The following is a 72,089-nucleotide window of genomic DNA, read 5'->3' on the forward strand; positions in this document are numbered from 1 at the left end:
ATAGCAAAAGAAATAGTTGAATTCAAGAGAGGGACTTCCTATCTCATAGGATACAACATTATTAATTTAAATAGATTTGTTAGGAAAACAATAAAAAATGAAATAGTATACGGTCTGTTTAGATTGTGTAAATATAGACAATGAGTTAATGTTTATATTCAAGTTTATACAGTATTTATTAAATTGTCCCCTTTTACTTGTCTCTTTAATCTTATAGTCTTAATCTTCTGTATAAACAGAGGAATATAGAGTAGGAATAGGGAGGAGGTCTCACCTCTATGTATGACACTGATGAGACCATTACTTGAATTTGAAAAACAGTAAGGGTTCAAAGAAAACATCGGAAAAATCTGTTTTACAGTGAGACACTTCAAAAGCTCAATCTGTGTAGTTATTCTGAGAGAAAGTTAAGAGGTGATTTGATTACAGTCTGTAAGTACCTGCCTGGGGAAAAGATTTCTTCAATCTAGAAGACAGAAGCATAATGTGACCCAATGGCTGGAAGCTGAAGCTAGACAAATTCAGACTACAAGTAAGGCACAAAGCTTTAACTAGAACCATTTACGCAGGGATGTGGTGGATTCTCCATCTCTTGAAATCTTTCACTCATGGCTTGATGTCTCTTTGTAAAAGATCAGCCCCTGCTCAGCCAGAAGTAATTGGCTTGAAGCAGGAATCAATGCCCTGCATTATGCAAAAGGTCATACTAGGTGATCAGAATGGTCTCTTCAAACATCATCTATAACTCTAGATTATTTTTTTCTCTCTCTGCATATAGAAATCTTTTCAGGCTTCAAATCATGTTTCTTAATCTTCTGTGGACATTTTCTATTTCTGCAGCATCCTTTTTGAGCTGGGGTATACATTAAAACAAACTCCTAAACCCTGCAGTAAGGCCCTGTGTTCACCACACTCCTCACTCCTCTCTTTTCCTGCAAGTGTATGGAAAAGTCTGAGCAGAAATGGGGTAACTCAGGGGCAGGAGACACTAGAGCCCCAGTAATAGAAATCCTGAGAGGAAAGATCCAGGTTTCCACCCACCCACCTCCATGTTTTCTTCCCCAACAATACCTCACAGCTATGTTTCCATCCCCATCTGCATGTGCTGGGAGTGTGGGGTGGAGTTAAAGAACAGGACATGGAGGAGGGGCTAGAGAAGCCACTGCAGTACATTAAATCAGTCTGGCCACCGGGGAACATGTCAGACTCCCTGGCCCAGTCTGGTCCCACCTTCCAGCCACTGTAGGTCTTGGTGGAGACATCCAGCCCAGGGAAAGGGCAGAAGCACATTTGCCAACTGCCAAGGTGGCGAGGGGGACAACATAGGGCACCGATGCCTGAGTGGAGGACAGCAGTGCTTTGGAACACAGGGTGCCAAGCCACTGAGGAATTTCTGTAAGAACTACCAGGAAGCCCCTTTCCAACCTAGAGCTGGCTTCTCCTCTCTCTTCCCCTGAGCCTTAATAGCTCCCTTCACTCCCCTACTTATGCCTCCACCCTGCATTCACAGGGAAACTTCTGCCCCCGTTCGTGGGAACAGCCCAACTGAGTCAAATGGAGATTTGGATGATACATACAGCATTTTGCCTTTCACATATAATATGGAAGACACCAAATCTAGATCAACGGTGGAATGCACCCCAAAGTGCCACTCCCACACACATAGTTGAATCATGGAAATGTCGAGCTGGAAAAGGCATCGACAGGTCACTAAGTCCAGTCCCCTGCACTGAGGTGTTTGGCCAACCTGTTCTTAAAAACTTCCAGTAACAGGGATTCCACAGCTTAACTATCCTTTGGAAGCCTATTCCAAAGCTTATCTATCCTTTTTGTTAGAAATTTTTTCTAATATGTAATAAATCTCCCATGTTCCAGATTAAGCCGATTACTTCTTGTTCTATCTTCAATGGACATGGAGAACTGATCACAGTCATCTTTATGACAGCCCTTAATATCAGAAGATTTATCAGATCCTCTCCTTAGTCTCCTTTTCTCAAGACAACATCCCCAATTTTTTTAACATTTCCTCACAGGTCAGGTTTTCTAAATCTTCTATCATTTTTGCTAGTCTTCTGTGGCCTCTTGCCAATTTGTCCACATCTATCCTAAAGTCTGGTGCCCAGAATTGGACACAGTTCTGCAGACCTCACCAATGCTGAGTAGAGCAAGACCAATACCTCACATGTTTTATATACAACACTCCTGTTAACACACCCCAGACTGATATTAGTCTTTTTTGCAACTGCATCACACTGTTGGTTCATATTGAATTGGTGATCCACTCTAAGCCCCAGATCATTTTCAGCAGCAGTGCTGCCTACCCAGTTAGTCCCCATTTTGCAGTTGTGCATTTGATTTTTCCTCCCTACCCACTAAGGGAGGGATAGCTCCAGGGCCGGTGCTTCCATTAGGTGACCCTAGGCAGTCGTCTAGGGCGGCAGGATTCAGGGGGCAGCATTTTGTGCGCTCCCATGGGGCACACAGGAGCTTCTGGTTCTGCTCCCTTCGCACTGCCGAAGAAGGACCTTCTGCCGACGTACCGCGGAAAACAGTGGCAGGCAATTGAGCAGCTCAATGACTGCCGCTGTCGCCTGCGGCCTGTGGGGAGCGTACAAAATGTCACCCCCCGAATTCTGCCTAGGGCGCCAGAAACTCTGGTGCCACTCCTAGACAGCTCAGTGGTTTGAGCATTGACCTGCTAAACTCAGGGTTGTGAGTTCAGTCTGCGAGGGGGCCGCTGAGGGACCTGGGGCAAAATCAGTACTTGGTCCTGCTAGTGAAGGCAGGGGGCTGGACTCGATGATCCTTTGGGGTTCATTCCAGTTCTAGGAGGCAGGTATATCTCCATTTTATTTATTTAAGGCTCCTCCACATGCGATTGTTGTGTGCGGTTATCAAAAGCTGAAAACAAGCAGTCTCTGTTCATTTATTTTCTTTCCTCAGTTTCAACCTGTGCAAGGCTCCCAGTGATGCTGTGTCAAGTGACCTTTGTTTGGGAATGGCTCTGCATCTGTAATGTATAATCCTGGGCTGCCATTTCCAGGGGGCTAGCTGGATTCCAAGAGCTGACATCATGTCAGAAGACTTCCCTCACTCCTGGCTGGAAATTATGCTGAGTCTTTAGAAGCACCAACCTTCAGAGGAAAGAATGAACCAAGTCACTGCTGAAAGGGTTTGCACTGCTTAGGGTGTAATATGCTCCCTTGTGCCTCCATAATGGAATTCTGGTGCAATATTTGGGATTTATGATGGCAGACACCTGTCTCTTTTAGCAGGACTCAGAGCAAGTCCTCTTCAGTTCAGCTTCAGATATCAAAGAGATTTTGCAATCTCATGTGAGCTTGGATTTGAATTATAAAATCTGGCAATTTCTTCTAAACTATAAATATTTTACTCAAAACAGATATTTTATTACATTACATATTATGCTTAGGAAATGTGACAGAATCACAATCGTATAGTATGAATAATGCTATTTTATAAGAGAATTATATTATGAACCACCTGCTTTCTGGGTTTCATGATATTGTCTAATTGCTTGAAAATGGGACTTTTAAAATAATTACCATTAATGTACATATGCCCAAAATGAAGAAAGATCTCTGAGATTTTCATATATAATTTTTGCTAGCCAAAAGGCGAAGGGTGTAACAATACGAGAACAACATGAAATGCCTCTCCTGCCAGGATAATGTGAATGTTTTTAGACTATGGGGAATAAACCTGTTATATTTAATGTAATGTATTTTCTAATGTAAATATTAAAAGAAAAAAGCCAGTGGGAGACAGAGCTACAAAAGCAACAATGCAGCAAACATCAATATGGGTTGTTCTTGTGTTATTAGACCAGTATCTAGACCATTCAGTATTTTATATATATTAATCACGACCCCTCTTCATCTCCTTTTAAGGTAATAATACCAATCTTTTCAATCTCTTCATATGAGAGTTTTTCCAGGCCTTTTACAATTCTCATCATTCTTGCCTAAACCTCCTCCAATTCTTCAATATGCTGTTTAAGACTGTATGACCAATCCTGCCCACAGTATTTCAGGTGAAGCTGCAGCATTCATTTAGATACGGGTATTAGCATATTCTCCATATTACTCTTTATCCCATTCCTTATGTAGTCTAACATCTTGTTTGAGCAGAGGTTTTCATAGAACTGTCTGTAGCGATGCCCAGGTCACTTTTTGGCTATAGGTAAATTAGAACCCTGTAAGGTGCATGAGTATTTTACATATCTCCTTCCAATGCTCATTACTTTGCATTTGTTGACATTGGCAGTGAACAGCTAACAGAGTTTCTTCTTTGAGTGATTGCACATGTGCATTCCACTTTGGGTGTGTGCATTCCACTCTGGGTGTGTGCATGCCCCACGTACAGATGCTGGAAATTTTTCCCTCAGTGGTACCCATCAGGGTGGCTGCAGCGTCCCCTGCTGCAGAGTCATAACAAGGAATTTTTGCGTCCGAGGCAAGGGCCTGCTCCAAGCTCTTCGGCAACGGGTCTCTGAGTCCCTGTCGGAGGGAAGGACCTGCCGCCGAATTGCTGCCGCTGGTTCATTCATTCATCCTTTGGTGGCAATTTGGCAGCGGGTCCCTGAGTCCCTCTCGGAGAGAAGGACCTGCTGCCGAATTGCTGTCGAAGAATGAATGAAGCCACAGTGGCAATTCGGCGGCAGGTCCTTCCCTCCAAGAGGGACTCCTACCCGCCGCCGAATTGCCGCCGAAGAAGCGGTGGCAGTAGAGCTGCTGCCGAAGCGCCACTGATCGCGGTACAGCTGTGTCCCTCTGCTTTGCGTGCCCGAGGCAAGTGCCTCACTCACCTCGCCCTTGTTACGGCCCTGCCCTGCTGCCTAGCACGGCTAGCACCAGTATAAAGCACCCAGCCCCCTCAGTTCTTTCTTATCACCTGTGACAATCATTGGAGTTTTTCCAGGTGTTTGCAAGTTTTTTCAGTCGACATTTTGCTGAATAATGTAAATAGTTTTAGTGACGTTATTAGTTAATTAGTTTACAGTATTTATCACTTTTTTGTCCGATCCCTGGTGCACAGTGATGCCTCGATCTCCAGGCCTGAAGCCTTGCATCTCTTGCAATAAGGCTGTGCCCCTGAGCAACCTGAACTCAAGTTGCTTGAGGTGCCTGGCGGAGGCTCATAGTAGGGACCTTTAAGACTTGCATGAAAGATCAGGAAGCCTGGCTAAAATTCCTGCTCATGGAGGATGCCTTGAGACCTCCATCAGAGCCAGGCTGGTCAGACTCATCACCAAGTGCCTTGGTGTGGATAAGGAATACTCCTCCTACAGAACCACAGACCCGGCACTGATCACCATCTCCTGTGCCTAGAAAAAGGCATAAGAAGCAGGCTGCTGAAAGGGGGCAATCCACAGCATCAAAGGCTGCCAGGCCTGGGGATCACAGTAGGGTGCAGTCTAAACCAAAGCACTCCTCTGTCACAGGAGCGCAGAAGCCAGCACCGTTGACTCTGGCACCTACACAGGTACCACTGAATCCAGAGCCAGAAGAGTCTTCCATATCAGTGGCACTATGCTGTACCAATACTATCTTGATGCCAACCACACCAGAGGCATTTGAGGATGCCAGGATCTTCTCTTGTTGTCGGTACCAGAATCACTGGCAGTACAAGAGCTCATGTTATCGGTGCCAGTGAACAGCGGTGTACCAGCTGAATGGCTACGATGCTCAGTACCATGTCAACACCAAGTATCCAGGATGGTATTCCCTTCAGTACTGCCAAAGGGGAAACTCACAGTGCTTGCCTTGGTGCTCACCTCTCCACCACAGCACAGTTCACTGGAGCCATTGGGAACGGGGGCCCAATGTTACTGAGGACCTGCACTGTTCCAGTGGCCTTTTGGAATCCATGTGGGTTTCCTCCAGTTTTCATGGTGTATTCCAGGTGTTTCTATTCAGGGGCATTGGAAGGACCTACAGCACTGCCCCACTGGGCACCAGCCAGTCCTGACTCCAATCCCAGGCTCAGTACTGGACTCCAAGCCAGCTCAACGGGATCCTGCTGATGCAGAAAAGGAAGAAGAGCATCTGCAGCCTGTGCAGGGTTTTCTCTTTTCTCCTCCTCAGACAAGCTAGTTTCAGAAGGGGACATGTCGCCTCCACAAGATGACTACAAGGCTCACCAAGAGTTGTTAAAGAGGTTGGCTTTGAATCTGGGCATACAGCTCCTCTACACACTTCCCCTGCCCTTCTCCTGTCCCTTGTAGTGTTGCTGCCAATGAGATAGAAAGGCAGGGACATCAGAGCATAACCCTGAAATCAAAGGACTCAAAGAAGTTAGAGGATGTTGTACCAGTTCCCATGATGCCAGACCTTTTTTCTCCTGTATTGGCAAACTGCCTTTCCCACTTCCTCAGTGCTTGGTCCTGTATCACCACAGACCATTGGGTGTTGAGCACAGTAGATGTGGGATACATCCTCCAGTTTATTTCTACCCCTCTTAGGGGCCCCTCCCACAAGAAACTTCTGCACCAGGAGGTTCAATCCCTCCTTCGGGTGGCAGCCATAGAAGAGGTGCCATAGAGGTTAAGGGGAAAGAATTTCTACTCCCACTATTTCCTAATTCCGAAGGAGACAGCAGATCTCAGGTCTATTCTAGGCCTGAACCAACTCAATCACTATCTCAAAAAGATACAATTCCACATGGTCACCTTGGCATCTATTATTTCCTTTCTGGATTCCGGAGACTGGCACGCCACCCTCCATTTAAGAGATGCCTACTTCCATGTGTTGATATATCAAGGGCATAGAAATGTCCTTGGATTCGTAGTGAACGATTTACAGTACCAATTCACGGTGCTTCTGTTCAACCTGTCTGCTGCTTCTTAGGTGTTCACAAAATGTAATGCCATAGTAGCAGCATTCCTCGGGAGATTGAGGGGGGAAGGTCTACCCTTATCTGGACAACTGGCTAGTCAAGGGCCAGTCCAGGGCTCCAGGGGTGTCCAGCATTCCAGTTATCCAGTCGACATTCACAGGTTTAGGCTTCTAATCAATGCAGACAAATCTACCATTTGTCCAGTTGCCGACCTCTGCTATATAGAAAAGATTAAACCACTTTGGTAGTCCACCCAACTGTCTGTGGCTGTAGTGGACAGAATGAGAGGTCTTTCAATTTGCACTTGTTACATTCAGGCAGGTGTTTCACCATCAAGTAACCTGATTGCTCATTCCACAAGACTGCAAGCAAGCGGTGTTCTGGTGCAGTTCCCTATTCACAGCATTTGCAAAGCAGCAACCTGGTCATCAGTGCACCCGTTCTCCTCCCATTATGCCATCACCAGCTACTGTAGGAACAAAGCTAAATTCAGTCAGGCTATGTTATGATCTGGGTGTACATGAACTCTGATACTTCCGCCTAAATCAGTGCTTAGGAATCACCAGAAGTAGAATGCATATGGGCCATCACCTGAAGGAGAATAAACGGTTACTGACCTTTTGTAACTGTTGTTCTTCAAGATGTGTTAAACATGTACATTCCACGACCCACCCTCCTAGCCCTCTGCATCGGAGTTTCCAGAAATAAGGAACTGAGGGGTGCAGGATCGGCTGGGCACTTTATACCAGCACTGGCATTGTGCAGCAGAAGAGGGCACTCAAGCCACCCCAATGGATATCACTGAGGGGGAAATTTCCAGGGTATTCACACACCAAGAGTGGAATGTACATGTGCAACACATCTTGAAGAACAACAGTTACAAAGATCAATAACCATTTTTTCTGTGGAAATTTGTAAGGGGGAGTTTGGATGGGGAAGGTTTTTCCATCCTTCTCTGTCTTTTTTTCTAGGAATAGAATCTAGGAAGAAGGTCAACAGATGCAGAAACTGTGGGATGCATATAATTCTTGAGGGTATCTGATGGAAGATACTTACGTGTGAAATGTCGCCTGATAGAGCTCATGGCAAAAAAAGATTCACGCATTAGAGATGCAGCTGGAGACAATGATGGAATTCAGGTGGGGGTCTGAAGGTATAATGCAGGAGAGGAGAGGAGGTGGTACAGGCAACTCAAGATTTGCTAAATGAAAGGACCTGGAGGGAGGCCTGCCAGAGGAGGAAAGTGATCTGTGGAAGAATATGACCATGAGGAAAAGGCAGAGAAGACCAGCTAGTGGTGATGGAATTGAGTTGAGTAACAGGTTTGCTGCACTGGGGATTGAGGAGGTGGAACGGGCAGAAGATAGGGTGGTAAGAAAGAAAAGGAGGGAAGCCAGTACCTGCAGAAGAGATGATGGAAATAAACAGGGACCAGAGCCTAATGAAAAATAAAGATGATGCACAGTGGACTGCTAGAGATAACATGAAACAGATTCATACCAACACCAGGAAGAGACAGATCTGTGTGATTGGGGCTCCATAGAAGAATCAATAGGCCTGTCACCTGACCAAATCCAGAGAATAGAAGAGTGTGCCATCTGCCAGGAACAAGGATGTGAGATGTGGATGTGAGGCTGAAGGGGATCCTGATGGGAGCTGGTAAAAATCCATTGATTGTGCTGCATGTTGGGACAAATGATGCAGCGAGAGTCCCATTGGAATGGATTAAAGGTGACTACAGATCGCTGGGTAATATGCTTAAGGAAGTGGAAGGCCAGGTAATTGTCAGTGGAATACTTCTGGTCCCTAGAGGAGGGTGAAGACATGACAAGTTAATGAAAATCAAAAGATGGCTGAAAGATTGGTGCTAGGAGGAAGGTTTTCAGATGATTGACCACTGGAAAACATTTATGAAAAGATGACTTTTATGAACTGATGGACTGCACTTTAGTACCTGTGGTTTTAACCTTCTTGGATCAGTTGATAAGAAGGACTTTTAATGTAGGAGATGAGGAGAAAAGGTTGGGAAAAACTCACGAAATCTTCATGCCTGGCTTCAAAACACAAGAACAGGAAAATCAGCTAAAGGAAGATCTAGTAAGGAATAATGGAACGCCACATGCTAGAAAACTGGGTGAGGTCCAAATGAACCAGCTGAAATGCTTGTACACGAATGCAAGGAGTCTGGGCAATAAAATGGTGCAAGAGGTCAGACTAGATATTATAGGGGTTACAGAAACATGGTGGATTAGCACTCATGACTGGAATACAGATATTAAACGGTAAATGCTGTTTAAGAGAGAGAGGAATGATCGTAAAGGTGATGGGTGAGTGTGGACATCAACAAAACAGTAAACTGTAAAGAAACATGAAGTGACAGTGTGGACAATACAGAATCTGTTTGGGTCAAAATAAGGGCTGTCAAGTGAATAAAAATATAATCACAATTGTGTGATTAAAAAAATTAATCACAACTAACCACACTGTTAAACAATAATAGAATACCATTTATTTAAATATTTTTGGATGTTTTCTACATTTTAAAATATATTAATTTCAATTACAATACAGAATACAGGGTGTACAGTGCTCACTTTTTATTTATTTTTATTACAAGTGTTTGCATTGTAAAAAGACAAAAGAAATAGTATTTTTCAATGTACCTAATATAAGTACTGTATTGCAATCTCTTTATCATGAAAGTTGAACTTACAAATATAGACTTATGTACAAAAATACTGCATTCAAAAATAAAACAATGTAAAATTTTAGAGCTTGCAAGACCACTCAGTCCTACTTCTTGTTCAGCCAATTGCTCAAATAAACAAGTTTGTTTACATTTGCAGGGGACAATGCTGCCCACTTCTTGTTTACAATGTTGCCCAAAAGTGAGAACAGGTGTTCTCATGGCACTGCTGTAGCCAGCATTGCAAGATATTTACATACCAGATGTGCATGCTTTAACCACCATTCCAGGGGACATGCATCCATGTTGATGACGAGTTCTGCATGAAAACCATCCAAAGCAGTGCTGACTGACGCACATTTATTTTCATTATCTGAGTCAGATGTCACCAACGGAAGGTTGATTTTCTTTTTTGGTGGTTTGAGTTCTGTAATTTCTGCATCAGAATATGGCTCTTTTAAGACTTCTGAAAGCATGCTCCACACCTAGTTCCTCTCAGATTTTGGAAGGCACTTCAGGTTCTTAAATCTTGGGTCGAATGCTGTAGCTATCTTTAGAAATCTCACATAGATTAATAGATTCTAGGACTGGAAGGGACCTTGAGAGATCATCGAGTCCAGTCCCCTGCCCTCATGGCAGGACCAAATATACTGTCTAGACCATCCCTGATAGACATTTATCTAACCTATTCTTAAATATCTCCAGAGATGGAGATTCCACAACCTCCCTAGGCAATTTATTTCAGTGTTTAACCACCCTGACAGTTAGGAACTTTTTCCTAATGTCCAACCTAAACCTCCCTTGCTGCAGTTTAAGCCCATTGCTGCTTTTTCTTTCCTTAGAGGCTAAGGTGAACAAGTTTTCTCCCTCCTCCTGATGACACCCTTTTAGATACCTGAAAACTGTTATCATGTCCCCTCTCAGTCTTCTCTTTTCCAAACTAAACAAACCCAATTCTTTCAGCCTTCCTTCATAGGTCATCTTCTCAAGATCTTTAATCATTCTTGTTGCTCTTCTCTGGACCCTCTCCAATTTCTCCACATCTTTTTTGAAATGCAGTGCCCAGAACTGGACACAATACTCCAGTTGAGGCCTAAATAGCGCAGAGTAGAGTGAAAGAATGACTTCTTGTGTCTTGCTCACAACACACCTGTTAATGCATCCCAGAATCACGTTTGCTTTTTTTGCAACAGCATCACACTTGACTCATATTTAGCTTGTGGTCCACTATAACCCTTAGATCCCTTTCTACCGTACTCCTTCCTAGATAGTCTCTTCCCATTTTGTATGTGTGAAACTGATTTTTCCTTCCTAAGTGGAGCACGTTGCATTTGTCTTTGTTAAACTTCATTCGGTTTACCTCAGACCATTTCTCCAATTTGTCCAGATCATTTTGAATTATGACCCTGTCCTTCAAAGCAGTTGCAATCCCTCCCAGTTTGGTATCATCTGCAAACTTAATAAGTGTATTTTCTATGCCAATATCTAAGTCATTGATGAAAATATTGAACAGAGCTGGTCCCAAAACAGACCCCTGTGGAACCCCTCTTGTTATACCTTTCCAGCAGGATTGGGAACCATTAATAACTACTCTCTGAGTATGGTTATTCAGCCAGTTATGCACCCACCTTATAGTAGCCTCATCTAAATTGTATTTGCCTAGTTTATCTATAAGAATATCATGCAAGACGGTATCAAATGCTTTACTAAAGTCTAGGTATACCACATCCACCACTTCTCCCTTATCCAAAAGACTCGTTATCCTATCAAAGAAAGCTATCAGATTGGTTTGACACAATTTGTTCTTTACAAATCTATGCTGGCCATTCCCTATCACCTTACCACCTTCCAAGTGTTTGCAGATGATTTCCTTAATTACTTGCTCCATTATCTTCCCTGGCACAGAAGTTAAACTAACTGGTCTGTAGTTTCCTGGGTTGTTTTTATTTCTCTTTTCATAGATGGGCACTATATTTGCCCTTTTCCAGTCTTCTAGAATCTCTGTCGTCTCCCATGATTTTCCAAAGATAATAGCTAGAGGCTCAGATACCTCCTCTATTAGATCCTTGAGTATTCTAGGATGCATTTCATCAGGCCCTGGTGACTTGCAGGCATCTAACTTTTCTAACTGATTTTTAGCCTGTTCTTTTTTTACTTTATCTTCTACTTTACTTATCCCTTCCCATTAGCATGCACTGTGTTAAGCATTCCTTCAGACTTCTCGGTGAAGACCGAAACAAAGAAGTCATTAAGCATCTCTGCCATTTCCAAGTTTCCTGTTACTGTTTCTCCCTCCTCACTGAGCAGTGGGCCTACCCTGTCCTTGGTCTCTCTCTTGCTTCTAATGTATTGATAAAAAGTCTTCTTGTTTCCCTTTATTCCCATAGCTAGTTTGAACTCATTTTGTGCCTTTGCCTTTCTAATCTTGCCCCTGCATTCCTGTGTTGTTTGTCTATATTCATCCTTTGTAATCTGTCCTCGTTTCCATTTTTTATATGACTCCTTTTTATTTTTCAGATCATGCAAGATCTCGTGGTTAAGCCAAGGTGGTCTTTTGCCACATTTTCTAGCTTTCCTACCCAGTGGAATAGCTTGCTTTTGGGCCCTTACTAGTGTCCCTTTGAAAAACTGCCAACTCTCCTCAGTTGTTTTTCCTCTCAGTCTTGATTCACATTGGTACCTTCTTTGTGTTTTGTGAAATCTGCAGTGAAAGTGTTCTTAAAATGAACTTGTGCTGGGTCATCATCCAAGACTGTTAAAACATGAAATATATGGCAGAATGTAGGTAAAACAGAGCAGGGGACATACAATTTTCCCCCAAGGAAGTCAGTCACAAATTTAATTAACGCATTTTTTTTTAATGAGCATCATTAGCATGGAAGCATGTCCTCTAGAATGGTGACTGAAGCACAAAGGGGCATACAAATGTTCAGCATATCTGGCACGTAAATACCTTGCAATGCCAGCTACAAAAGTGCCAGGAAAATGCCTGTTCTCACTTTCTGGTGACATTATAAATAAGAAGAGGGCAGCATTATCTCCCACAAGTGCAAACAAACTTGCTTGTCTTAGTGATTGGCTGAACAAGAAGTAGGACTGAGTGGACTTGTAGCCTCTGAAGTTTTATATTGTTTAGTTTTTGAGTGCAGTTATGTAACAAAAAAAAATACATTTGTAAGTTGCATTTTCAGGACAAAGTGATTGCACTACAGTACTTATATGAGGTGAACTGAAAAATATTATTTCTTCTGTTTATAATTTTTACAGTGCAAATATCTGTAATCAAAATATATTTTGATTTCATTTACAACACAGAATACAAGATATATAGGAAAATGCAGAAAAACATCCAAAATATTTAATAAATTTCAATTGGTAGTCTCTTATTTAACAGTGCGATTAAAACTGTGATTAATTGCGATAATTTTTCTTAATCATGATTAATTTTTTTGAGTTAATCATGTGAGTTAACTGTGATTAATTGAGAGCCCTAGTCAAAATCCCTTGGGGGAAGGATTATAAAAGAGGTTCAGCTGGGATATTTTTAGGGGTCTGCTACAGACCCCCACAGTCAGACTCTGATATGGAGAGAGATCTCTTTAATATTATTAGAAAGACTTCTGGGAAGTGTGTCATAATGGGATACTTTAACTCTCCAGATACAGATTGGAGAATAAATGCTGCTTATACTAGTAGGCCCTGGATGTGATTCCTGGATGTGATGATAACAGTTTTCATAGAATCACAGAATATCAGGGTTGGAAGAAACCTCAGGAGGTTGTCTAGTCCAACCCCATGCTCAAAGCAGGACCAATCCCCAACTAAATCATCCCAGCCAGGGCTTTCTCAAGCCTGACCTTAAAAACCTCCAAGGAAGGAGATTCCATCACCTCCCTAGGGAACCCATTCCAGTGCTTCACCACCCTCCTAGTGAAAAAGTTTTTCCTAATATCCAACCTAAACCTCCCCCACCGCAACTTGAGACCATTACTCCTTGTTCTGTCATCTGCTACCACTGAGAACAGTCTAGAGCCATCCTTTTTGGAACCCCCTTTCAGGTAGTTGAAAGCAGCTATCAAATCCCTCCTCATTCTTCTCTTCTGCAGACTAAACAATCCCAGATCCCTCAGCCTCTCCTCATAAGTCATGTGCTCCGGCCCGCTATTCATTTTTGTTGTGCTCTGCTGGACTCTTTCCAATTTTTCCATACCTTCTTGTAGTGTGGGGCCCAAAACTGGACACACTACTCCAGATGAGGCATCATCAATGTCCAATAGAGGGGAACGATCACGTCCCTCAATCTGATGGCAATGCCCCTACTTATTCAGCCCAAAATGCCATTAGCCTTCTTGGCAACAAGGGAACACTGTTGACTCATATCATGCTTCTCAACCACTGTAACCCCTAGGTCCTTTTCTGCAGAACTGCTTCTTAGCTAGTCGGTTCCTAACCTGTAGCAGTGCATGGGATTCTTCCATCCTAAGTACAGGACTCTGCACTTGTCCTTGTTGAACCTCATCAGATTTCTTTTGGTGCAATTCTCTAATTTCTCTAGGTCCCTCTTGTGAAAGTAGAATAAATTATATTGTAGAAGTAGAATGAATTAAAGAAATGCTGTATGCTCCTTTAAAGCAGGAATAAGGAATGTTGAGATAAAGTTGTTAGGAAGAGGAACATTAAGGTATTGAACAATGGGTCCACTTAAACTGATGGTGGGACATTAATAGGAGATTGGTGAAAGTTAATAAGGACATGAGATATGTGTCTAGCCCCAGGTAAACTTGTCAGTTCTGCTCCCTTTGTAATCTTGTTAATTTCACACCCTTTTATCTGTATAAATAAAGTGGTTTGAGCCTTGTATGGCATTCACATTTTCTGGGTCTATTAGCAAAGTGCTTTTGCTAATAAACAGAGTGGTCTGACAAATTGTGAGTCCTGAGTCTGACTTTAACACTCTGTATCCTATCCCTGCCCTCCAGCATATCATGGAATCAGAGACTTTAAGGTCAGAAGGGACCATTATGATCATCTAGTCTGACCTCATGCATAACGCAGGACACAGAATTTCAGCCACCCACTCCTGTATCAAACCCCTAACCTATTTCTGAGCTACAGAAGTCCTCAAATCGTGATTTAAAGACTTCAAGGTGCAGAGAATCCTCCAGCAAGCGACCCCTGCCCCACACTGCAGAGGAAGGCAAAAAAACCCCAGGGCCTCTGCCAATCTGCCCTGTAGGAAAATTCCTTTCTGACCCCAAATATGGCAATCAGCTGAACCCTGAGCACATGGGCAAGACTCACCAGCCAGACACCCAGGAAAGAATTCTCTGTAGTAACTTAGATCCCGCACCATCTAACATCCCATCACAAGCCATTGGGCATATTTACCACTAATAGTCAAAGATCAATTAATTGCCAAAATTAGGCTAACCCATCATACCATCCGCTCCATAAACTTATCAAGCTTAGTCTTGAAGCCAGATATGTCTTTTGCCCCTACTACTCCCCTTGGAAGGCTAGTCCAGAACTTCACTCCTCTGATGGTTAGAAACCTTCGTCTAATTTCAAGTCTAAACGTCCTGATGGGCAGTTTATACCCATTTGTTCTTGTGTCCACATTAGTACTGAGCTTAAATAATTCCTCTCCCTCCCTGGTATTTATTCCTCTGATATATTTATAGAGAGCAATTATATCTCCCCATAGCTTTCTTTTGGTTAGCCTAAACAAGCCAAGCTCTTTGAATCTCTTTTCATAAGACAGGTTTTCTATTCCTCAGATCATCCTAGTAGCCCTTCTCTGTACCTGTTCCAGTTTGAATTCATCTTCTTAAACACAGGAGATCAGAACTGCACACAGTATTCCAGATAAGGTCTCATCAGTGCCTTGTATAACAGTACTAACACCTCCTTATCTCTATTGGAAATACCTCGCCTGATGCATCCCAAGACCACATTAGCTTTTTTCACAGCCATATCACATTGGTGGCTCATAGTCATCCTGTGATCAACCAATACTCTGAGGTCCTTCTCCTTGTCTGTTACTTCCAACTGATACGTTCCCAGCTTATAAACAAAAATTCTTGTTATTAATTCCTCAATGCAGCTTGCATTTTTCACTATTATATTTCGTCCTATTACTATTACTCCAGTTTACAAGGTCATCCAGATCTTCCTGTATGATATCCCGGTCCTTCTCTGTGTTAGCAATACCTCCCAGCTTTGTGTCATCTGCAAACTTTATTAGCACATTCCCACTTTTTCTGCCAAGGTCAGTAATAAAAAGATTAAATAAGATTGGTCCCAAAACTGATCCCTGAGGAACTCCAATAGTAACCTCCTTCCAGCCTGACAATTCACCTTTCAGTATGACCCATTGTAGTCTCCCCTTTAACCAGTTCCTTATCCACCTTTCAATTTTCATATTGATCCCCATCTTTTCCAATTTAACCAATAATTCCCCATGTGGAACCGTATCAAATGCCTTACTGAAATCAAGATAAAATTAGATCCACTGTGTTTCCTTTGTCTCAAAAATCTGTTACGATCTCAAAGAAGGAGATCAGGTTGGTTTGGCACGATCTACCTTTTGTAAAACCATGTTGTATTTTGTCCCAATTACCATTAACCTCAATGTCCTTAACTACTTTCTCTTTCAACATTTTTTCCAAGACCTTGCATACTACAGATGTCAAACTAACCATCCTTTAGTTACCGAGATCACTTTTCCCCCCCCCACTTTCTTAAAAATAGGAACTATGTCAGCAATTCTCCAGTCATATGGTCAGGGCGGCTTTAGGCATTTTGCCGCCCCAAGCACGGAAGGAAGGCTGCCTTCGGCAGCTTGCCTGCTGGAGGTCCTCCGAAGCCGCAGGACCAGCGGACTCTCCGCAGGCATGCCTGCTGTAAGTCCGCCAAAGCCGCAGGACCAGTGGACCCTCCACAGGCAAGCTGCCAAAGGCAACCTGTCTGCCGCCCTCACGGCAACCGGCAGAGTGCCTCCAGTGGCTTGCCGCCCCAAGCACGCGCTTGGCGTGCTGGGGCCTGGAGTTGCCCCTGCATATAGTACAACCTCTGAGTTTACTGATTAATTAAAAATTCTTGCTAATGGGCTTGCAATTTCATGTGCCAGTTTCTTTAATATTCTTGGATGAAGATTATCTGGGCCCTCCGATTTAGTCCCATTAAGCTGTTCGAGTTTGGCTTCTACCTCGGATGTGGTAATATCTACCTCCATATCCTCATTCCCATTTGTCATCCTACCATTATCCCTAAACTCCTCATTAAAGACTGAGGCAAAGAATTTGTTTAGATATTGGGCCATGCCTAGATTATCCTTAACCTCCACTCCATCCTCAGTGTTTAGTGGTTTCACTTCTTCTTTCTTTGTTTTCTTCTTATTTATATGGCTATAGAACCTTTTACTATTGGTTTTAATTCCCTTTGCAAGGTCCAATTCTACATGGCTTTTGGCCTTTCTCACTTTATCCCTATATGTTCTGAACTCAATAAGGTAGTTTTCCTTGCTGATCACTCCCATCTTCCATTCCTTGTAGGCTTTCTGCTTTTTCTTAATAACCTCTTTGAGATGCTTGCACATCCAGGTTGGTCTACAATTCCTGCCTATGAATTTTTTCCCCTCTCTTGGGATGAAGGCTTCTGATAGTTTCTGGAATTTTGACTTGAAGTAATTCCAGGCCTCCTCTGCCTTTAGATCCACAAGTTCTTCAGTCCAATCCACTTCCCTAATTAATTTCCTTAATTTTTTTAAAGTTAGCCCTTTTGAAATAAAAAACCCTAGTCACAGATCTATTTTTGTTTATCCTTACATTTAGTTTAAACTGAATTAGCTCATGATTGCTCGAACCAAGGTTGTCTCCTACAACCATTTATTCTATGAGGTCCTCACTACTCACCAAAACCAAATCTAAATCTCCTCTTGTTGGTTCTTCAACTACTTAATGAAGGAATCCATCAGCTATCGCATCCAGGAAAATCTGAGCCCTATTATTATTACTAGCACTTGTTCTCCAGTCTATATCTGGGAAGTTAAAGTCTCCCATGATCACACAATTCCCATGAGTATTTACTTCATAAAAAAAATTAAAGAGGTCTCTGTCCATACCCAAATCAGATCCCGGTGGTCTGTAGCATACCCCAAGCACTATCCCAGGGGAAGCTCTAGTAGCTTTCTTCCCCAACGTGATTTTTGTCCCGACAGACTCAGTCTTATCCATTCCATCCCTTCTTATTTCTTTACAGTTAACCTCATCATTGATATACAATGCTACTCCACCACCTTTGCCTTTGTCTTTCCTAAACAGCACATACCCTTCAATACCTAAACTTCAGTCATGACTACTATTCCATCTTGTTTCTGTTATCCCTATAATATCTGGTTTCACTTCCTGCACCAGTAACTCTAGTTCCTCCATTTTGTTACCTAGGTTCCTCGCATTGGTGTACAAACATCTTAATTTCTGCTGTTTGGCTTCACTCACATTCTTTACCCGATTAGGCCCTGACATTCTACCGCCAGTATCACCTATTAGACTACCCTTCCTCCTTATGTCCGTTCTCCCACCCGCAGCTATATCCTTTCTTACTTTGTTTTCTTCCTTCTCAATGCTAAAATCCAGCATGGAGATTACCTGGACATCTCCCAACTATCTCCCCCAAATTCCTAGTTTAAAGCTCTCTTACTCTGTTGTGTCAGCCTCCATCCTAGGAGTCTATTTCCCTCCCTACTCAGGTGAAGTACATCCCTAGAGAACAGTCCTCTGTCCCAGTGGCCATACATCCCAAAGCCCTCCTTACAGCACCATTGCCTGAGCCATCTGTTGATTATCATAATCTTGCCACACCTTTGTTGCCTTTCTCTAGGAACAGGCAGAATCCCACTGAAGATCACTTGAGCATCCATTTCCTTAAGTGTCTTCCCCAGCGTGGCATAGTCTCGCTTGATACGTTCCAACAAGAATCTAGCTGTATCATTTGTTCCCACATGAAGGACAATCAGCAGATTATCTCCCCCTCCCATTAGGATCCTCTTCAGCCTCAGGTCCACATCCCATATCTTAGCACCCAGCAGACAGCACACCCTTCTGTTCTCTGAATCAGCTCTGGACACAGGCCTGTCTATTCTTCTCAGTAAGGAGTCCCCAATCACGTAGACCTGTCTTTTCCTGGTGATGGTGCGATTCTCTGGTCTATCCTCTGTTCCCTCTGGCTGCAAGTCCTCTCAATTTCTATTCTCCCTTGCAATCCTCCACAACCCATCCCATATCCTCCTGGGGCTCATATTTGGTGTTATCTCCAGTGACTCTTCCCCCTTCCTATAGGACAAGTTGATCTTCTTTTCTTCCTTGTCCTCTCACCTTACCGACCACCTGCCGTGCCCCTTCTTCATTTTCCAACTCTGCAAACCTGTTCCTGAGCTCTATTTCTCCTTCACCAGCCTGTCTTTTCCTCTGCCTTATTCTCTTAGTCACATGCTTCCACTGTCCACTTTCCTCACCCAGCAGTCTCTCCTCAGAATTCTTTGGTCCTGCTTCCATCTGCAAGTCTGAGCTTTTCCCTTCAGCCTCATCATGTCTTTGCTCCATCACCTGCTCAAGCCCCCTTCTAAACTCAATCAGAGTTTCCACCTGCATCTCCAGCCCTCGGATCTTTTCTTCCATTAGCTCGGTGGCACTTCATGAAGACGAAACTCTTTTCAGATACCTCCTCCAGGATCACGTACATGCCGCAGCTTCCACATCCGGTCATCTTCACTGTGTCTTCCACAGCTTGGATCACTACCACTGCTGCTTCTACATCTGTCATAGGATTCCCACCTAAATCCTGTAAATCCAGGAAACACAAACCGAACCACAAAACCACCACCCACAGCAAAACAAACCCCCAACAAGCACCAAAACACTGCCAGAACACCACACACTCCCTTCACTAGCCTATCTATTCCTCTGTCTACCTCTTAGTCCTCCCCCTGTAAACTCCCATTCAAACTCCCGTTTACAGCTCTGTTTGCTGGCTCCTGTGCCGCTGCAGCTGTCTGTGCCGTTGCCTGACTGGCTGGCTACCGTTATAGGACCCCCTAGTCAGAGAAACCCCACCCCCTAATCAGGGCTCAGTTTTGCTCCCAGCACACTCCTTCCAGTTTAGTGTCATCTGCGCAGCCTGCTCTGATTCTACAGAATGGTGCGCCCATAGAAACACATCCTGATGTCTGTCCAGGAAATCCTCATTTTCTCTTATGCAACACAGGGTTGATACTTGTTTCTCCAGACCGTGAACCTTCTCTTCCAATATGGAAACCAGCCTGCACTTTGTACAGACAAAGTCGCTTCTGTCCTATGGAAGAAAGACAAACAGCACATCCTGTGCAGGTCACAACGGCTGATCACTCACCATCCATATTACCTTCCTTCTAAGAGCTTCCTCAGATGTTGCAGCAACTACTCAGAGGAGCCTGCAAGTCAAAAGCCTCAGCGGGCTCTCCCCAGGCGAACTCCCAGTCAAACTCCCTCTATTAGCCTCTCTGCTGTTCACCACTCAGCTGACTGCCTTTTTATAAGTCAGGCCCACTCAAGGCACATCTGGAACAAAGCACTCCCAATTCACACTTTTGAAACAATCAAGCACAAAGTCAAACTGACAAACTGTCCCAGCAACAGACATTCAGATACTCACCACATAGCCCCCCTAATGCAGCACTTAGCGTACCTCCTCTCAGACAGATCCCAGTCAAACTCCCTCTGTTAGCTGCTCAGCTGGTTCTCAGCTGACTGCCTTTTTATAACAGTCAGGCCCACTCAAGGCCCACCTGGAACAAAACACTCCCAATTCACACTTCAACTCTCTATTCCAAACCCCTATGACACATGAACTGTTCCAAACAAGCTGAGAGTTGATCCAGATAAGACTGAAATGAGACTGGTAGGCTGAGGCAAGCAGAGATAATTTCTGTGATGTGCCTCTTTTGAGTGATTCAGTTTGCAATCTGGGCATCTGTTTAGGGGTACGTCTATACTACAGGATAAATTTGAATGAGCTTAAACCGATTTTATAAAACAGATATTATAAAGTTGATTGTGCGCGTCCACACTAGGCACATTAATTCGGTGATGTGCGTCCATGGTCCGAGGCTAGCGTCGATTTCTGGAGCGGTGCACTGTGGGTAGCTACTGTAAAATAATGAGGCCAATAACGTTGATTTGCGTCCACACTAACCCTAAATCAATATAGTAATATCGATTTTAGCGTTACTCCTCTCGTTTTGTAGGAGTACAGAAATTGATTTAAAGAGCCCTTTAAATCGATATAAAGAGCAGTGTAGTGTGGACGGGTGCAGCATTAAATCGATTTAATGCCGTTAAAATCGGTTTAACAGCGTAGTGTGGACCAGGTATAGGCGCTCTGCTGCCTCTAGGTCAAGGAGCAGCTACAATCAAGTTGATCATTTTCCATGTAAAACAGCAAGGAGGCAACACCTGCTTTTATAACTTGAGAGCTCTCTCATCAACATAATTAAACCACCCCCAACGAGTGGCAGAAGCAGCTCTCCCATAGACATAGCGCTGTGCACACAATCACTTAAGCCAGTGTAACGTAAGTAGGGTAGTGTAGACATGGCCTCAGACACTGAAATGCTCTCTGCATGGGGCTACCTCTCAAATCCTTCCAGAAACTGCGGTGTTCAGAATCCATTGCTCACCTGCTAGCAGTGACTCTTTACAGGTGTCTATTGAACTGTTGCTGTGCCACCTGCCTGTTGGTTTCTGCTTTGATTTTAAGAAGCTGGCTTTGATCTAAAATGAACTCAGTGGCCTAGGACCTGCCTATCACGACACACTGCCACAACTGCAGTCAATGGAGGTGCCTGAGCTCGAGTCCCATTAGGATAAGAGGGGGCAACTGGCAGGACTTCTCCACCAGGGACCTGGGCCCTTGGAATTCATTTCCCCTTTGTCCATAAAAGCTCAAATTTGTTAACCTTTAGGGTAACTATAACACCCACCTTCTCTCTCTGCTTCATGAGAAGATGGGTGTTGAGTTGGGCTAGTTAGTGCTGGTGTGGGACTCTGGTTGGAATTGTGTGGGGAAGCTAAATTCTTAAATTTATTTTGTTGCTTATTATTTCTTTGTATTTGATGTAGGGTACTTGATGGGTGTGTTTATTAATTCGTGTCTTTTTAAAAGATTGCCCAGAGCACTAGATGGGTACTTTTTATGTCTTGCACTATAGTACAAATTCAAATAAAATAAACAAACTAGTCATGTGATAAGAGCAAAGGTCCTCTCATGAATCAGTAATTGGTTAAAAGCTAGGAAACAAAATGAAGGAATAAATGGCCAGTTTTCATAATGGAAAGTGGTAAATAGCAGGCTCCCCCAAGAATCTGTACTGTTCTACATATTCATGAATGGTCTGGAAAAAGGAGTAAACAGTGAGGTAGCAAAGTTTGCAGATGATACTGAATTACTCAGGATAGTTATGTCCAAACTGACTGCAAAGAGTTTCAGAGTGATCTCACAAAACTGAGTGACTGAGCAACAAAATGATAGATGAAGGTTAGTGTTGATAAGTGCAAAGTAATACAAAGTGGAGAACATAATTCCAACTATACATCCAAAATGATGGGGTCTCAATTAGCTGTTATCATTTAAGAAAGAAATCCTGGTATCACCATGGATAGTTCTCTGAAAACATCTACTCAATGTGCAGCAGCAGACAAAAAAGCTAACTATGTTAGGAATCATTAGGAAAAAAGATATATTAGAATTGGACAAGGTACAGAGAAGAGCAACATAAATGATTGGTGGTATAGAACAACTTCCATATGAGGAGAAGTTAAAAAAGCTGGAATTGTTCAGTTTAAAAAGAAACGACTAAGGGGGAATATGATATAGGTCTATAACATAATGAATGATATGGAGAAATTGAATAGGGAAGTGTTGTTTAGCCTTTCATACAATACAAAAACCAGGGGTCACCTAAAGAAATTAATAGGCAGCAGGTTTAAAACAAACAAAAGGAAGTACTTCACACAATGCACAGTCAACCTGTGGAACTTGTTGCCTGAGGATGTTGTGAAGGCCAAAAGTTTAACTGGGGTCAAAAAACCATTAGATAAGTTCATGGAGGATAGGTCCATCAATGGCTATTAGCCAAGATGGTCAGAGATGCAGCCCATGGTCTGGATGTCCCTAAACCTCCATCTGCCAGAAGCTGGGCATGGACATCACTCATTCCCTCTGAAGCATCTGAAACTAGCCGTTGTCAGAGACAGGGCTACATGGACCATTCGTCTGACTCAGTATGGCCATTTTAATAGAATCTCAGTTTCTTGCTGATGGATGTAAGGCCATTTGTAAAGATGTATTGTTCATTATCTGACTTCTGATGGAATTCCTGACCTTGCCTGCACAACCAAGACCTAGCTATTCAAATCCACAACCTTCCCTTTGAACAGCTAATCCTTACTGGCTACTCAGTGAAGTTCAAAAGAGCAAGGCAAGAAACAGGAAGTGAAATGGCAGTCATATTCCCATCTGAACTAAGGTGTGAGAAAGGCTCACCCTGGAGATAAAACATAGTTAAATTATTTGAAGTTAAAGATACTTGTGCAGATTCTCCATGCCATTGTTCTTTGCCTGGTGCAGGTGGATCGAAGGGAGTGGAAACCAACAGCAAATCCCTAGCTAAGGACACCAAGTGAACGGAGGAGTGGCTGGAGTAAGGCATACTTTGGCAATCCCCTGCTGGCAAAAGGTCCCTTGTGGACCACAGCCAGCTGGAGCAGTTTAGAGCAGGTCCATGCTGCCTACTGTAGCCTGCACCTAAGGCCAAGTAGAGAATTAGGGTGGTACAACTTGCTCCCTGATTCCCCGTCCCATTCCTGTTACATCAGCACAAACAATGGATCAGAGAATCTGGTCCTATAACTGCTCTCCTGGGAACGTTGAGAGTGTCTCTTGCTAGCTTAGGTTTGTTATTGCTAGCTGCATATGAGCACTCTTCAGCTTGAGTCTGCGTGTACAACAGCTGTAGAACCACTCCTGCTCCAGAGTTTTCAAGTCCACAGCAGTCCCATTCCTTGTCCCCACACTGTTCATTGAAAAGTTTCACGTCAGCTTTTGAGAAATGTTTTAGCAATCAGCTCCCTGATGAAAACAAAAGTTGTGTTTGCTAATACTAATAAGGGTTGTTTTTCATTTATTTTTATAACTAACCGATGCACTAGTCTTTTAAAGCCATGGACAATTTCAAAAAAGAGATATTTTAACTCTTTCAAACCTTAAACTGCTGGGCTGATTTAGTTGCAATTTTACAGAAAATTTAATCTATACTGTCCAGATATTCTCCCCTCACAAAGGTACAGGTATATTTTCTATAATGTTACAAATAAAACCTTTTGCTAACTTAGGAGTTTGAAGAAGTTCTAACTATTATTTTTTTAAACTACAGGTAAAGGTAGAGCTAACAAAATATTGTACATAGGCTAGTTAAGGGGAAAAAATTAAAAATAACCAAGATGTTAGCATTGTTTGTCACAACTGTTTTCATTTATGTCACCACAAGCACATGTATAAAATTCTACAAATCAAAAAGTGTAAGGGGCAGAAATAAGCGAAAAAAAAGTTAGAAAATGTTCAGGTTGCAAAGAGAAGAAATTGAATGGGAGGAACTATTACAACTCTGTCTACATATCTATTCATAGGACCTAACCACATCAGCCACACCATCAGGGACTCCTTCACCTGCATATCTACCAATGTGATGATATATGTCACCATGTGCCAAGCATGCCCCTCTGCCATGTACATTAGCCAAACCGGACAGTTTCTATGCAAAAGAATAAATGGACACAAATCTGACATCAGGAATCATAACATTCAAAAATCAGTCGGAGAACACTTTAATCTCTCCGGTCACTCAGTAACAGACCTAAAAGTGGCAATTCTTCAACAACAAAAAACTCTCTTACCGCTGAAAAGTTATTTTTCCTCCCTTGGTATCCTGCTGTTAATTGATTTATCTTGTTAGACTGACTTCACACTTGGTAAAGCAACCCCCATCATTTTATGTATGTATACCTGCTCCTGTATTTTTCACTTCATGCATCTGCTGAAGTGGGTTCTAGCCCACGAAAGCTTATGCCCAAATAAATTTGTTAGTCTCTAAAAGTGCCACAAGGACTCCTTGTTGTTTCTATCACAAGTTTGCTTACCAAAAATAATGTGAAGAGCCTCATAGCTTCTCTCTCATTATCTTACATATTTCTATATCTTTCACACACCCCGTCAAGTGAGTGCACAGAATGAGGCAGAGGCTCTGCAGAAATAATAGTATAAGATTATGTAATTAAATACTGTCACTATGCATATGCACAAGAGGGCAGAGTTACCATGGCATCCTCAATTTTGCCATTCCCTGACATGTTTTCCAACCATAAACTCTCTTAACATTGTGTCTTAGGGTTTATTTGGTTTATTATTATTATTACTGGTACTATTTATTTTCCTAGGGAGTTTCTATTGTGGAAGAATTTTCTGATCACAAGAGAATACCATCTTGCAAAACATATCTGTTCCCTCAGCGAATGTTTGCACTGTGTAGGGAATGAGGTAGGGCATTCTATGTGCATCCTTAAAGATAATTAAATAGGCAACTTCTTACAGGGAAAATCCCATTGACTGCAGCTATTGGCATGTGTCTAAGGGCAGTGGACTATGGAGAGATATTATTTGTAACCATCCATGCATGTGCACAGGCCCAAGCTCAGCATTTTCCTCCCAGGTTAGGGAAAGGCATATGCCCAGGCCAGGCTCTCCCTTCCTGCACAACTCCCAATGGCTCTCCCAGCCATGGCTTGGCTGGAGTTGCTGCAAGTAAGCAGCTGACTGCTTGTTAATTGCCCCAGTAGCTGTCTGCTCTGCCCTCCAAAGGGCTGGGTTGCCAATTTGGGTTGGACCTATTCCTGGAGGTTTCATCCCTTGGCATAATCTTTAAAGATTAATCTTTAAATCCTGGAGACTCCAGGTCAATTCTGGCGGGTTGGCAACCGTACAAAGGGCTGACCCTGGGTGGCTCATCCTGTGCCCTGCTCCCAGCCCAGGGCTGACAATGCCCCGAAGAACGGGGCGAGCTTCCCCCGGCAAAGCCCCCGGAGCCATAAAACGGGCCCTCGGCTGGGAAGTCCAGCAGTAGGACGAGCCACTTCTCGGCCCGGGGCTTGACGGGCTCTGCGCGCTGCCCCTCTCCAGCCGCTGGCGCTCCGAGCTCCCGGGCAGGCCCGCCCGGGAAGCCAGCGCCCCCCGCCCCGCGGCTCCCCTGACGTCAGGCCGCCAGCCCGGGCTGGTCCCCGCCTCTCATTGTCAGGAGCCCGAGCCCGAGCCCGGCCGCCCGGAGCCAGCGGGCTGCCTGCAGCTGCGGAGGGCGCCGCGCGGCTCCCAGGAGGAGCCCCCGGGCGGCGAGAGGCGGGACCCGGCTGCCGCGGGAGGAAGCTCCGTCTCCGAGACTCGGGCAAGTTCCCGGCGGCGCTCGGGCTCGGGTGTGCGGGGAGCAGGCCGGGGTGCGAGGCGGGAGCCCGGCCGGCTCGGGGTGGAGGGATGCGAGGCGTCCGCTTTGTTGGCGGGCACGGCGGCTCAGCGGGGAGCCGCTGCGGAGGGCGCGTTGGGATCGGGGAGGGGAGGCTCCTGCTGGCGAGCCCCCCCCGGCAGCGGCTTTGTTAGTGAAACTCCCCCGGAGTCCGGGCTGAAACTTCTCGCCGTGGTTTCCCGGGGGCCGCCTGGCTCCCGAGCTGCCCCGCCAGCCGCAGCGTTTCGGAGCTGGGCCGGAGACAGCTCGCGCCCTGCCGCACAGCGAGTCGGGCTCCAGGAACTGCTCGCAGCTGGCAGGCGAGCTCGCCTAACAGGCTTTCCTTGGCCGGGGAGGTGTTGACTCGGAAGTCCCAGCGCCCTTTCCTTTGTTTTTTTTTTTTTGCCGTTTCAATATAAAATAGATCGGGGAACAAACACAGGGGCCATACATAGTCCCTGTGGTTTGCGCAAAAGTCCTCGGACTGGACTGTTCCGTGGATGTAGAGTTAACCTCGCGGTGTGAGTGAAAAATGGTCTCCAGCTGTTGGCTCTGTTACCGAGGAGGACGGTTGAAGCAGAATGTGCATTTTCACGATTTTGAATGGAAAAACCTCCAATATTCTGGTTGAGCAGGGAATTTAAATACTTGAATGAAGGAACAAGTAGAGCATTCTTCTGCGTCAGAAATAATTATTCTGATCAGAACTCTCTCCAGGGCAGATCTGTTTTTGCTCGGTTTACTCCGAAGAATTTTCCAAGTTTCTAAAACGAAACCATTTTCCTGACCATGGAGACGTGAACTGCAAATAGTGAACAGAGGCTTCCTGAGCGAGCTTTGCAGTTGTTTCACCCACCATGATCTTTGACTGATCTAGACTGCTGTCTGCAGAAGGAGTTCGCCAATGGCTTCTTCTTTCCTTAAATACTCAGAGCATTTTCTCACTCGGTTAGCACCACTTTGCTGGCTGAGGGGCAGCACTGTTACCTTAGAGCAAATGTGTTTAGTATAATATAGGCATCAGAAACATGTGTGCACGTTGTCCTAGGAGATCTCAGCATAGCCCTGCTTTAGCGGTATTATGGAATTGGCTAGTGACTGGTTTTCAAGACTTTCAGCAATTTCTGTAGAATTCATTAAACCTTTTTGTAACCAACAAAATGTTTACTACAATATGAAATTCATAACAGGCATTCTATACTTTAATGCCCAGTGTGTTGGATTATATTGTCTCTCTGGTGTTTGTTTGTTGTTTTATTCCAGTTTTATTAGGTGCCCTGAGACCCCAGGAATGGGCACCCTGTAAAGAAATATTCCTGTTTTATTAGTATCCCCACTTACTACCTTTTCCAATAGCTCTATATTCATCTGAATCTCCCCCCCCACACTCATCCTTCACTTAGTAATACTGTAATAATACCGCCTTTAATAAGACCAATTTAAGGTTTATATTTTATTTTTATTTCAGCTTTTCTGATTTTTCCAGAGTTGAGGCTCACTTTGAAAATACTTGAGGGCTTTGCCTCACTTTCCACCATCCTAAAATCTTGAGGGAAGTCTGTGATTTTAATATTGGAAAACTGATCAAATTTCTTCCTTCTTTTTCTGTTCCCATTTATAATTCTTCCTGAGATGTTACATTTATTGTTTCCAAGTGGTGATTGCTGGTATTTGTGTTTAATGTTTGTGGAGCCCTTGCAGAGGGACTATTTTTCCACAATGGTAAGACACTTCCATTGCAGACTTGCATTTTTCTAATGCCAAATCTAAACCAGTTAAGCCAGTTTAAAGACACCTAGATTAACCAATAAGTACATTAGAAATAGGCTTGGACGGATTAGATTTTAATCAGTAAATGTCAGTAGTTAGTTTCTCCTTGTTTACCACACCACAGAAAAAATAATGGAAGTGTACATAATGAGTTTTTAAAAATCACTTGTGTGCGTGGATGTACATGAACATATAGCGAACAATCCTTTGTGTTGAGGATGCTTAAAATGACACCTTCTGTCCTTCTGAACTATTCTATAGCACTGGAGTTGTATCTGGCCACCAGAGCCCAGGGAAGATGTACGTTTCTGAGCCATACCTGTGTGCTTATTTTGAAGTTATACACTGTGCTCTTATCATCTGGGATGAGGAAAGGGTTACAGCATTTCTCAATACTCGTACAATATGCAAATAAACGCACTTTGGTTAAAAATGGCCCTCAGCCACTGAAAGCATATGAATTTACATAATCTGTGCATAGATCATCTGAATGTCTCCATTGTGAGAAAGGTAGGGCCCTACCAAATTCACAGCCATGAAAAATACGTCACGAATCATGAAATCTTCTACCCTTACTTCTGTGCTCCTGCCTTCAGAGCTGGGCAGTTGCTGACTGAGAGCCCAGCTCGGCAGGCAGGAGTGTAGAAGTGAGGGTGGCAGTACCATAGCATGCCATCCTTACTTCTGCACTGCTGTCATTGTCTGTGCTGCCTTCAGAGCTGGACTCCCGGCCTGCAGCCGCCGCTTTCTAGCTGCACAGTCCTGAAGGCAGCGCCACCGCCAGCAGCAGTGCAGAAGTAAGGGTAGCAGTACTGCAACCTCCCCTACAATAACCTTGCAACTACCCCCCCATAACTTTTTGGGGGGTCAGAACCCCTAAAATAACACTGAAAATTCAGATTTAAATAGCTGAAATCATGAGATTTACAATTTTAAAAATCCTATGACCGTGAAATTGACCAAAATGGACTGTGAATTTGGTAGGGCCCTAGAGATAGGCCACTGCTGTCAGAATTCTCTGTGGGTATGCCCACAATAAAGATGACTATCTTAATGTGTGACCTTTTCCCCACTCTGTCATTCTTACTTAGATATTAATCATAACTGTTCTTATGAGAGAATGGGGGGTTAAGCCTTCCAGAAGAGATAAGGAAGAGTCAGAAGGAGAAAGATTTAGAAAAGTAGGGTTGATGTATTTTAGGGAGCATCTGGTGGTAGTTCTGAGTGTAAAGATCCCTAGCAATAAATCATACACAGAGGTGGCAGGTGGAAACCAGAAAGCATGGGGTTCCTTGTTCTGTCAGTAGTAACTATCTCCTGGGCTGAGAAACCCTTCCATCTTTATAGCTCATTTAGGCCAGGGCATGTTTAATGATAACTTAAGGGTGTTAATGAAGCAATAATCATTTTATTTCTGAATACTTCTATGACTGATGCATTTAAAATAAATAATAAGTAGCAATGGAGGGTTCACTTCTTTAAAAATTTCCTGATAATGAAAATTTGTTAATTAAAGTTGGGGAAAATGTTTGAAAAGTAATACCAGTGTTCATAGAAATTATTAATCCTATGCACACAACTTGCTCCAGTAAAGTCTCTTCCCTCCAGTTTGAAGCCACATTGCTTGATTCTGGTATCCAGGAAGCTGGCTATAAAAATGCTGACAGGATACTCTGTGCTAACTTCCCCAGGTTTGTCTATACTGGGAAAATGTTATGTTAGAAAACATGTTATTGAAAACATTTTAACTAACATGATGTTAAACACTACTTAGTTCCTAGTCTAGACAGGAACAAGGCTTGTTTAGAAAGTATTAATCCTAGTGTTGACCACAAACAGACGACAACCATTTAATACAACATGTCCTTATCCACTCTACATGCTAAATCATATTTAACTCAGGGCTTGGCTGCACTGGAGAATTGCAGCGCTGGTGGTGGGTTTACAGCACTGCAACTCCCTCACCGTCCACACTTGCAAGGCACATACAGCACTGCATCTCCCTGGCTGCAGCGCTGGCTGTACTCCTGCTCTGCCTGTGTGGCCACCAAAAGGGCTGTAATTGGCCTCCAGAGTATTCGGAGGTGTCCCAGAATGCCTGCGCAGCCACTCTGCTCATCAGTTCGCACTCTACTGCCCTGGCCTCAGGTGACCCACCCTTTGAATGCCCCGGGAATTTAAAAAATCCCCTTCCTGTTTGCTCAGCCAGGTGTGGAGTGCAATCAGTGAATGTTTCCAGGTGCCCATGCCTCCACGCACCAGACGAGCCCCAGCACGGAGCAATGGCGAGTTGCTGGACCTCATCAGTGTTTGGGGGGAGGAAGCTGTGCAGTCCCAGCTGCGCTCCAGCCGTAGGAATTACGATACTTATGGGCAGATCTCAAGGGCCATGCTGGAAGGGGGCCATGACCGGGACGCAGTGCAGTGCAGGGTTAAAGTGAAGGAGCTGAGGAGTGCCTATTGCAAAGCCCACGAAGGAAACCGCCGCTCCGGTGCTGCCCCCACGACCTGCCATTTTTACAAGGAGCTGGATGCGATACTTGGGGGTGACCCCACTGCCAATCCGACGACCACAATGGACACTGCAGAGCGGGGGGGAGGAGGGGAAGGAAACCGAGAGTGTGGGTACTGGGGTGGGGGGAGACACCCTGGAGTCACAGGAGGCATGCAGCCGGGAGCTCTTCTCAAGCCAGGAGGAAGGTAGCCAGTCGCAGCAGCCGGTACTTGGTGAAGGACAAGCAGAGGAGCGGGTTACCGGTAAGTGGCTTTTATTTTCAGGATGGAAATGTTTCGGGAGAGGAGGGAGGGTTACGGCTGCATGCATGCATGCCTAGATGTGGAATAGCCCATTGATGTGGTCTGTCACGTCACGGTAATCGGCCTCGGTAATCTCTTCAAAAGTTTCAGCCAGAGCGTGGGCAATGCGCTTGCGCAAGTTTATTGGGAGAGCCACTGTGGTCCTTGTGCCAGTCAGGCTAACGCGTCCGCGCCACTGTGCCGCAAGGGGTGGGGGGACCATGGCTGCACACAGGCAAGCTGCATAGGGGCCAGGGCGGAATCCGCATTGGTGTAGAAGACCCTTCCGCTCTTCCCAGGTGACCCGCAGCAGTGAGATCTTCCAGGATTAATTCCTGTGGAAACTGTTGGGAGACTGTTCAGTGTAGATGCCTCCTGCAGCAGTTTGCTTTCCCCAACGCACAAAAACCCCTGCACAGCCCTGAAGCAATCAGTCCCCCTTACTCACCATTTCGTGGCTCCTGTGGGTTATGTGCGCTCTGTTGGGTATGGGAAAAGTATGCTAAAGAGAAGACTGTAAACTCCTTCACTGTGTGGGAATAACTGTCTGGGTGAGATTATAAACAATGCAGCCTCTGTTAACTGTTGCCATTTTTTTTTTGCCTTTTGAAAAGTGTCCTTGACTACTCGACTGCCCGTATCATCCACTGCTCAGAGGCTACAAAACCTCAGGAAGAAGCCACGAAAAAGCAAAGAAGACATGCTGAAAGCAATTATGGATCACTCTGCCAGAGAGAGTAAAAAACTGCAGGACTGGAGGGAAAGGGAAAGTAGGATCCGCCAGAGAAACGCAGCGGCTAAGAAGAAAAGCACAAAGCAGCTGATAAGCATCCTGATGCGCCAAGCAGACTCTATCCAGTCACTTGTAGCCATGCAGGCAGAGCACTACCGCTCCCCCCCGTCCCAAAGCTCTTTCACTTGTGCCCCAATGTCAGCTGCAAACCCCCTTCCGCAGCATCCAGGTTCTTACCACCACCAGCTGCCCCCAACACCTGTACGTTCACCAACCGGCCCTGAGAACTACGACCCTTACCCTCTGCACTCAACCCCCATCACCATGCAGTATTTTCATCCTGAAGTGCAGCAGTCATTGCACAGCACTCCAGACAGGACATATTCAAAGCTGTGACTGTACAGTTCACCACCACACCCCCCTGCCCTTTTAGGTTCCCAGAATGTTGTGTCCGTCAAGAAAGTTATTTTCTTTTCAATGAATGAATTCTTGGCTTTGAAAATAGTCTTTAATAATGCAGAAAGTCAAAGATACCTTAGCCCAGGAAAGAAACAGGCACTGCAAATCATTTTAGGAAAAACAGATTCCTACTAACATTGTAACCACTGCACTTCACTCCCGTGCAAGGCACCAAACATTACTGTTGGTTTTCAGCCTCAAATTCCTCCCTCAAGGCAATCCCTGATCCTTGTAGCCCTGTGCTAGGCCTCCCTAGTAGCCCTGCTCTCTGGCTGTGCAAATTCAGCCTCCAGGCGTTGAACCTCGGAGGTCCATTCCTGACTGAATGTTTCACCTTTCCCTTCACAAATATTATGGAGGGTACATCACACGGATATAACCGCAGGGATGCTGCTTTCCCCCAAGTCTAGCTTCCCATACAGAGATCGCCAGCGCCCTTTTAAACGGCCAAAAGCACACTCCACAGTCATTCGGCACCGGCTCAGCCTGTAGTTGAACCGGTCCTTGCTCCTGTCAAGGTTCCCTGTATACGGTTTCATGAGCCAAGGCATCAACGGGTAAGCGGGGTTTCCAAGGATCACAATGGACATTTCAACATCCCCTACTGTGATCTTCCGGTCTGGGAAAAATGTCCCGGCCTGCAGCTTCCTGAACAGGCCACTGTTCCGAAAGATGCGTGTATCATGCACCTTTCCAGGCCAGCGTGTGTTAATGTCAATGAAACACCCAATGGTGATCCACAAGCGCCTGGAGAACCATAGAGAAATACCCCTTCCGATTAATGTACTCGGATGCTAGGTGGGGTGGTGCCAGAATAGGAATATGCGTCCCATCTATCAACCCTCCACACTTAGGGAAACCCATTTGTGCAAAGCCATCCAGACTATCCTGCACGTTCCCCCGAGTCACGGTTCTTCTTAGCAGGATGCCATTAATGGCCCTGCAAACTTGCATCAACACGATTCCAATGGTTGACTTTCCCACTCCAAACTGATTCCCGACCGATCGGTAGCTGTCTGGAGTTGCCAGCTTCCAGATTGCAATAGCCACCCGCTTCTCCACTGGCAGGGCAGCTCTCAATCTCGTGTCCTTGCGCCGCAGACTGGGGGCGAGCTCAGCACACAGTCTCATGAAAGTGGCTTTTCTCATCCGAAAGTTCTGCAGCCACTGATTGTCATCCCAGACTTCCATGATGATGTGATCCCACCACTCAGTGCTTGTTTCCTGAGCCCAAAAGTGGTGTTCCATGGTGCTGAGCATTTCCGTGAATGCCACAAGCAATTTAGTGTCATACAGACTCTAAGGTCAGATGGGACCATTATGATCATCTAATCTGACCTCCTGCACAAAGCAGGCCACAGAATCTCACCCACCCACTCCTGTAATAAACCCCTAACTTATGTCTGAGTTACTGAAGTCCTCAAATCGTGGTTTAAAGACCTCAAGGTGCAGAGAATCCTCCAGCAAGTGACCTGTGCCCCATGATGCAGAGGAAGGTAAAAAGCCTCCAGGGCCTCTGCCAATCTGCCCTGCAGGAAAATTCCTTCCCGACCCCAAATATGGTGATCAGTTAAACCCTGAGCACATGGGCAAGATTCACCAGCCAACACCCAGGAAAGAATTCTCTGTAGTAACTCAGATCCCACTCCATCTAACACCCCATCACAGACCATTGGGCATATTTACCTGCTGATAATCAAAGATCAATTAATTGGCAAAATTAGGCGCATCAGGCGACTCGATATCATCATTGGACTCCTCACTATCACTTTGGAGCTGAAGGAATAGCTCAACTGCCAAACGTGATGTGCTGGCGACACTCATCAGCAAAGTCCTCAACAGCTTGGGCTCCATTTCCCACGGAAATCGCACTGCAGAGGAACAATGGCGCCAAACGTGGACGGAAAAACAGTGACTGCTGGGATGTGAAGCGATACACCATGGGGCATTGGGACAGGAAGCGGAATGACCTGCACCTTTCCGTCCCCTTCCCACAACCCACGGCGCCAAAATGGGACGAGGTGCTCTGTGGGATAGCTGCCCATAATGCACCACTCCCAACAGCACTGCAAACGTGGCCACACTGCAGCACTGGTAGCTGTCAGTGTGGCCACACTGCAGTGCTTTTCCTGCACAGCTGTATGAAGACAGCTGTAACTCCCAGCGCTGTACAGCTGTAAGTGTAGCCATACCCTAAGAGCTCTGTTTAGCTCAGGCTTGTCTCTTTCACCAGCAGAAGTTGGACCAGTAAAAGCTGTTACCTCACCCACCTTGTCTTTCTAAGGGTATGGCTACACTTGAAATTGCGGCAGTGCTTTGAAGTGCGAGTGTGGTCGCAGCACCAGCGCTGGGAGAGAGCTCTCTCAGCGCTGCACGTACTCCACATCTTCTACGGGTGTAGCTCGTGGCTCCCAGCGCTGCGGCACTGTTTACACTGAGGCTTTACAGCGCTGTATCTTGCAGCGCTCAGGGGGGTGTTTTTTTTCACCAGTGCTGTGCATGGCCTAACATCCTGAGACCAGCACAGCTACACCACCACATATTTAACACCGTGTTAGTGAACACGTTTTAGTTAACACAACGTCTAACAGGATATATTTTCCCAGTGTAAGCAAGCCTTCTTACACTGTAAATTCACTTCTTTTCACTCAGGCCAGCAATTAGGAAATATGATACATTTGGTATTGATTACATAGTCTCTTCAAAAAGCGATATTAGCATAACTGAACCTATTCCCTAAATGGGAAAATATTCAGAAACTTAAATCTCTGGTTAAGCAAATAATCTTGGCTAGAAATGGTTTTAAGCATAAATTTTCTATTATTTATTATGAGTAGTAGTAATAGTTGTGTTTTTGGGGCATTAGTTATTATAATGCAGGACTTATGAGATGTAACAGCTTCTAACAACAATGCAAAAATTGTTTTAATTCTAAAATCGTACATATACTTGCCATGTTACTCATTCACTCTGTTCCAGGCAGGGTCATCTGCCAGGGGGCATGGCTTTCCCACATCTTCACTGTGCTGCATTTTGTTTCCTTTGTTGACAGTAGTCTTAATTCAATCTGTCTTCTCCATAGTTTGGTAAATATTGTTGGATTGCCATGTTTAAATTTAGGAGCAGCAGCTATTTCATTTACCCTCAATTTGACTTTTGGCTTTGTCTCTGGTAGGTTCTGACTATTACTGCTTTTTAACTTTACAAAAGTGAATTTGCAGAAACAATTGGAGCATGCCTAGGAGGACTGGGAATCTGAGTTCGGTTTCTAGAGCTCTAGCAGCCACTGATTCAGTTGGATGAAGAAAATAATTCAACCTCTGTTGGTTTAAGTTAGGCACCTAAATAAGTGGCTTGATTCCCAAAAGTGCTGAGCACCTGCAGCTCCTATGAAGGTCAAAGGCATTTGTGGTACTCAGCATCTTTGAAAATAAGGCCACTTATTTAAGTGACTAAATATGAATTTAGGTGCTTTACTTTAGCCACTCAAATTTGACAATTCTGGCCTTAACCTCTCTGTGTCTTTGGCCTTTTTTACACTGAGATTTCAACTACTGGGGTATCTGCACCAGTGCAAACCCCAAATGTAGCCCAGATAAACTGCTATAAACCACAGTTTGTCTTGCTTTTTCTTAGCCCTGCTTGAACGTCGTCATAATCGGTAGGGCCCTACCAAATTCATGGTCCATTTTGGTCAATTTCATGGTCAGAGGATTTTAAAAATCATAAATTTCATGATTTCAGCTACTTAAATCTGAAATTTAACTGTGTTGTTGTTTTAGCGGTCCTGACCCCAAAAAGAGTTGGAGGGGAGAGTTGCGGTACTGCTATCCTTGCTTCTGAACTGCTGCGGGCAGTGGCACTGCCTTCAGAACTGTGCAGCTGAAGAGCGGTGGCTGCAGGCTGGGAATCGAGCTCTGAAAGGTTAGGGTTAGGATGTAAATAGTATCATTTGATTCGAACATATATCTTTTTAGTATTATACCCAACTACCAATCAGCCCATCAACCAGAGTGACATGTTGCAGTTGTAGTCACTGCAGGATGAGCATATGAGGACAGCTAGTTCCATGCACTGGAGCATTAGGCTAACTCTCCAGTCTCTTAAGTTCATTATGTTGTTGTACAAAGAACCATCCTAGGATAGAAGTTGGATCAGATATTTATTGGGTTAAGAAGGCTAGGGCCACCCCAGAGCAAGGCTACCAAAGTATAGACATGTCAAACGTTCAAAATATCCATCAATAGGAGTGTGTTTATATAAAATATGCTAGACAGATTCACAGCTGGTGTAAAGTGGCATATTTCTCTCAGTCTCATTGGAGCTAAAGTGACTTACATTATCTGAGAATCTGGCCCTGAGTTTGTAAAGTTGGCTGCATTTCCCAGTTGCAGTGTTTCAGTTTACTACTTATGATGTTACAGCTTTGGACAGTTTCTATTTGGGCAAGTTTTCTGTTGTTCTGAAAAGCATATCCTTTGTGTTTTCTGACCTTTCTATGCTAAAACTGTTTACTACTATGTTCCATTAACATAGCTGTTTGCATATTGTTAAATAAGGGGGGGGGGACCCACAAAACTAAATTGCAAAGTGGGAGAGAGAGAATAAATGGATGTGGGTCAGTTTGTGCCAAATCAATCTGGGAGCAACACTGGGGTTTGGAATCATTTAATAGCTTTGAGCACCACTTGTCCACCTCAAAGCTGTACCAATATTAACCAGTAAATTCTCACAATTGCCCTGAGGCACCTAAGTATCATTTGCTGCATTTTGTAGATGGGAAGACTGAGGCAGGTAAAATGACTTATCCAAGGCCACAGAAAGAGTCTGTGTTAGAGCCAGGGTTAGAATTCAAGAGCCCCGGTTCCCAGTCACTAGATCAGGCCTCCAGATTTGTGTAGGGTTGGCACAAAAACTGATCACTTATCTTCCACAGGGATTTAACAGAATTTTTATGATTCAGCTGCACTTTGGAAAGTTGGCATCTGCCGACATAGACCATGGCAGCATTAATATCTGCCCCATATTTTTGCTTACTTGTCTGTGCCACCATGTTGCTTTCCCTGTGACTTTGAACAGCATAATATCATTCTTGCCAGCATAGATTGGTGCATGTGCCAAGCACAGTTCTGCATTTGCACAACTGCCAACTCTGTGGGCCAGAAGCACCCAGCTTTGCCCAGCTCTCTGCATATAGATCACAATCCCCTGTGGGCAAGGGAAGAGGGAGCAATGCCACAGGGCTTACATCTCCCACTTTTTCATGCCTCTTGGGACCAAGGGTAATGTAGAGTGTTTTTGCCCCTTCCAGCCATGATGGGGACAGTTTGGGCTTTAGTCCATTTAACCTATCATTTGTATGCCAGCACATGCATCCAAACAGCTATAACTGTGAACTTACTTAGTTGTTCTCCGAGCAATAGATTTGTAGAGTTTTTTTTTTTTGTTTGTTTGTTTGTTTTTAAAGGCCAGACTTAACCAGTATGGTGTTCTAGGGCTAGGCTGATTCTTTGCATAAAACAAGTGGGAGAACCTCACTCAGTATGAAACTTGCCTGTCAACAAGCCTTCATTGAGGATTATCCACACACTGAAGTTTTAAATTTCAACCCTTTTTGTGTTTCAACCCTTTTGCAAGAGTAAAACTTTTTATAAATTGGAAACGTTATTTATTGTTTTGGATTTTGTCATGATCACTCAGTTCAGAAATGGCTGGACAGATTTTATTCATACTTCCTAAAAACTGCTTTAGGGCTGGGACCAAAACTTTCAGTGAATAAGGAATATTTCTGAGCAAGGAATGAGCACCTATAAGGGATGATTAGAATGACAGGACCTTCTCAACTTGATCGCTTCTTGGCCTTTTGGCTAAGAGAGGTGAAAACCTTATTCAGTACTGAGACTCCTGCCGCCTAGGCAGTTTGCTCAGTTGGTTCTGTGTTTTCTTGTGTATAGGGGTAGCTCAGTGGTTTTAGCATTGGCCTGCTAAACCCAGAGTTGTGAGCTCTGCCCTTGAGGGGGCCACTTAGGGGTCTGGGGCAAAAATCAGTACTTGGTCCTGCTAGTGAAGGCAGGGGGCTGGACTCGATGACTTTCGAGGTCCCTTTCAGTTCTAGGAGATAGGTATATCTCCTATTATTATTATTATTATTACAATGGGTTCTAAAGAATGTATTAAATATTAGGTTCTCAGTTAGTAGAGGGGATGAGTTGATGAGATTTCCTATCATGGCATGTGGCCCATCTGTGACTGCTAGTAGCAAGTATTTCCAGTGGCTGGTGATGGGACACTAGATGGGGAGGGCTCTGAGTTACTATAATGAATTCTTTACCAGGTGTCTGGCTGCTGGGTGTTGCCTGCATGCTCAGGGTATAACTCATCGCCATATTTGGGGTTGGGGAGGAATTTTCCTCCAGGTCACATTGGCAGAGACCCTGAGGTTTGTTTGTCTTCCTTGGCGGCCTGAGCGTCTCACTGGTTTGAACTAAAGTCAATGGTGGACTGGATTCTCTGTACCTTAAAGTCTTTAAATCATAATTTGAAGACTTCAGTAACTCAGCCAGAGGTTCTGGGTCTGTCACAGCAGTGAGTGGGCAAGGTTCTGTGGCCTATACTGTGCAGGAGGTCAGACTAGATCAGTGGTTCCCAAACTTTAGCAACCCGTGAACCCCTTTCACTAACATGTCAAGTCTCGTGAACCCCCTCTTAAAAATGAATATTTCTAGGGATACTCCTTTACCTAAGTATAAATTATAAAAGCAGTGATCTTGGAAATATAAAATTTGTTTGTGACATGCTTATTACACACTATTCGTTATTATTTATCATTACAGTATTTTATTACATTATGAAAACAGCTACACTCTTTCAAGATCTCACTTTTGCAGCTTGCATCACTTTGAATAAGCCTATTATAAGAGAAGGCTCCTATGTTTCATCAAGAAGTATCAGATGTGAAACAGCATGAAGGTATTTAAGAAGCCAACTCAAAGAGTTCCTCCTACACAAGCATTCAGGTCTTGGGCAGTCCAGGCAAACAACGCACGTTACAGCAAAGCTTAAACTTGTTCTTCATCATAATTTTAAAAACAATACTAGCTCCCTATTTAATTTTAAAAACAGAAAAAAATATCCACCTCCCTTTCCATTTCTTATAAGGAGTCATGAAGGTTAAATCTCAGTGTGATAGATCTGCTTGCTTTGATCTTCTTAGTTGTTGGAAGTCAAGGGGCTCCGGCAGAGCCAGTGCAACCACTAGGCAAACTAGGCAGTGGCCTAGGGCGCAAGTGGTTGGGGGCGCCAAAAAGCGGTGAGCCCCAGCTATGAAGGAACCGTCGCAGCGCAGGGTGGGCAGCAGCCCTGCAAAGGTGGCAGCGCCACTAGCAGGGAGCAGCCATGCTCCTGCAGGCTGCAGCAGATGCATGCGGGTGGCAGCCCCCATGCGCCCCCCCACACTCCTCCTTTGCCTCGCTCAGGCTCTGCAGCTCCTGGGCATGTGAGCCGCCGCTGCCGCCTGGATGCAGAGTCCTGAGCCTGCTCCTGGGAGCCGCAGAGCCCGAGTGTGGCGAGGGGGGAGCTGGGGGCGTGCGCATCCCGCTGCAGGAGCCCCTCGGGGGGGTGCCAGGCTGCAGTCCGGCCAGGCACACCCCCCGGTCCTCCCTTACCGCGCTCAGATTCTGCGGCTCCCCCCCCCGTGTGAGCTGCTGCAGCCGCGACTGCCCCTGCTGGAGGGCTCTGGCGATCTGCGGGGGACAGAGCCGGCGGGCGGCATCCGAGAGTGCAGCCGCCTCCTCCCCCGGCTCCAGCTTTCCCGACTCCCGCAGCTCTCCAGCCCATGCGCCCCCGGCCAGGCGCTTCCCCAGTGCAGCAGCAGCCGGAGCTGAGGGAGAGTGGGGGGCGGAGAATTGCTTCGGGCCTCGCGGTTCAGGGAGCCGGGAAGGTTGGATCCCGGGGAGGAGGCAGCTGTGCGCTCTGATGCCGCCCATCGCCTGTGTCCCCCACAGATCGCTGCTGGAGCCCTCCGGGAGGGGCAGTGGCGGCGGGTGGCATCTGAGTGTGCACCGCCTCCTCTGTGGGCTCCAACTTTCCTGGCTCCCACTGCTGTCCAGCCCATGCGCCCCCATGCCGGGCACTTCCCCAGCACAGCAGCAGCTGAAGCTTTGGAGAGTGATGGAGAGCGGGAAGTTGCTTCGGGCCCTGTGGTTCAGGGAGCCAGGAAGGTTGGAGCCTGGGGAGGAGGTGACTGCACGCTCAGATGCCACCTGCCACCTCTGTCCCCCGCAGATCGCCGGAGCCCGGCGTTGGCTCCTGCCCTGGGAGCAGCAGCGGGAGGCAGGGCAGGACTAGGAGGGATGCTGCTGGACCGTGGCCACCAAGCAGAGTGGGGTTTCCGGGAAATGTTCCTGAGCATCACCGTCTGGCTGGCTTGGCAGGAAACCTTCCCTGCTCTGACCTGAACCTGGGAGTTGTAAATTGCAGCCCCTGGGAGTCCCCTTCCTCACATGTTGCACAGGCCAAGCCTTCTCTACTCAAACCCCCCCCCCCCCCCAAATCCTGGACTTTCTAATTGTATTTCCCTGTATGGATTAATCTGGGATTTCGATGGGAAAACAACCTATTAAAAAAGTTACAAGATTAAATACTTGATATTTGCAGTAACCTAACTTTCAAAAATATGCCCCAACTTTTTTTATTTGCAGTGTTTAAATCAAGAAAACAATTCCAGTTGCAATGATGTAACCTGCTCTTTAAACTGTTCAGAAAGCCACAGCATACCAAGAAATTAATGTAGCTAACAATTAAAAAGTAATTCAACTGATTATAAAACACAGCCGCAAAACTGGAAAATCATGCCAAGACAGTTCGTTTCACACTTCCCAGATAAGGAAGTGATCAGTAAAGTAAGAAACACATAGTGTGCATAAGAGAAGTCAATGTCAAATAGAAACAGCAGCAAAGAATCCTGTGGCACCTTATAGACTAATAGAGGTTTTGGAGCATGAGCTTTCGTGGGTGAATACCCACTTCGTCAGATGCATGTATTCACCCACAAAAGCTCATGCTCCAAAATGTCTGTTAGTCTATAAGGTGCCACAGGATTCTTTGCTGCGTTTACAGATCCAGACTAACCGGGCTACCCCTCTGATACTTGACAAATAGAAACAGAAGTTTCAGTAATATTAGCTTAAAGACAAACGTTACAATATGAAATCACATGGGAGGGGCCTATTTTATAAAGAACATTTCAAAAAAGCACTTTTCATCAGTTGTTGGAAAGTTGTCAGTTCATTTTTAAGTAGAGATATCAAAGATCTGCAAATCTGTTATTGAACTTATTACTATGAACACTTGAAAAGGAGCAAGGTGATGGGGTTTAGCTATAGGGACACATGATTTTTATACAATCCGTTGTGCTGTCACATTATTTAAGAGAGAAAGTGGGTGAGGTGATATCTTTTATTGGACCAATGTCTGTTAGTGAGGGGGCAAGTTTTTGAGCTACACAAAATTCTTCAGGTCTGAAAAGATACTAACAGCGTCACAGCTAAACACTAGATCTAACAGATAGTTTAGCACAAGGAGTTAACACATATTCAAGGGGACCATTCAAGGTGAAGTAGCACATTAACTCCCTTGTAATCCCAGGACAAAAGGGGAGATTAGTGGGTTGCAAATTGTTGTAATTAACCATAAATCCAGTATCTTTATGAAGATCATGATTTTTAATGTCTAGCTCAGGGGTAGGCAACCTATGGCACGTGTGCCAAAGGCAGCACATGAACTGATTTTCAGTGGCACACTCACTACGCGGGTCCTGGCCATCGGTCCGGGAGGGCTCTGCATTTTAGATGAAGTTTCTTAAACATTTTAAAAACCTTATTTACTTTACATACAACAATAGTTTAATTATAGACTTATAGAAAGAAACCTTCTGAAAATGTTAATGTATTACTGGCACGCGAAACCTTAGAGTGAATAAATGAAGACTCGGCACACCGCTTCTGAAAGGTTGCCGACCCCTGGTCTGACTAATTCAAGCTCCCAGGCTCATCTTTTGAAAAGTGTTTTGCAGGTTTCCTTTGAGGAGGAGGACTGATAGGTCAGATATCGAGTGATTTTATGGGGACTCAACTCATGAATTCTGAATATTTGAAGTTGGCAATACTGAATATTACATCATGTCACCAAAGAAATTTAAGTCAAGGTTTCTCAAACTTTTTCACAGGCCGCATCTTAATACAGTTATTGTTTCATGGGCCAAATCCTCTCTATATATTAATTCTAATTAATAATGCCACATTATGCAATATTCATTTTTGAAAGTTTATAATAAGCGATGCTCCGGGGAGAGAGAAGGGGAAGGGGGAGGGAGAGGGGGGGCGCAAGGTGGAAATTTCACCTAGGGCGCAAAATATCCTTGCGCTGGCCTTGGGCTGCTGGCCCGATGCTGCACAGGGTCCCTAGGGACAGCTCTGTCTGCCATTAGGGATTTTTTTTTCCCAGAGAACCCACTGTAACATTTCACGAACTACTGGACTAGATGATTACAGTGGTCCCTTCTGACCTTTAAAGTCTGAGAGTCTTGTTAAAATTGCATCTTCCTACCTAACTAGGAGAGAGAAATCTAAATGCAGATAGGATACACCATTGAGCAGAGAGATCAACATAATTTCTTTTTTGAATTAAATGTTTCACTTAAAAAATGTTATGTAATCTGGACAATTCAAATTAAAAAAATTTGCTTAACGATATCTGTCAAGGGCTCATCAGAGTGTATCTGTTTTAGCATTTTTTTTCCCAGCTCTGTCATATTATGCTGCATTCAGCAGAACATCTTAGAATTCTGAATAACAGATTTTGCTGCAGTACTGCGTCTTCATGACATGCTGCAACTGGACCTGTCCTGCTTTATTTTCACATTAACTCTTAATGCTGTAAATTTGTTTTCATGCATACAGTCTGAATCCTAAAACCAAGAAGTAATAAGTGGCTTCCTTGACTGGATATGTTGAAAAACATACCATACAGTTTCTAAAGCCAAGAAGATACTGCAGACTGAAAGCCTGAGTTGATCATCTGATTCCATTGCAGCACTTTCAGCTGGCTTATGTTGTGAGGTCCCTGTGCCTCATGTGGGTGTGTAATGGGTTACCTTAAAGGGAAAATATGATGAAACTGCTTCAAGGACTTGTTGGTACATGTGATACATTAGTGAAACATAGCAGAGAAGAAAGAAGATTCCTGAACTAGTATTTGGAGCAGAACTGAAAAATCATTCATTCCCTGTGTCGTGTGAATCATTTGGAAATGTCTGTTTCAAAGCGGAGGAAAAATTGTCCTCCACTTTAAAACTAAATAACGTTAATGTAGCATTAATATCAAGAATTTAAACATGCAGCAGATATGGGAGCCTAATGCAAAGGTCCCCATAGCAAAGTTAACTCGGTCACATGGCATCTTTGTGTGCAGTATTTTGGAATACAGTTCATGCTATAAAATGCAGATAATGCCTTAGTCTGGGTGCAACATGGGAGATTTAATGTTTCTGTTGGAAGTTTGTCTTTAAAATGTCTCAGCTTTTATGCATTTAGAGTTGCAGCCTTAATACTGCCTTCATGTAGCTTGTGTATTGGGCAGGGAGTACCAACACGAGTGAAGAATCTTGTTATCTGGGTGTAACGAAGCGAGACTCACCGGTGTGGTGCCTCCTGCTGATTATCCTGGGAATTAGCTCTCCAGCATACAGAGTGCCTCTTACTGTCCAGTGCCTTAGGGCCCCCCGTGTCCCTCTCAGACCCCAGTGCTCCTTTTCCTCTGGGTTCTGCCCTCAGCAGTAACTCACAGTCTGGGTCTCCCCTCACAGGGGAACCCCCTAACCCTCTATCCCCACCTTGCCTCAGTGGGGACTGCAGTCATCCAGCCCTCGCTCACTGGGGCAAACTGCAATCTGTAAACCACTCATCACTGGGAAGAGGTTTTTTGGACCTACTGCCTTTCCCTGCAGCCCAGTCTCTCTCTTTAGGCCTTGAACGAGGCCTGCAGCCTGGGGAATTGCCAGGCTGGAGTTCCCCAGTGCCTCTTGCCTTTCTCCAGCACTACTCTACCTCTGGTACCCTGCTCCCAGGTAGCTAGGTCCTTCTCTTTCCACTGCTAAAGAAAGACTGCCTTAGCTCTTAGCTCACAGCCCTTTTATAGGGCCAGCTGTGGCTGTTTCCCCAATCAGCCTAGCCTTTTCTCTCAGGAGCGGGATAACTACCCTGCTACAGCGTGGACATACCCTGAACACAGATACTCTTCAGGAGAGAAGTCCTCAGGCCAGATCCACACTGCTGGGGACAAACCACAAAGGTGGCCAAAGGGGATGAAAGCTGTGAGGGTCTGTTGTGTGTGTGTGTGTGTGTGTGTGTGTGTGTGTGTAAGATTTGCTGTCCCATGGCGAGGATGAGGGATGTGGCCCTCTTAACCCTTGGATGCCCAGTCTCCCCATGAGATGGACAGCAAATTTATTCCCCAGAACTTGTGTATCTAACAGAGATGCAGAGCTGTCCAGCAGACCCTGGAACACTAGCTTCAGAGATCTCTGTCCTCCCCAGCTGCCTGGCACCACTGCTAGAGTTTCCCCTGCCCACTAGTGCCCTTGGGAATTCCACTGAAGGGGAGTGTCACAGAGTGGAAGACCTGGTGGAGAGACAATACATAACACATATATTCTGTTAGTGTCTAAGGACCAGCCAAGAATGAGGATGCATTGTGCTAGACTCTGTAAAAACACCATCTGCGCTGCCCTTTCCTCTATGGTGTTTTTGTTACTTCTGAGGGCATTCTGCACCAACAAATTTAGAAATTGTGCGCACAATATTTTAAAATTCTGCAAATTTTATTTGTCGAGTAAATGTGGAGGCTGAAGCACCTCATTGGGGAACACAGGTCACTGGCTCTACAGAAATGGGAGATTATTGCGCAGCTCCCCCCCGCCCCCCGCCAGGACATGGACTCAGCGCAAGGACCAGACCTGCCCCAGAAACACCCCAGGGCCCTGCTCCTCTGTGTCAGGTAGGCTAAGCAAGGCAGGATCCAAATGTGGAGGAGCTTAATGTGGAGGGCTCTAGGTGTGGGTTGAAAGGGTTTGGTGTGGGGCAATGTGGGTGCGGACAGCTCAGTAGAGGAATCTGGGTGTGGGGGGATCTGGATGCACAGGGTCTTGTTGGTAAGTTCTAGGAGCAATGGTAATGGGACTCTGCAGAGGGATCCAGATGCTGGGGGATTGGGGCTCAGTGGGGATCCAGGTGCAGCTGGTTGGGGCTTAGTGGGGATCTGGGTGTGGCTTGGTGGGGTGGTCCAGGTGGAGTGGGGCTCATTTGGGGAGGGTCTGAGTATGGGAGGGTGAGGCTTGGCAGGAGGGTCTAGGAATGAGGGGGTCTAGATGCAAGGGGGTTGGGTGAATGGAGGAGCAGCTCCCTGTAGAGGGATCCCTCCTCCTGCAACAGAGGAGCGATGGGTGCAGGAATGAGGTGGTGGGGGGGGGGTTGCAGAGCTACCTGCAGCTGGGGGAGAAATCTGGGCATGGGTCTGACCTGGCCCTGGGTGCAGTGTAGGGGAAGAGGAAGTCTCATCCTCCTCAGCCCAGCCAAAACTAGCAGCTGAGCCCGGCACAGTATAGGAACCATGTCATGGAGTCAAGAGGCTGATGCTCTGAAACTACTCCCTATGAAACCAGACAGGACTCTGGAGGTAGCACGCCTCCTCTCTCTGAGCATACTGTCTCCAGGGCAAGAAGCTTACTCAGCTTTGACCTTGCTGGATCTGACTCAGAGCATTCAGTATCCCCTTCCTCACCATGTGCTTCCAGCAGTGAGTCCACCCATTTAGGGCTTCTGTGGAAGCCAGAAGGCCCTGCACCCCAACTCTGCAGTCAGCAGTGTCTCTCAGTCAGGGTAAAATGGAAGGTTTATTAGCTGACAGGAACACAGCAAAGAACAAAACTTCGTAGTCACTGATTTCTGTGCTTTCAGCAAAGTCCATCTTGGAGGACCCGGGGCCAGACACCCTGGACTTTCCCTCTCCCAGTCCCCCTCAGCAGACTGCCTTGGACTCCACTGCCTGGCCTCTGACATGCCCATTGCTTCTCCTCTGGTCTTTGTCCTGCTTCCTGGGCTGAGAATCACGTAGTTGCCCCCTCCTGGTTCTCAAGTTCTCATGCAGGTAGTTGGAGCAGCCTCAGCTTCCCCTGAGGGTCTCAGCCAAAGTTACATGCCCTTATTCCCACCACCTTGGCATTAGCGTAGCACACAGGGAAACTGAGGCATACAGTATTTGTGCAAAACAATAAAACTAATATAGGTTCAGCAGTAAGACTCACATAAGCTCACATACAACATAACAAGGGGAAATCCCCACTTTGTCACAAGGCATCGGCCAAGTCTTCCCCAGTCCCACCCCTGCCCCACAGTGATTTAGCTCTCTGCTGACTGCCTCGGACACCTGAAACATACTGGTAGGGAGGGTTGCATGACCGCTCTTGTGGCTTCACTTTGCTTCCCTGGCAGAAAATCATTTTTCTGTGGGGAAGCAAAGAAATCTTCTGGGCACATAAATTCTGCACATGCACAGAGGCACAGAATTCCCCCAGGAGTACTCTGTGGGTCACACACAGGAAGGTGAGCTCTGTGTTCACAGAAATCTCGAATACAACTTCCAAACTCTGCCAGAAGAAATAAGAATTACTTACCATCCCATAGTCCAAGCTAAATGAAGAGTCCACCTCTTGGCTTCCCCACAGCAGCTCCTTCATTCACATTAAAAGCCACCAAAACCCCTTCACCTGCCTCTCTCTGGCCAGGAAGGACAAGTGAGAGTTAGGAGGCGTTCACAGTAACTTTTATAAAAGCACATATGTGACTTAGGTGCCCATTCCTAGCTTCTGGCAAACAGAGGCTAGGGACACCCTGGATACAAGTGGGACTCTAGCTCCCTGACCCCATGCTGCGAGGTTCCATACAGTGGGGCGGGCTTGCTGCCGCTTCCAGCAGCTCCCATTGGCCTGGAGCAGTGAACCGTGGCCAGTGGGAGCTACGATTGGCTGGACCTGCAGACGGGGCAGGTAAACAAACCAGCCCAGCCCGCCAGGGGCTTTTCCTACACAAGCGGCATCCCAAGTTTGGGAAACACTGCTGTAGAAAATTAAATGCAAAATATTAATGGTAAAAATTTCAAAAGTACCTAAGTGATTTAGCAGCCTAAGTCACATCTACAGAAGTGATTTAGGCATTTGAGTCTAAGGCTTTGTCTACACTAGCACTATTGTCAATAAAACTTTTGTTGGTCAGAGATGTGAAAAAAGCAGCCCCCTAATTGGCAAAAGTTTCACCGATAGAAGCACAGGTGTGGACAGGGCTATTTCATCAGAGACGCTCTCCTGCCAACATAGCTACTGCCACTCGTTAGAGGTAACTTAATTATGCTGGTGGGAGAGCTCTCTCCTGTCTGCATAGAGCAGCTACACAGGAGACCTTAGAGTGGCACAGCTGCAGCAGTACACTCATGCTGCTGTAAGGTCCATAGTGTAGACATAGCCTAAGTCTCATTGGTTTTCAGTTGCCAATGAAGAAACAACTCAAATATTCTGAAGCCCCAGCTCAGGGGCCTAGCATTGTTTCCATAAGAGCAGTTGAGATGCCATAAGGAAGTACAAGGAACATAATTAATGTGTAGGATACTGGGAGCTAAAGGACAGAATCCCAAGAGCATGTAAATAAATGTCAATGCTCAGTGTTACTTGCCGTGCATTACCAAGTCAGTCTTTGTTTGCTTGCATGAATTGTCATGAAACAGTATACTTGAGGTCCACCTAGTTCAAATGACTTCACTGTGAAATCACAGGGGTCATGTAGCTGGTGTGTTGCATAGCTGTGAGTCAGTGCCTCATGTAAGTGGGTGTGATATCTGCCATTCCTGCTTAACTGAAAGGCAGAGTTTCCTGATTTGGTAATCATGCCTCATCTTGTCAGTCTCCTGTGCTGTTGTCACATTAGTTCCTCCTGAGCTATGGTGCAGCCAGAAGCTTGCTCAGTGCTGGACGTGGGCTGACAAAGGTTGGAGTTGCTTATTGCAGAAACCCAAGAAGCCTCCTTGAAAGAGCTTCAGAGCTAATGACAGGTTCGTGATCGATTTGCTAAAACCCACAGGGTCTTTCTTTAAAACAAAACTCTAGAATAAGGATTTCTTGAAGTGCAACTGGAGCAGGTTAGAGCCACTGGTGCAGAGGCATGCAAGGAGTCTTCTTGATTTGATCGAATAGTTTATTTTCATCTGCAGCAACTGAACAACGGTATCAGTGGAGCGGAGTCCTGCAGGGATGCTGTAAGGTTAACTACCTAAAGCTTCAATTCTAAGAGAGTTTCAAGTGGCTGACAACTTCCTTCTAATCTTTTGGTACCAGCAACATTAACCCCTTATGTCCCTCTGCTGGCTGCCTTAAGCAATACTGCTTATTAGTGCTCTTTGCTTTCTGGTGAATGTTTTTCTGTAACAGCCTCTGAGCCTGCAGTTGTCTCGTATACAATTGGGTTCACACAGAATGAAGAGTTAGCACTTACATAACACTGCAGGCTTGCATGGTGGTCTGGAGGCAAATGTAAAGACACAGGTCTTGCCCCAAGTTGCTTACAGTCCAAACTGAGATGAAGACTCAGTCGCCTGCTTCTGCACAGCAGGTGTCAGCAGTGGGTTTAGCACCAGCAGTCTGACCCAGCTTCCATGCCAGTCAATGTGAGCCTTTCCATTGATTTCAAGGGGAGCTTTGTTGGGCCTCAGTTCAGCTGCACACGTTTTAGCTGCAAGTGCAGCCCTGGACAGTCTGTGTTCAGCACCACTGTGGAAAACCATGGTGAAAGTCTGCTGGGAGCAAATCCCTACCATAGCTTGCTGAAATGGTGCTATATCCCATTTGACCAGGTCTACTCTCAAAGCTAAGCACATGGAAATGAGCCAGCGCTGAGTCCTTCTTAGTATTGGGCAATGTTTCTGGCATAGGCCAGGCCAACAAAAGGTCACAGAGAGAAAGATGGACGGGGAGGATGTACAGTGATGTACAAAGAAGGGGTTCTGCCTCTTAGGGGTTCGTTTTACTATGAAGAGTGGGGGGCAGAAGGTTGCTGCTTGGATTTCTGATTATTACATGTTTCTGTGTTTGAAAAACTAATGGCATATCTTTCAGGGTGGATTAACAATTATAATGAGTTCCTGCAAAAGAAGTGTTAAAATTGTGTTTATGCCCCTTTTTATGGTGGATAAAGGCCAGTAAAATCTTGTGGCAGTGCTGGTTTGTGAAAGTTTTGTTTGTCTCCTTGTTTTTACCTTAGTAGTATCAAGAATGGCACGTTGAGTCCTGTTGAGTCTTCTGGGTTTGTGGGAGGACTTGCTGGGAATCTCAGAGACGTGGCCAGCAAACTCTCTTAGCCTTTACGAGAAGTCATGATGTTGAATTTTAACAGATGTGTTTTCTCCTAAGTGTGTACAGGCATTTGAGTTAAATATGTATAAAACAAATGGAAAACAAGTTTTGAAAAAGACAGATTAAAAATTCCTTCCCATCTCAATTAATCATGTTTCTTTTCCTAAGGACTGTCATGTTATTAACCAGCAGTATCCAGTGGCCCATCGAGCTTTCCAAGATAGACAAGAGCTGGATTTCTAATGTTAAAAGAAAGCAGTTAAGAACACTTCAAAAATCCTTTTGGGCCTCATTTTTGTGTCATAAGCAACACAGGGTATTGAGCGGCAGCATTCAGCATGAACTGGAGCAGTGTGAGGTTCGACTTACAACGAATGGCACTTACAATGCTTCTGAATTGACACCCTGATTCGAGTTACGACAATTGGTTTCAACTTTACAATGCTTGGTCCCTCAATGGAGTGGATTACAGTTCTGAGTTACAATGTTTCGGCTTACGACGCAATTTTCAGGAACCATTTGTGCCATAAGTCCTAGGACTGCATGTATACAGTACTGAAGCCAGGAATAGATAAAGATTTGACCATCTTATGCTCTTTACTTGTGTTTGATAGAAAGTGGTGGATTAGTGCTTGGACATGATTAGAACAGATTGGGAAAATTAGCTCAACGCTCTTCAGTCAGGGCGGGGGGATGGGTGGGAGGGAGAGGGGGCGGGGGAGCAGCCTTCCAAATAGAAACTGCTCAGCTTTGTGATTTCCTTTAACTGTTGGCATAGTTCCCTGTTGCATTCAAAAGGTATTCGTTGTCGGGTGGAGATACTAGGTTTAATTGGTAAACAATATTTGTAGGCATTGCACACATTAAATAACAGGACACCTGCTCAGAGAGAGAAGAGGACAAAGGCAAAAATCTGGTAATGTGTTCCCAGGTTATGAGTTCAGAGCTGTGTATAGTCAGGGGTGTGAGATCAGAGTAGGTAGTGGGAGCTTCTCTCTGTGTGGCTAGGATAGAAATTATCTCTTTCCTTTCCTGGGCTGCATGGTTAATCTATTTTGCCAAAGCCTTGGAAATGTCCCTTGTAAATGCAGACTCTGCAAGTGTGAATCTGGCATCTGTTCTTCAGGACCTGCTTCAGGAGAGGAGCAGACTGAGCTTCCTTCCTCTCTCTCTGCGATTGGAACTATGCAGTGTATATTTTGGAAAGAGACTGGAGAAGTCGTCAGGTGTAACACTTCCACTTCTTGCCTGGAGCCTGGTGAGAAATGGGACCAACCCATTGGCTCCTCTGGCACTGTCATGCTCCCTGTACACATACAGAGGCTTTGTCCCTCCAGAGAGGAACCTGGTGCCTGAGGGATCTCACAAGCTGATAGGATCCTGGTCTTCCTTGAATGCTCCTTTAGCACCTCCATCTCGTCCAGTGGCTCCACTGATTGATTGGAAGGCTTCCTGCTTTTGATCTTAAAAAAATGTTGCTGTTAATTTGCATGTCTTTTGCTAATTGCTTTTGAAAAATTTTATTTGGCCTACCTGATTATACTTTTATACTTTACTTGATGGAGTTTATGCTCCTTTCTATTTTCCTGAGTAGGATTTGACTTCCAATTTTTAAAGGATGACTTTTTGCCTCTAACCACTTTTCTCCACTGTTTAACCATAGTGGCATTTTTTGGTCCTTGTCCTTTGTTTGTTTGTTTTTAAATTTGGAGTATACTTTTACTTTGAGCCTCTGTTATGGTATTTTTAAATAGTTTCCATGCAGCTTGCAAGTATTTCACTTTTGTGACTGTTCCTTTTAATTTCCATTTATCTGCCCGCCTCTTTTTTGTGCAGTTCCTCTTTCTGAAATTAAATGCTACTGTGGTGGGCTTCTTTGGTATTTTCTCCCGTACATGGATTTTTCATTTAATTAGATTACAGTCACTATTACTAAGCAGTTCAGCTATAGTCACTTCTTGGACCAGATTCTGTCCTTTGCTTTGGCCTGAATCAAGAATTGTCCCTTCCACTGGGCTCCAGGACTAGCTGATCAAAGAAGCAGTTGTTAATGGTGTCTAGAAATTTTATCTCTGCATCCCATCCTGAGGTGACATGTTCCCAGTCAATATGGGGATAGTTGAAACCTTCCATTGTTAATGGGTTTTCTGTTTTTATAGCCTCTCTTATCTCCCTGAGCATTTCACAGGTCAGGTGGTTGGTACTATAATTCATTCCTGCTGCTATACTTTTCTTTGTGCCATGGGTCCTGCTTCTTTATGGCAGGTAAGTACACAGCCTTTCCCTTGGAACAGAGAGCAGGGTTGGCCAAGCTCCAGGGCAACCCTTTCCAGCCCCTGTGCGCAGTCACAGAGAAAAGACAGTTACTCACCTTTGTAACTGTTGTTCTTCGAGATGTGTTGCTCATATCCATTCCAATTAGGTGTGCACGCGCTGCGTGCACGTTTGTCGGAAGATTTTTACCCTAGCAACACCTGGCGGGTCGGCGGGGTGCCCTCTGGTGTGGTGCCACTATGGCACCGGATATATACCCCTTCCGACCCGTCCGCTCCTCAGTTCCTTCTTGCCGGCTACTCCGACAGTGGGGAAGGAGGGCGGGTTTTGGAATGGATATGAGCAACACATCTCGAAGAACAACAGTTACAAAGGTGAGTAACCGTCTTTTTTCTTTTTCAAGTGCTTGCTCATATCCATTCCAATTAGGTGAATCCCAAGCCTTACCTAGGTGGTGGGGTCGGAGTGAGAAACTGCAGAATGCAAGACTGCTAAGCCGAAGGCTGCATCGTCTCTGGATTGTTGGACCAGGGCATAATGGGAGGTAAAGATGTGTACCGAAGACCATGTAGCTGCTCGGCATATCTCCTGAATAGGCACTCGAGCTAAGAAGGTGGCCGACGAGGCCTGAGCCCTGGTCGAATGTGCGGTAATACGACCCGGAGAGGCTTGAGCTAGATCGTAGCACACCTGGATGCACGCTGTTACCCAGGACGAAATCCTCTGGGTAGAGACGGCCTGGCCTTTCATCCGGCCCGCCACTGCAACAAAGAGTTGGGGCGTTTTGCGGAAGGGCCTCATACGGTCAATATAGAAGGCGAGCACCCTACGGATGTCAAGCGAATGTAACTTCTGCTCCGTACGTGATGCATGCGGTTTGGGGAAGAAGACTGGGAGGAATATGTCCTAGTTGAGATGAAAGGCCGAGACTACTTTAGGGAGGAATGCCGGATGTGGGCGTAGCTGCACCTTGTCCTTGTGGAACACCGTGTATGGTGGGTCCACCATCAGAGCCTGAAGTTCAGAGACTCTCCTAGCCGATGTAATGGCTACCAGGAAGGCTGTCTTCCATGACAAATATAAGAGCGAGCAGGTTGCCAATGGCTCGAACGGGGGGGGGGGGGGGGGCGTAAGTTTCGTAAGAACTAAATTGAGGTCCCAGGAAGGGGCGGGGCGTCGCACAAGAGGAAATAGACGTTCCAGGCCTTTGAGAAACCTCGAAACCATAGGGTGGGAGAAGACGGAGTAAAAGCCTTCGCTGGGGTGGAAAGTAGAGATAGCTGCTAAGTGTACTCACAAGGATGAGATCGCGAGGCCCTGTTGTTTGAGATGCCAGAGGTAATCCAAAATAGTGGGGATGGAAACCTCCGTAGGTGCAACATCCTGCGTGTGACACCAGCAAGAGAACCGTTTCCATTTGGGTAAGTAAGTAGACTGAGTAGAAGGTTTCCTGCTACCCAGGAGTATCTCTTGTACTGGGGCAGAGCAGCGTAATTCCGATCGGGTTAACCATGCAGGAGCCACACTGTCAAGTAGAGGGTTTGCAGGTCTGGGTGGAGAAGCCTGCCGTGGTCCTGCGTTATCAGGTCCTGATGGAGGGGCAGTGGGGATCAGGTTGGCTATCGAGTGGTTCAGTAACGTGGTGTACCAGTGTTGCCGGGGCCACGCAGGGGCTATCAAAATCAGTCGAGCCCTGTCCCTGCGAAGCTTTACAAGAACCCTGTGCACCATTGGGAAGGGTGAAAAGGCGTAAAGCAGGTGGTTCTCCCAAGAGATTAGGAAGGCATCCGATATTGAGCCCGGGGCGAGACCCTGGAAGGAGCAGAACCTCTGACACTTCCGGTTGTTGCGGGAAGCGAACAGGTCTATGTGGGGAAGGCCCCACTTCTGGAAGATGGAGTGAACAATGTCCGGGCGAAGCGACCACTTGTGGGCTAGAAAGGATCTGCTGAGATGGTCTGCCAGGGTATTCCGGACTCCTGGGAGGAAGGACGCTACAAGGTCTATAGAGTGGGCTATACAAAATTCCCACAGTTGGATTGCCTCCTGACAAAGGGGGGAGGATCGAGTCCCGCCCTGCTTGTTGATGTAGTGCATTGCTGTTGTGTTGTCCGTAAGCACTAGAACACAACGGCCCTGTAGATGATGTTGGAACGTCTGGCAGGCGAGGCGGACTGCTCTCAGCTCCCGGATGTTTATGTGCAAGGACAGCTCTTGAGCTGACCAGAGGCCTTGCTTGTGGCGATGGCCTAGGTGTGCCCCCCAGCCAAGAGACGAGGCGTCTGTTGTTAGGGACACTGAGGGTTGTCTTGGTTGGAACGGCATCCCTGCACACACCAGGGAAGGCGTTAGCTACCAGTTGAGGGAGCCTAAGATGGCTTGAGGAACGGTGACGACCATGTCTATGGAGTCCCTGCCTGGGCGGTAAATTGAGGCAAGCCAGGCTTGGAGGGGATGCAGGCGTAGTTTGGCGTGCTTGGTTACAAAAGTGCACGCAGCCATGTGACCGAGAAGGCTGAGGCAGGTACGGGCCGAGGTCGTCGGGAAAGTTTGAAGGCTTTCTATGGCCGAGACTAGCGTCCAAAACCGGGGTAACGGAAGACAGGCTGTTGCGAGCCTGGAGTCTAGAATGGCCCCAATGAATTCTATTCTTTGAGTGGGCACTAGAGTAGACTTCTCTAGATTGATCATCAGGCCCAACCGCTCGAATAGGCTCGTGATGGCGGCCATATCCCTGCTGACTTGGGCCTCGGATGTCCCGCGGACCAGCCAGTTGTGTAGGTAAGGAAAGACGCTTATGCGCCGACGACGGAGAAAGGCGGCCACTACCGCCATGCACTTTGTAAACACGCGCGGGGCGGTGGAGAGGCCAAACGGAAGGACTGCAAATTGAAAATGCTGGTGGTGCACCATAAACCGTAGGTACCGTCTGTGTGGAGGGTAAATTGAGATGTGAAAGTATGCATCCTTCATGTCGAGAGCAGCGTACCAGTCTCCGGGATCCAAGGATGGGATGATGGTCCCCAATGACACCATGCAGAACTTCAACTTCTTCAGAAAGACGTTGAGACTGCGCAGGTCTAGGATGGGATGGAGACCTCCTTTTGCTTTGGGAATTAGGAAATATCGGGAGTAAAATCCCTTGCTCCTGAACTCCTCCGGCACCTCCTCTATAGCTCCGATTGAGAGGAGCGTGCGAACCTCCTGCCAGAGGAATTGCTTGTGAGAGGGGTCCCTGAAGAGGGACGGGGAGGGCGGATGGGAGGGAGCAGGCGAAACAAATTGAAGATGGTATCCAAATTCCACCATGCGTAGGACCCAATGGTCTGAGGTTAATTGGGCCCATGCAGGGAGGAAGGAGGAAAGGTGGTTGGAGAACTGAAGAGGATCCTGGGAAAGGACTGGTGCTCTGCTCTCGGGCGCATCTTCAAAAGTTCAATTTTGGTCCCGCTGATGGTTTGGCGGGAGCGTTATTCTGGCCCCCTTGGGAACCCGATTGTCTCCTGTGGTTCCCGCGACTATGCCTCCTGCTAAAGTCTTGTCGTGGCCTGGGCAGGGGATAAGGGCGCTGAGGCTGGGTACGGAAGGACCGTCTTTGTGTTTGAGGAGTATGCATCCCGAGGGAACGCATTATGACTCGATTGTCTTTGAGACTCTGGAGTCTAGGATCCGTTTTCTGAGAGAAAAGGCCCTGTCCCTCAAATGGAAGGTCCTGAATAGTGTGTTGCAGGTCTCAGGTCTACCTCCCGAACTCCAACCACAATATTCTCCTCATTGTAATGCCCGAGGCCACTGTTCTGGCTGCCGAATCAGCAGTGTCGAGCAAGGCCTGCAGGGAAGTCCGTGCCACTTTCTTCCCCTCCTCCAGAAGGGCTTGGAATTCTGGGCGGGAGTCCTGTGGGACTAGTTCAGTGAATTTACCCACCTATTGCCAGGTGTTATAATTGTATCTGCTGAGTAGGGCCTGTTGATTGGCCACTCGGAGTTGGAGGCCTCCGGCGGAGTAGACTTTACGCCCCAATAGATCCATCCTTCTAGCCTCCCGCAGTTTTGGGGCAGGAGCTTGCTAGCCATGGCGCTCTCTCTCATTCACAGATTGAACGACCAGAAAGCACGGCGGAGGATGGGTATATAAATATTCGTACCCTTTAGAGGGTACCATGTACTTCCTTTCCACGCCTCTGGCCGTAGGAGGGATAGACGCCAGAGATTGCCAAATGGTGTCTGCTTTGGCTTGGATAGACTGGATGAATGGCAAAGCCACGCGAGTTGGCGCATCTGCCGACAATATGTCTATGACCAGGTCTTCCACCTCCGGGACCTCCTCCACCTGGAGGTTGATATTTAAGGCGACTCGCCTTAGAAGGTCCTGGTGAGCTTGGAGGTCAATCGGGGGCGGGCCTGATGAGGTGGTACCAGCCACTGCCTCGTCTGGTGATGATGAGGACGACAGACCCGGCACGACTGGATCATGCAGTGACTCCTGTTCTTGAGGAACATCAGGGTCCAGGAACACCTGAGGGTCTGGCGTCAGAGCCGAGTCGTCTGTACCCGCTGGAGGAGGGCGGCTAATAGTGGCCTCTGGTGTTCGGTGTTCTGACGGGGCAGAATGAGATGGTACTGTAGGCTCGCCTTGGGCCTGATGATATGCCCAAGGCATCCAGAAGGACCACTGAGGCACTTGTTCTGTGCCCTGAGCCTCCTGAAGGAGACGGCTCTGCGGGTCTGAATCCCCATACACGACGCTGTCAGCGTGTGAAGACTCAAATGGGTGCCGTGATGGCCATGGCGGAGCAGAGTGCACGTGAGGAGGGGCCCCATGCGCAGGGTACCGTACGTCGTGCCGTGCCGGAGAGCGGTACCCGGAGTCATACCGGTGCCGAGAGGTTGACCGGGACCCGCGACCAGCGCGGTGCCAGGAGGTCGACCAGGATCGTGAAACTCAGTGGTGAGAGCGGCTGCGGCGAGAACGGTGCCGGGAGCTGGACCGCCGTCTGGAGTGGCGCCTGGACCGGGACCAGCGGCGAGATCGGGAACACTGGCGAGACCTCGACCTCGAATGGTGCCTGCCTGCGGCGTCGATGGAAGGTGGCCTGACCAGGGCCGGCTTCCCTGCTGACACAACAACCCGCACTGGCGGTGCCGGGGGTTGAGGGAGGGTGGGCTCAGTTAGAGCAACGAGTTCCCTCGCCGTTGAAAAGGTATCTGGCGTGGTGGGAATGAGAAGCTCTACCGAGGCATGTGCCGGGGAGCTGTCATGCACCGGACTCGACGGCTCTTGCATGGCCGGAATCAACGGTGCCGAGATCGCCGGTGCCACGGCAATTGTTGGTGCTGGGCGACTTGGTCTTGGCTGATGCTCTGACTGCGGTACGGGTATTGGAGCCGCAGGAGCCTTGGCCTTCTTGACACTTGGGGAGACGAAGCGGTGCCGGGCTGTCTTTTGTGCCGGTGACGGCTGGTGCTGGGGCGTCTTGGCAGTGCCGGCGCTCTCCGGTGCCAATGAGGCACTTCTCCCCGGCGCAGACTGTGCAACACTCGGTGCCGAGGCTGGAGGAGTGAGCGCTGCCTCCATTACGAGCTGCTTAAGGTGAAAGTCTCGCTCCTTTTTTGTCTGCGGCTTAAATGATTTGCAAATCTGGCACTTATCTGTGAGATGGCATTCCCCCAGGAACTTTAGGCAGGAGTTGTGGGGGTCTCCCGTTGGCGTCGGCCGGCGGCAGGCTGAGCACGGTTTGAAGCCCGGTGAACCAGGCATGGGCCTGGGCACCGGGAGAGGGGAAGGGGCTAATCCCCAACCCTCTAAGTATATACACTAACTACGTTAATAAAGGTTACTAAAGTATAAACTACAACTATAACTATACAACTATATATACAATAAGTACTAGAATGGTGAATAGCTAGGGAAGTGGAGATCAGCTAAGCCGCGCTCCACTGTTCCAACGACCGACACGGGCGGTAAGAAGGAACTGAGGAGCGGATGGGTCGGCAGGGGTATATATCCAGTGCCATAGCAGTGCCATGCGAGGGGGCACCCCGCCGACCCGCTGGGTATTGCTAGGGTAAAAATCTTCCGACAAATGTGCACGCGGCGCGCGCACACCTAATTGGAATGGATATGAGCAAGCACTCAAAGAAGAACTGATTGTGTCAGATGGACCCTTAAAATGGTGTCTGTTTAGTGACAAGGCAAAGGCAAACACCCGTTCCTAGCAAACTGTCCTGGTAACATCTTATGACCCCAAATCTGTCCATCAGCCTAACCCTGTACATGCAGGAGACCATCATTATCATGATAGATTCTTACATTTCCAGACCAGAATGGACTGTTGTGAACATCTACTCTGTCCACTGTATGACCCAGGCCGAGACCTGCCCAAAATAATTCTTACAGTAGAGCTTCTTGAAAAATATCTAATCATGATGTAAAAAAGATGGAGAATCTGCCATGACCCCTAATAAATTACAGCCCATTTACACTTGGAAAGCATCATGCTGTCCAAACAATTTTCCGTGTGTGTGTGTGTGAGAGAGAGAGAGATTGAGAATGAATCACAGGAATGTGGAGTCTGCCAGAACCATGGGGAACTGTGAATTAGAAATGTCTGTTACCCGGGGGTTGGGTGGGTGGGGAGCAGTGGCAAAGCACCTACGTTTATCCCATTTAAATTTCAAGGATTATTTTTTATTTCCATGATTGTCCACATTCTCCTTAAACCATGTGGCTCAAATAGAATATCACCCTAGTCATTGTGGTCTCTTCTGGGAGAGGCAGCATAGTCTTGTTGATTGAAAGATGGGCTGGGAGTCCTTTCCAAGCTCTGCCATTGTCTCACTGTTACTTTGGATGGGTCACTTCATCTTTCCGGTTTCCCCCTCTCTAAAATGACTTAGACTTCTTTGGAAAGCCCTGTGAGTTGACGAGAGGCTGGATATGAATCGACAGTGTGCCCCTGTTGCCAAGAAAACTAACAGCATTTGGGGCTGTATAAGTAGGGGCATTGCCAGCAAATTGAGGGACGTGATCGTTCACCTCTATTCAACATTGGTGAGGCCTCATCTGGAGTACTGTGTCCAGTTTTGGGCCCCACACTACAAGAAGGATGTGGCAAAATTGGAAAGAGTCCAGCGGAGGGCAACAAAAATGATTAGGGGGCTGGAGCACATGACTTATGAGGAGAGGCTGAGGGAACTGGGATTGTTTAGTCTGCAGAAGAGAAGAGTGAGGAGGGATTTGATAGCTGCTTTCAACTGCCTGAAAGGGGGTTCCACGGAGGATGGATCTAGACTGTTCTCAGTGGTAGCAGATGACAGAACAAGGAGTAATGGTCTCAAGTTGCAGTGGGGAGGTTTAGGTTGGATATTAGGAAAACCCTTTTTCACTAGGAGGGTGGTGAAGCACTGGAATGGGTTACCTAGGGAGGTGATGGAATCTCCTTCCTTAGAGGTTTTTAAGGTCAGGTTTGACAAAGCCCTGGCTGGGATGATTTAGTTGGGAATTGGTCCTGCTTTGAGTAGGGGGTTGGACTAGATGCCTCCTGAGGACCCTTCCAACCCTGATACTCTATGAAAGGTGTTGTGTAAGTACAAAGTATTCTATACAGCAGGCAGCATTTCGGGAGCCTACATTTCCCCAGACTCTATACCCTAGCTGTTCAGAGCCAAGACTACCTATATCTTTGGCCAGTGTAGTGTACATATGCTTATGAAATGAGGGTGTATGAAACTGGATGCAGTGGTCCAGGTGGCTGGGCCTCATGGCCTTCTCCAGTGGCACAGGCCAGGCAAAAAGGTCAGTGATGGTTGCAGTGGCAGTCCCTGACACTCAGGAGAGCCTGGACTGGTGGAGATGGCTGTCATAGGCCACAGGGAGGGACTAGTGGTAGCAAATTCTGCTGCCTCTGGTTTTAATGAAAATGTCAGAGAGGCTGATGTTGCTCTCACCCCAGGTTGTGAGGGCCTGGGGGAGAGGCTGCTGGTGGCCTCTACAGGGTGATTTGGCCACATAGAGGAACTTTTAGGGCCTAAGTATCCTGGTGAGAAACTCAAGAAAGACAACAATGAATAACAAAACAGGAGATACTTGCATAGCATCAAAGAAGAAGGGCTCCCCATTTTTGAGTCCTGTTCTGTTTTTATTCACCTCAACTTTAAATAGATAACAGTGAGTTGGAAATGGTCCAGAGAAAGGCATCAGAGGTGGTTCTACAGCTGGGTAGGGCTGGCAGTTCCCACAATATGATCTTTGGTTACAAAAGCTAGGCCATAATTGTCCACAAAGGGGCTTCTTGCATCTTCCTCTTTTGCTGGCCACTATCAGGGACAGGACACTGGGCTCTGACCCAGTCTATGGTCCCTGAATGGTGAATTTGTATGCAGATTAGTAATGACATTGTTAGATATCAGTTGGCCTTTGCTTAAAAAATGAAACAAACAAAAATCTTAACTTTCCACTTGTGCATGCATGATACAGTACAGTCTTTAATTATGAGAACACAGGTTCTTATACACAGGTATCCAAAATGTGAAATAGTGTGGTGTCAAAGTGTTGCCAGGCATGCGTGCAGATGATCAAAGTTAAGGTTGAGAAGTCAGCTAGGGTTTTACATTTCTGGATTTTGTACATTTAACTATATATCCTTAATGTTGCATTAAACTAGGGTGCTGGGAGGGGTTCTTTTGCATTTAATTGCTAATTTGCCTGCTTTGCTTCCTGAGGTTTGAGTTACAGCCTGACTTTGCACTAGTGAGTTTAGTGAGGGAGAAAACCTCACAGGGCTGGCGCAACCCATTAGGCAGCCTAGGCGGTCGCCTAGGGCACTGACATTTGGGGGGCGGCAACTGCAGCAGCTGGATGTTTGGCCGCCGCAGTCGTTGGTGGTATTTTGGAGGCGGGACCTTCCACCGCCTCTGTCGGGGGCGCCATTTCAGGAGCAGGACCTTCCGCCACCTAGGGCACCAAAAAGGCTGCTGGCGCTCCTGCTTCCTCATGGTCTTTTCCAGGTGAAGAGGCCTATTATGCCTTTCTCCATGGACTGCCAAAAGCCTCTAAAAATAATTCCCAAAGAGAGGACAGGGAACTAAATGCCAAAGTACTGGTGTGACAGGTTGGATCACAGAAACCCCCCTGGGATCTGCCAACTGTTGTGCCAGGACTACCTCTGCTCCTGTTTTCCCTGCCACCTCAGGACTCCAGCACCCTATCTTGCTGAGCCAGACACTCCTGTCTGCTCCAACACAGATCCAGGGTCTGAATTACTGTCTAAACTTATGCAGGGTAAACTCATAAATTATTCGACCTCTATAACACTGATAGAGAAAGATGCACAGTTGTTTGCTCCCCCAGGCATTCATACATACTCTGAGTTAATTAATAAGTAAAAAGTGATTTTATTAAATACAGAAAGTAGGATTTAAGTGGTTCCACGTAGTAACAGACAGAACAAAGTAAGTCACCCAGCAGAATAAAATAAAATGCGCACACCTATGTCTAATCAAACTGAATACAGATAATCGCACCCTCAGAGATGCTTCAGTAAGTTTTTTCTTCAAACTGGACACCTTCCAGACCTGGGCACAATTCTTTCTCTTGGTACAGCTCTTGTTCCAGCTCAAGTGATAGCTAGGGGATTCTTCATGATGACTCTTCTCCCTTTGTTCTCTTCCACCCCTTTATATATCTTTTGCCTAAGGCGGGAATCCTTTTGTCCCTCTCTGAGTTCCCACCCTCTCCTTCTCAATGGAAAGACACCAGGTTAAAGATGGATTCCAGTTCAGGTGACATGAGCACATGTCCCTGCAAGACTTCATTGCCCACTTGCCAGCACACACTATACAGGAAGACTTACAGGTAAAATGCACCGATCTGCAGACAATTGTCCTAGTTAATGGAAGTCATCAAGATTCCAAACCACTGTTAATGGCCCACACTTTGCATAATTATAATAGTCCCTCAGTTATATTTCATATTTCTAGTTTTAGGTACAAGAGTGGTACATTTATACAAATAGGATGATTACACTCGGTAGATTATAAGCTTTATAATGATACCTTACAAGAGACTTTTTGCATGAAACATATCTCAGTTACATTATATTTACTTATTAATAAATTTTTATAAAACCATATAGACTGCACAACGTCACAACCGGGTCCTAGTGTGGTTAATATTCCCCCCTCCTTGAGGACATGGGGAGGCTGAGGCTTAACATATGAAAAGTGCCATTACCTCTTTTGATGAAAGTTGCTGTCATTGCTGAGGGCACAAACTCTTGGTGGCACAAGCACTTACACATAGTTTATCCCCTCCATGCTTTTATATCCACTAAGTGGATAAAACACAAAATGTGCTTGTGGCTGCTAACGGTGCGACAGAACCCAGAGGAAATGTGTGACAATCTAGTTAGAGCCAACCATGTTTCTATCTTGGGATGGCATAGGGGCCTCAGACAGCATGGAGGAGGAACCACTATAACTAGGAAGAATAGCATGAAATAGGCTCCTAGTGGGACTCCGTTTGAGACTGCCAAATGAGAGTAGAGAATTGGACATGCAGCTCCTGAAGCATGTGTAGGAAGAAATACTGTTGTTATGGGGGACTTCAATCTAGGGATATATGCAGGAAGTCTCAAGCAGCCATTAATAAAACATCCTTAAAGTATCTGAAAGCATAGATAGATCAGCAGTTCTCAGCCAGGCGTCTGCAGCCCCCTGGGGTGGCCACAAGTTGTTCCCAACACTCTCCAAAAACTTCCTGGATTGTCCGTGCACTGCTGTATTGCTCTCCCAATAAATGTCAGGGTGATTGAAGTCCCCCATGAGAACCAGGGCCTGTGAACTGGAAACTTCTGTTATTTGTCAAAGAAAGCTTTGTCTGCCTCATCCTCCAGATCTGGTGGTCTGTAGCAGACTCCCACCACTACAACACCTTTGTTGCTCTTGTCTCTAAACTTAACCCTATGGCCACGTCCAGACTAGGAATTAAAATCGATTTTAGATACGCAACTTCAGCTACGAGAATAACGTAGCTGAAGTCGAATTTCTAAAATCGAGGTACTCACCAGTCTGGACGGCGCTGCATCGATGTCCGCGGCTCTCCGTGTCGATTCCGGAACTCCGTTCGGATTGATGGAGTTCCGGAATCGATGTAAGCGCGCTCGGGGATCGATACACCGCGTCCAGACTAGACGCGATATATCGCTCCCCGAGCAATCGATTTTAACCCGCCGATGCCGCGGGTTAGTCTGGACGAGGGCTAAGACTCTCAAGAGAGAGTTAGGCTGGAGTCCGTTAGGACTCCACTAGAAACACCCCCGCTGGATGATGATTCCTCATTAATGGTTACATTTTGAACCAGTTTTTAATCCATTTAAAATGTGCAGCACCGAGTCTTTTGTATTATACTAATTTTTAGTTAGATTATTATGAAGTCCAAGTAAATCCAGAAGTCCAAGTAAAATGCATGAACAGTTATCTTTATCGAACTATTTTATCAGGTTCCAATGACAAGTCCTATTTTCCATAAAACCGTATTGATTGGTGTTAATTATATTTCCAACTTTCAGTTCTTAATATTTGAATCCTGTATCACCTGTTCCATTATTTTGTTCGGTATCAATGTCAGGTTAACAGCCTGTAATTCCTCTGGTCGTCCCATTTAGCCATTTAAAATATTGGTTCAGTGGGAGCTTTCTTCCAGTCCTCTGGGACCCCCCAGTATACAAAGTTTTATTAAATATTAACGTCAATGGCCCAGAAGGTTCCTCTGCCAACTCTTGTAAAATTCTTGGGTGCAAGTTACCCAGATCTGCTGATTTTAAATTGTGTAATAAGACTATAAGAATGGCCATACTGGCTCAGACCAGTGGTCCATTTAGCCCAGTATCCTGTCTTCCAACAGTGGCCAGTGCCAAATGTTTCAGAGGGAGTGAACAGAAGTGGGCAGCTTATCGAGTGATCAATCCCCTGTCGTCCAGTCTCAGCTTCTGAAAGATGGAGGTTTAGGGACACCCAGACCATAGGCTTGCATCTCTGCCCATCTTACTTAATAGCCATTGATGGACCTATCCTCCACCAATTTATCTAATTCTTTTTTGAGCCCAGTTATACTTTTGGCTTTCACAACATCCGCTGGCAACAAGTTCCACAGGTTGACTATGCGTTGTGTGAAGTACTTTCTTATGTTTGTTTTAAACCTGCTGCCTATTAATTTAATTGGGTGACCCCTGGTTCTTGTATTATGTGAAGGGACAGATAACACTTTTTTCTTATTTGCTTTCTCCATATCATTCATTGTGTTATAGGCCTATATCATATCCTCCCTTAGTTGTTTCTTTTCTAAACTGAACAATCCCAGCTTTTTTAATCTCTCCTCTTATGGAAGCTGTTCAGTACCTCAAATCTTTTTTTGTTTCCTTTCTTGGCAGCTTTTCCAATTCTATTTTGTCTTATTTTGATATGGTGTGACCAGAACTGCATACAGTATGTGGAGGTACCATGGATTTAAACAGTGGCATTATGGTATTTTCTGTCTAATTATCTATCCCTTTCCTAACATTTTCTTATCTTTTTTGACTACCACTGCACATTGAGTGGATGTTTTCAGAGAACTATCCACAATGACTCTCAAGACCTCTTTCTTGAGTGGTAACAGCTAATTTAGACCCCATCATTTTGTATGTATTGTTGGGATTATGTTTTCCAATGTGCATTACTTGGCATTTGCCAGTATTGATTTTCATCTCTCATTTGGTTGCCCAGTCACCCAGTTTTGTGAGATCCCTTTGTAACTCCTCCAGTCAGTTTTGGACTTAACTATCTTGAGAAATTTAGTATTGTCTGAAAACTTTACTGCTTCCCTGTTTACCCCCTTTACCAGGTCATTTATGAATAAGTTAAACAGCACAGATTCTTGGGGGACCCTACTATTTATCTCGTTCCATTGTGAAAACTGATTGCTTATTCATACCCTTTGTTTCTATCTTGTAACCAGTTAGTAATCCTTTTATACCATGACTGCTTAGTTTGCAGTTTGTTTATCTTTAGTTAATGCTGTTAACCTCCTCCTTAATTCATATGGAGATATACCTATCTCATAGAATTAGAAGGGATGTTGAAAGGTCATTGAGTCCAGTCCCCTGTCTTCACTTGCAGGACCAAGTACCAATTTTGCCCCAGATCCCTAAATGACCCCCTTAAGGATTGAACTCACAATCCTGGGTTTAGCAGACCAATGCTCAAACCACTGAGCTATCCCTCCCCCATCCCCAGTTATTGTTGGGGTTGGATGATGGAAGGGTTTTTAAGCTAGTTAAATAAAATCCAGTGCTCAGAAGTTGAAGCTGGACACATTCAAATTAAGAATAGGACATAATTTTGTAGGCAGTGAAAGTTAAAAATCAACATAAATCGAAAGAGGGCATTCTTAAACCAAAATCCACACACAGATTTGCACTGGAATAACTAACAGTGTGAATTACTACTGATTGAATTATCTGGGTTCCAGTTTGTGTGTAGACAAGCCTTCAGGCAGATGAAACCAGGGCCTGATGAAATGCATCCTAGAATACTCAAGGAGTTAATAGAGGAGGTATCTGAGCCTCTAGCTATTATCTTTGGGAAATCATGGGAGATGGGGGAGATTCCAGAAGACTGGAAGGGGGCAAATATAGTGCCCATCTATAAAAAGGGAAATAAAAACAACCCATGAAACTACAGACCAGTTAGTTTAACTTCTGTGCCAGGGAAGATAATGGAGCAGGTAATTAAAGAAATCATCTGCAAACACTTGGAAGGTGGTAAGTTGATAGGGAATAGCCAGCATGGATTTGTAAAGAACAAATCGTGTCAAACTAATCTGATAACATTCTTTGATAGGATAACAAGCCTTGTGGATAAGGGAGAAGCGGTGGATGTGATATACCTAGACTTTAGTAAGGCATTTGATATGGTCTCGCATGATATTCTTATAGATAAACTAGGAAAGTACAATTTAGATGGGGCTGCTATAAGGTGGGTGCATAACTGGCTGGATAACCGTACTCAGAGAGTAGTTATTAATGGCTCCCAATCCTGCTGGAAAGGTATAACAAGTGGGGCTCCGCAGGGGTCTGTTTTGGGACTGGCTCTGTTCAATATCTTCATCAACGATTTAGATGTTGGCATAGAAAGTACGCTTATTAAGTTTGCGGACGATACCAAACTGGGAGGGATTGCAACTGCTTTGGAGGACAGGATCAAAATTCAAAATGATCTGGACAAATTGGAGAAATGGTCTGAGGTAAACAGGATGAAGTTCAATAAAGATAAATGCAAAGTGCTCCACTTAGGAAGGAACAATCAGTTTCACACATACAGAATGGGAAGAGACTGTCTAGGAAGGAGTATGGCAGAAAGAGATCATGGGGTCATAGTAGACCACAAGCTTAATATGAGTCAACAGTGTGATACTGTTGCAAAAAAAGCAAACGTGATTCTGGGATGCATTAACAGGTGTGTTGTAAACAAGACACAAGAAGTCATTCTTCCGCTTTACTCTGCACTGGTTAGGCCTCAACTGGAGTATTGTGTCCAGTTCTGGGCACCGCATTTCAAGAAAGATGTGGAAAAATTGGAGAGGGTCCAAAGAAGAGCAACAAGAATGATTAAAAGTCTTGAGAACATGACCTATGAAGGAAGGCTGAAGGAATTGGGTTTGTTTAGTTTGGAAAAGAGAAGACTGAGAGGGGACATGATAGCAGTTTTCAGGTATCTAAAAGGGTGTCATCAGGAGGAGGGAGAAAACTTGTTCACCTTAGCCTCCAATGATAGAACAAGAAGCAATGGACTTAAACTGCAGCAAGGGAGATTCAGGTTGGACATTAGGAAAAAGTTCCTAACTGTCAGGGTAGTTAAACACTGGAATAGATTGCCTAGGGAAGTTGTGGAATCTCCATCTCTGGAAATATTTAAGAGTAGGTTAGATAAATATCTATTAGGGATGGTCTAGACAGTATATTTGGTCCTGCCATGAGGGCAGGGGACTGGACTCGATGACCTCTCGAGGTCCCTTCCAGTCCTAGAGTCTATGAGTCTGAGTCTTTTTGTATTGGATATACCTGGCTAATGTTTTGTAAGTTTTCTTCAGAACCAGAACTGCTCCAAGCCAAGATCCTCAAAGTTATTTAGATGCATAACTGCTGAAATCAATGGGAGTTATGTGCCTAACTCACTTAGACCCTTTGTAAATTCCATTAGGTGCCTATCTGCGTCTTTAGGTACCTTGACACCTTTATGCAAATTTGATTCTAGCATATTGAATGAAAACTGAGACTCTGGAGAACAGTTGTCATGTCACTCTGCAATGGCTGTGGAAGTACCTAGTCCTTCTGCACTTTGGAAAATGCTGCTGTAGCGTAACCACAAGTTATTGGCTTTAATGCAAGAATCATTGAGTGAAGTTCTCTGGTCTGTGCTATGCAGGATGTTAGACCAGGAGATCCATTCTGATTTAGATGTCATTAAAATCCATGAAAAGAGGGACAATTTAGGGGGAATGTCAGGAAAAGTTTACTGATATAGGCCTGTGAGGCTGTAATATCTTTCCTTTAAGACAAGACTGGACAAAACACTAAAAAAAATCCTATAGGAAAGAAACTGGACTGGTCCCAGGGAACTGGATGGTCTGGCAGAGCTTCTCCATCTAAAAAATCATTCTTATTTTTTTTAATTATAACCCTAACACTTCCCCAGATAAGAGAGCCTGGGAAGCTGCCCCCAACTGATGCAGAATTGCCTGAAGAGCTGTGGTAGCTTCATCAGAACCAGAGGAAACCCAACCAGAAACTAAACATTTTTCCTTGTGTTACACTCCCTGAGGCGACCCCCATATTTCCCCAAAGGGCGTTCACTCAGGCAGAAGTGTGGTGGACATTTCTTATGCTGGCTCCAGCCTGCATGTCAGAGCTGCGAGCAGGCACAGCTCAAATGTGCTGAATGAGATCCTAGTCATTGCCCACAAATGGCATCCTGCAGGCGAGTTCAAGAGACAGCTGCTGCTGTTCCTTGGCAGGGGCTGAGGCTGGTCAAGGCTCCCTGCAGCAGCACAGTTCAGGTACAGAACAGTCACTGATGTGGAGTTAAATGTTAACCACAACTGCCAGCCATCTCTCTGCCTCAGAGCTCCTGGGTGCAGGGGCGGCTCCAGGCCCTAGCACGCCAAGCGCGTGCTTGGGGCAGCGAGCCGCGGGGCACACTCTACCAGCACCGCGAGGGTGGCAGGCAGGCTGCCTTTGGCAGCTTGCCTGCGGAGGGGCCGCTGGTCCTGCAAGAGCAGACCCTCCGCAGGCAAGCTGCCAAAGGCAGCCTGCCTGCTGTGCTTGGGGCGAAAAAATGTCTAGAGTTGCCCCTGCCTGCGTGCATTTCTGGGCAGCAGGGAACCTCCCTTAGCCAACAGGTGCAGTTCTACTCTCCTCTGCTCTTCCACCCACTGTTGGCCTGCAAGCAGCGTATCCCAAACAACAGGCAGGAAAAAGGAATCTGGGTTGGCGTGCAGCAGCCCATAAGCTGTGTATGGTGACATGGAGGGGGTTGGCACTGAACCGGAGGTGTCTCGCCCAGCTTGACTCCTGCATGCCACACAACTGACCTTAGTTTTTGTTACATTTTCCTGCAAAGAGGAACCTTCCTTTGGGGATTTGCCACGATGATGATGATTTAGTTGCTGCTGCCACTTTCAGTCACTTGGTGTGTGAGGTGGCAGCATAACTGCCCTGCCCCAGCAACCCCTCCCCCCAAAATCTGCTTCAACAAGGGGCCCATTTGGCATGTGGCTGTGTTTGCACTAAACACCCCTCTGCCCAACAGGAAATGAGTCACGTCCTGTCAAGGGCTTCATGTCGGGCACAGCAGTCTCCTCCCCACATCCTGCTCTTCCCTTCTTGGCTCTGTGAAATAGGAAACTCATTAAGTGCTTCCTCTATAGGGAACACTGACAGGAATGCTACAGGCTCAGCAAGGATTGTAGGTCAAAGGAACTGAAACCCTCCTCTCCTGTGGCTATATTAGCCCCTCAGATGCCTCTCTAGCTTATTTGCTGGGAGACTCACTTCAGGGTCAGATTCCTGAGGAATTAATACAAACAGCGAGAAGAAGATTTCAGATCCTTTGACCAGCAGTCCCTGCCTCAACTCGAGATGAGGCTGCAGTGGACAGGGCTGCCACAAGTACTCCCATCGCTACTCTGTTCCCTGGAGAGGAAGCACTTACACATTTCCCATGTACACTGCTTGGCGGTTGTCATCAACTGCCTGGCTGAGCATAAAGTTGCTTTTAAAATGAAAAAAGGAACATTGATGCTGAAAAGATCTCTATGGGATTGAAAACGTCAGCTAGGGATGGGGGGAGCTCCAGAGCTTGCCTGTCTTTTTTCAAATAGCTGCTTGTTATTACTGGAAACACCAGAGATGGAAGGAAGCATTTGAGAGAATCCCTCTCCTGGGCCTTGGGGCTGAGAGCAGCTCACAGCAGAGCACCTGACATCCCTCCAAATTCCTTCTGGAGAAGGTAAACATAGTCAGACTCCAGAATTAACTGATATTACACTCCCAGAAACCACCAGCTGCATCTATATTTCCTGGGTCTGATCTCAATCACCTTCAATGAGCCCTGTCAGGTAACTGATGCTCTAGAATTGTGTAATGTGATGGGGTCTAAGTGTACGTCCAGATTACCCTCCAGATTGGTGGGTAGCAATCAGTTTAGACACGATATACTCCCGTCGACTCCGGAACTCCACGAGGGCAAGCAGTGGTAGCGGAGTCGACGTGGGGGAGCTGCAGCCGTCGATCCCACGCCATGAGGACAGGAGGTAAGTCGAAATAAGATACATCGACTTCAGCTATGCTATTCCCATAGCTGAAGTTGCGTATCTTACATCGACACCCCCTTCCTCTCTCCCTCCCCCTGTGTAGACCAGGCCTAAATCTGAGCTCTCCCTGTTCTCTAGATGCCCAAGGAAATGGATTTGAGGCTGTCTCCCTACAGGGTATGTCTGCACTACGGGATTATTCCGATTTTACAGAAATTGATTTTTGGAAACAGATTGTATAAAGTCAAGTGCACGCGGCCACACTAAGCATATTAATTCAACAGTGTGTGTCCATGTACCGAGGCTAGCGTCGACTTCCGAAGCATTGCACTGTGGGTAGCTATCCTGTAGCTATCCCATAGTTCCCGCAGTCTCCCCCATCCATTGGAATTCTGGGTTGAGATCCCAGTGGCTGATGGGGCCAAAAATTTGTCGCGGGTGGTTACGGATAAATGTCGTCTGTCAATCCACCTTCCGTGAAAGCAACAGCAGGCAATCATTTCACACCCTTTTCCCTGGATTGCCTGCATAGACGCCATAGCACGGCAACCATGGAGCCCGTTCATCCTTTTTTCACTGTCACTGTATGTCTACTGGATGCTGCTGACAGATGCGGTACTGCAGCGCTACACAGCAGCATCCCCTTGCCTTTTGCAAGTTAGCAAAGATGGTTACCAGCCCTACTGTACTGTCTGCTGCTTTGCAAGTTGACAAAGACAGTTACCAGTTATACTGTACCATCTGCTGCTGTCATGGGTGCTCCTGGCCGGCCTCAGTGAGGTCGGTCGGGGGCGCCTGGACAAAAATGGGAATGAATCCCCAGGTCATTCTCTTCTTTAAGTTCTGTCTAATGGAGAGTCAGTCCTACCTAGAATACCAGGCAAGACTACTAAAGAATCAGAGAGGCAAACGGCCACTCCGGGTCGGAGCCCCAGACATGCTGCAGAAATGATAAGCTGCATGCCATTCTAGGGGGTGCCCCTGCAACAGCCCCACCTATTGCTTCTCTCCTTCCCCACCCCTCCTGGGCTACTGTGGCAGTTATTCCCCTATTTGTGTGATGAAGTAATGAAGAATGCATGAATTTGAAACAACACTGACTTTATTGCCTCTGCAAGCAGAGATCAAAGGGGGTAGGGGAGGACAGTTGGCTTACAGCGAAGTAGAGTGAACCACCATTCTGCACTTGCTCAGCCTATAGCTGGAAATGGGAATCTGTGACAAGCACTAGGATAGAAGCACAGGCAGGACTGAATCTCCAATGCTTTTGATACGGTCTCCCACACTATTCTTGCCAGCAAGTTAAAGAAGTATGGGTTGGATGAATGGACTATAAGGTGGATAGACAGCTGGCTAGATCGTCGGGCTCAACGGGTAGTGATCAATGGCTTCATGTCTAGTTGGCAGCCGGTTTCAAGCGGAGTGCCCCAACGGATGGCCCTGGAGGTGGTTTTGTTCAATATCTTCATTAATGATCTAGAGGATGGCGTGGACTGCACTCTCAGCAAGTTTGCAGATGACACTAAACTGGGAGGAGTGGTAGATATGCTGGAGGGTAGGGATAGGATACAGAGGGACCTAGACAAATTAGAGGACTGGGCCAAAAGAAACCTGATGAGGTTCAACAAGGACAAGTGCGGAGTCCTGCACTTAGGATGGAAGAATCCCATGCACTGCTACAGACTAGGGACCGAATGGCTAGGAAGCAGTTCTGTCAAAAAGGACCTAGGGGTTACAGTGGACGAGAAGCTGGTTATGAGTCAACAGTGTGCCCTTGTTGCCAAGAAGACTAATGGCATTTTGGGCTGTATAAGTAGGGGCATTGCCAGCAGATTTTATGATGATCATTCCCTTCTATTCAACGTTGGTGAGGCCTCATCTGGAGTACTGTGTCCAGTTTTGGGCCCCACACTACAAGAAGGATGTGGCAAAATTGGAAAGAGTCCAGCGGAGGGCAACAAAAATGATTAGGGGGCTGGAGCACATGACTTATGAGGAGAGGCTGAGGGAACTGGGATTGTTTAGCCTGCAAAAGAGAAGAATGAGGAGGGATTTGATAGCTGCTTTCAACTACCTGAAAGGGGGTTCCAAAGTGGATGGATCTAGACTGTTCTCACTGGTAGCAGATGACAGAACAAGGAGTAATGGTCTCAAGTTGCAGTGGGGAGGTTTAGGTTGGATATTAGGAAAACCCTTTTTCACTAGGAGGGTGGTGAAGCATTGGAATGGGTTTCCTAAGGAGGTGGTAGAATCTCCTTCCTTAGAGGTTTTTAAGGTCAGGCTTGGTGAAGCCCTGTCCGGGAAGATTTAGTTGGTGTTGGTCCTGCTTTGAGCAGGGAATTGGATTAGATGACCTCCTGAGGTCCCTTCCAACCCTGATATTCTATGATTCCATTGTGTGTGGGCCTTTGGTTGACATTGGTAAAATACAAAATGTCCCAGGATATGTATGTTGGGAGACAGTTCTAAACAGCAGCTTAATGTTTTTTATTTGCAGCAAAATGTAAAGGTCTAAGTATCTGATTTTGAGCCCTGGTAGCAAGGGGTAGGCTGGGGTAGGCATGACCGTGCGGTGCTGCTGACTGGGAGAGCAGCCTGAGGCAGAAGCCTCCAGCTGCCATGATATTCCAGGCA

The sequence above is a fragment of the Gopherus evgoodei genome, chromosome 20 (genome assembly GCF_007399415.2).
Source record: "Gopherus evgoodei ecotype Sinaloan lineage chromosome 20, rGopEvg1_v1.p, whole genome shotgun sequence".
NCBI classification, from domain to species: domain Eukaryota; kingdom Metazoa; phylum Chordata; order Testudines; family Testudinidae; genus Gopherus; species Gopherus evgoodei.